The sequence below is a fragment of the Coffea eugenioides genome, chromosome 1 (genome assembly GCF_003713205.1).
Source record: "Coffea eugenioides isolate CCC68of chromosome 1, Ceug_1.0, whole genome shotgun sequence".
NCBI lineage: Eukaryota > Viridiplantae > Streptophyta > Magnoliopsida > Gentianales > Rubiaceae > Coffea > Coffea eugenioides.
In genome coordinates, this window is record NC_040035.1 from 37,767,438 (window position 1) to 37,834,043 (window position 66,606).

A 66,606-nucleotide genomic window follows, 5' to 3' on the forward strand; every position below is an offset into this window, starting at 1 on the left:
CTCTTGACTATCTATTGAGGTAAATTTCTAACCCACAAACTTATTTCAATTTCTTATGACTAATATTTGAATGATCGCAAAATACAAGTGCCTACTGTTGAGCAACGACTAAACACAAACATATACTGTTTGATATCTTTGATGTAATATTTTTTCTTTTAATTCTATTCATTTATATTTAGAATTATTTGTTATAAATACTTATATTCTGATGCATTGAGTTTTTATAGAAAATCAATTATATTTGAGGATTCACTTGTCCTTTGAAATACTTAAAGAAAAAGATTCGACCACCTAAAAATGGTCATTTTTTAACGAAAAGATTTGACCGCCAGAAAATGGTCATTATTTCAAAATCTGGTATGATAAATTTACTTATGGCTGCAAGTACACAATTCTGCTATGTTTAGAATTATTTCTTAATTGAAAATAATTTTCTCTACATATTTCTCAAATATGCTCTTGTAGTAGCAATATTGAGAGAAAATTTGAGAAGTATTCTGTACTTATTGTATGCTAATTTTAGTCTATTTTTAGAAGTGAGTGTAACTACATTTCAATTTACTAGTTATGATTGATGTCATGACTATGATTTTGGTAAATATGTATTTTACTATGATAAGAGAAAAAGTTACCACTTGAAATGAGATAATAATAATAAGGACAAAAAAGTAAGGATTCTAAAGATAAATGTCCCGAAGTACATTTGACGAATCAAAATTATAATAGTATTTTCACATGAAAAATTTCTTTAAATGCCCTGAAGGTGTATGATGAATGATTTAATTTATGATAGTAATTGACTTTTCTTCCTAAAAAAGAAATGGATGTTAAATATTTGGGATCAAAGGATTATGGTGATGATATTTGTCCCATAAGAAATATGGTGACAATAATACGTGTCTCATTAATAAATGCTACTATATATACTATTTTCCAACAAAAGAGACAAATACAATCAGTGGTAGTGCTTAAGTAATTGAAAGTTCCAGAAGAGCCACTGTTATATTTCTCCCTTTAGGAGAAAAGTTTATGATAAATAAAGCACTATTTTTTACCATGTCTCGAAGAATTTATTGAATTTGAATATCCCTCGAAGTGGATATTAAATTGAGACATTAAATGAGACAATAATAGAGATCATGTTTAAAAATTAAGTAAAATAAATGCTAATTATATCATAATAATCATTCGAGAGAGAAATGGTTATCGATATAGTTGTTTTCATGCTCATTTGGTTTATAATCATCACCTGCAGTAACCAGAAGTTTACTAATCACAATGGATATATGATTTGGCAAAACTGAGAATATTTGAGAGTCGACAAGTATTTATACATACTCCCTTTATATTATATATGGCTCCAAAAGAAATTCAAAATTTATGTCGGGTATGAATCACCTTTTCCGACTAAATATCGTAAAATATTGATGGGTAATCTACTGAATGATTTATTTATTCTGGTGAACTACGATTCCCGACATTAGAAGGAGGAAAAGATCAACCGAAAGGAAATCATCTGAAAATTGGATTTCCTCGATCCTCATACAAAATAATGTGAACTAAAAGTTTAAGAATTATTCATTTGTAGAAACTTACAAATCAATTGTTAGATATATTTATCGACTCCAGAAGAGTCATTAAATCAATTATTCCTGCAGGAAATATTCTAGTTAAAATTGATATCCCTAAAGGACATGCACAAGTGTTACAAATAAATTTAAGGCTGACTAACCTAAATAAGGTGTAAATTGATTTCAAATATTTCTAGAGATTAAATAAATGTCATGACAAAATTCAACCTCTTGAAAGGTCGATCCTTAAGAGCCAATTCCTGAAGAGAATGAAATCATAGAAAATTTAATTGGAACCTAATAAAATGTAGCACTTGATATCATAGAAGTTGATGAGGATCATGAATTTAGATCGGTTGATGAATGTTGGTATAGAAATGATTGGCCAAGTGGAAAGATGCGATCCAATTTGAATTGGATTTATTGATTAAAAAAAAAGTTTTTGGACTTGTAGTTCAAATACTTGAAGGTGTAAAGCCAGTAGGTTAAATGGATATTTGTGAGGAAAAGAAATGAGAAAAATGAAATTGTGAAGTATAAAGCAAGATTTGTAACTCAAGAATTTTCACAAAGGCCTGGATTTGATAAAGGTCTGGATTTAATTATGAAATTGGACCCAAGTTTCTTGCCAAGTTTGTTTGTTACAAGTTTTTAAAAAACTTTAACTACAGTAACTTCAAAATATTTCTCAAAAATTTTAAACTATATATTTCAAAATATTAAAAAATCTACACATTTCAAAAATTTTTTAAAAAAACTTCTACAATAAGTTACAGTAAAGTTTTAAACAAATTCGCAAAAAACTTACCTTCCAAACAGGGCCTTTGTTTGGGAAGAAACCTTTTTTATTTTTTTTAATTGAGTAGAAGACTGTTGGATGGACTAAAATGCTCTTCATATTTCAGCATGCATCTCACGTGAGGTTGGTTTCTATCGGTCTTAACTGTTAAATTTGACAGAAAGTTTAACATTTTGTATTTTCGATAGACCAAGAGCAAAAAATTTACTCTTAATTGTTGGAGGCCAAAAGTTCAACCCAATAAATAGTTAGAGGGCTACTGGGACTTTTTCTCCTAAAAAAAATATAACAGTAAGATACAACCATACCAAAATCACCTGCCACTTCTCTCGATTAATTTAGTTGACTAGAATTTTTAAAAATTTTTGAAATTTGAACTCCTCCGGACCTCTATCATCTACACACTATATAAAGTGAGTGACCTGTTGTGTACATAGTAGTCACTTTTTGAACTTCTTTCTATACCCTTAGGTATAAGGGTAAAATGATCCAAGTAAAGCAAAAAATAAATGCTAAAACTCAAAACGGTTGTCTAAACAACTACAAAAATTTATCTACTTCTCTTATAATTTTAGACCATTAATACTTCTATAGTTATGCAGAAAATAGTTCATTCTATTTTCTGACTTCTTTGAGATTTTTCCTACTTAGCTTTTGTAGTTTCTTATTCCTTATGGCTTCTCAAATTTTTATATTTTTGTCAAATTAGGTTTTAAAACTATATGTTTTTTTTTTGTGACATGATTCTAGTCAATTGTTTTCTTTTTTGTTAGGGTTATATAGCAGGGACTTTTACTTTTGTTAATCACCACTATAATTGTTCCGTATAATATATTATCTCATTCAAGAATAGATTGATTTTACACAATTATAATAGACTACACACATTATGTATATATTTCTGCTGATCCTTTTGCCTCAGTTTGAGAATTTGACTGATGCTAACTTGGTAATCATTTATTTATATATGTATACACGTACACACATTTATACATATCTATGTATCTACATATATATATATATTGTATGTATATATTACTTGTATTGATCCGCAATTGAATATTCAAACAAAGCCATGAAATTCCTTTTTTTTTTTGTCCCCATTAAAATTCCTTCAAAAATTTCAAGAGGAAGATTTTCTTTATTATTTGTTTTGGTAAATGAGAGGACTTGGATCTAAAATCTCTTATTTACAACTCTTCTCACCTTATCACCCAACCTAACTCTCTATGAGAAAGATTTATTTATACTTTAGTAATTATTGCTTCATATTTTGTTTTTAATTGTATCAAAGTTTGTCGCCTCAATCTAAAAGCTATGATGCTTAAGTATGATTAGTCTAAGATAAACTTGAAAAAATTGTGAAAAAAAAGAAATATAATGGTGTAATACATTTATGTGATATCCCTATAGTAATTTCATAATACTCATGAGTTAAATTTGATTATAAAGAACTAAAGTAATTTAAAGCTTTGTAAGTGTCTTAGAGAGTAAAATGTATATAATAATATCATTAGATTCTTGCAATTCCAATGCCAATGCAAAGTATCCTACTTGAATATTAAGTTATCATGCGACTCCTCCCTTTCTCCCTCTTTTTTGCATGCATTTTTTTAAATAGGAGTACAAGGTTACAATTGAATTCTATAATAACAGGATAAAATACAAGTAATTAAGGATGAATACAAACGGAATACTACTGATTAATGTTACAAATGACCCATATGAACTGTGAGAACAATAACCTGCATACAATGGGACAACTATTAACCTACCTGTCAAGCTCCAAATTTGACTTAGTGTAGGAGAAATATAACTTTAGTTGCTTTAATTTGTCTCCTTCTTTTACATTTTATTTTACATAGCAATGTTAACATTTTGATCGTATTTTGAATCATTGTTATGCGCTTACATCAAAGGGTAGAATAGTATCACCACATATCAAAAAAAAAAAAAAAAAGAAAAAGAAAAAGAAAAATTACGTTTATCAATAAAAACCCTAGGAACACTTTAATCACATCCATGGTTTCATTCAATATAACATATATTCTAGCCACTGCTTATGCTTCTCACAACTCCATTAAAAACTCCATATCTGAACATTTACTAAAAACTTCTCCATGCACAACCTGTTTCTAATTAAATTCTCTAAATTTGCACATAGATTGAGTTTGCCTATCCCACTAGTATTAACAATTATGCATGATAAAATTGTTAGTAAAACAGAGAATAATAGTCCATAACTGCTTATGCAAAAGATTACAGTTTGCGATGACCTTTACCTAAGGATTTTTCTAATGGATACCTATTTAACAATGGTTAGTATACTTTATTTACATCAAAATTATCATATGGATATACTCATCATTCGCTAGTGTCCTAAGATCAGTGGTTTACTTGACACAAATGCACACTTTTTTCTAGATTAGGCTCCTCTATATTATACTTCTCTATTTTTTCTTAATATACTATTAGATCATTGCTACATAGATTTATTATTTATGATGGCTCACATTACTTTTCTATTAACCTACCTTCTTATCTCTAGATAACCTAAAAAGAAAATTGAACTCCATAAACTCGTCGCCCTTTTTAATCATTTGCAAGCTTTTTGACTCATCTAACATCCATTTATGTTATTCTACTACAACTAATCCAATTATGGAGGCTAATTTTACTGATTTCCATGCTCTAGTATGGAATTAATAAGAAGAAACCAATAAAGGAAAAAGGAAAAATAATAAATTAAGCATTATTTTTAAGTGTTGCTATTTACCTAAGGCTCCATTTGGATTGGCCTATTTTTCAAAAACTAGTTTTTCAAATACAATTTTACAGCAATAAACAAACAAAAACAACTCAAAAAAATCTCATAACATATCAAAAACAACTCACAAATATACACAAAAAAATAAAAAAAAAATAAATTTTACAATATGTTCCACCTATCACCACCACCCACCACTACTGCTGCCACCACCCCGTCCCTTTTCCTCCTCTCTCGATCTGGTAATGGCTAGATCGTGACCAGAAGTTCTCAACTTTCTGGTCGGGATCTGGCCGTGATCAGATCATGAGGGGGCAAGGGGAGGGCGCGCCGGGGGTTGGGAGTAGGGTTGCAAACGAACCAAGCCGCTCGCGTCAGGTTCGAGTCGAGTTCGAGTTGGCTTGAGTCGAAATCGAGCTCGAACTTGAGCTCAAAATATTAAGCTCGTTAGCTCGCGAGTCGACTCACGAGCTCGAGTATATATATACATATATATATATTTTTTATTTTAAGTATATATATATTTTTTATTTTTTATTTTAAGTATATATATATTTTTTATTTTTTTAATTTTAATAGTAAAATTACATATATATCCTTAATATTTTATTATTTATTAAGAAAAAAATATTATTTTATTTATTTTTTTAAAAATAAAATAATTATTTTTATTTTTTTCGAGCTCAAACTCGAGCTCGAGCTTGAAATTGTCAGCTCGTCGAGTTCGAGCTCGAGTTCGAGTTCAAGAAATTATGTCGAGACTCGGCTCGATTAGGCCAAAACTCGACTCGACTCGACTCATTTGCAGCCCTAGTTGGGAGGAAAGGGAAGAGGGAAGGTGACAAGAGTATATTTTACGTATTTGTAGTGTGCTTTATTGGTTAGTTTTGGTGTGTTTTATTTAGTTTTATAAATAATTAATTAAGATTATAGTGAAATTTTGCATTTTGTGGTTAAAGTGTGAAAATTGCATTTCTATGGTAAAAATTTCATATTTTACAGGTTTAATGATTTAATCATCAAATGGATACCATTTAGAAGATATTTGGATGATTGATGATGATTTAGAGTGATGAAAATAAAATATGAAGTGTAAAAGGAGAAATGCAATTTGAGGACAAAAGAATCAAACAAAAGTCAGCTTTGGCATCTGTTGGTATTTTGGCTATATCTTGGGCTATATACATTGATTTGAGATGATCTTTATATCATTTTGAAGCTAAGAGACGTATCTACATTTGGTGTGAAGTCATCAAAGTCCAATTCAGCCGTTTTCATAGTCCAAAAGTTGAAATACCGAAATTCAACTCAACTATCCAAAGTTGAAAACAGAGCTCTGACCAGTTTTTAGTATTTTGGTCATATCTCGGTCTAGAGAGCTCCAAATGAGATGATTCTTGAGGCATTGGAAAGTTAACTCAAAGAGTTACAACTTCTATGTTTTACACAAGAGCTAGTTCGGCCTCCATCATCGAGCAAATAGCAGTTAAAATAATGTCAAATGCACAGAAGCGAAAACGTGGCTCAGTGAAAACGTGGCATGAAGTCGCGTTTTCTCAAGTCGCGTATTCCTCAATTGCGGCTGCAACTTGCTCAGAAAATTGTGTTTTATTCACACAAGCTTTTTGGTCCATTTTTCCTGCAAGAATATCGATGGAAACAGCCCAAGACAGCTGCAAAAAAAGCTTTACAACTCATTCTAGCTTGTTTATGGGCTCAAGACATGATTTAACACTTTGTTTCTTGCAAGAAATTTCTCTATAAATAGCTGCTTTGGAGAACCATTTTGATAACTTTGGAAGGCTAGAAAAACTCCACAAAAATGTAGTTTTCACTAGTTTTTCTTTGTTCATTAGCATAGGGCAGTTAGTGTAGTTTATTCATCTTGTATTTGTAGTTAGATTTGGATGAAGATTGAGGAGCAAAGATGAAGAGGTTGATCTCATGTGACAAGGGTGATATCTCTTCTACTACTTTCTCTCTTGTATTGGATTTCATGTTTAATTATAATACAAGTTGGTTTTGTGTTTTTATTATATTTAGTTAAAGTTTATGCCTAGAGTTATGGTTGAACTTGCTATATTTTGTTTGTGATGCTTACTTGGCTACTTGGTGATATTATTTTGAGCAAGTTATTTATCACTTTTGGTTATCTAATCATGATTAACTGGCCATTAATTATGATAATCTTACGGTGTTAAGTTTGCAATGAAAATTGAAATTTAACACTAGTTCAAAGAAGTGATAAGCCTAAGGAGTACACTTACGAGAGTAGAGGTGCACCTATGTGGCTTTAATGACTTGTTTCATGTAATTTCATAGAAGAAATGAGTTTGTAATTAATATCATAACCACGAGAGTAGGCATGGTTTAGCTATAAGTATAGTTGATTCACTATGAGAGTAGGTTTCACATACATTAGGAAATTACACCATAACTAGCCAAAATAATAGCATTCACTTAACCGGTAATCTCATTTGCAAGAGTAGTAAGGAATTCCATATCTCTAGGAGTTTTCTAGTGTTATTTTCATTACTTTTATATGTTTATGGTAGTCTAGATAATAAAGGAGTTTGAAAAACACCAGTAATTGCAATCTTCCCTGTGGGATCGAGCCTTAATATCCTATATTCGCTCATGATTCGTATACTTGCGATAAATCACGTGTGGGGTATTTAGGAATTATAAATAGAAAACTTGATTGTGGATGAGTTAAATGTTATATGTATACACCGCGCACGTCAGAAGGAGGAAGAGGGAAGGGGAAGAGAGAGGAGGTGGTGGCAGAAGCGAGAAGGGGGTGGTGGTAGTGGTGGGTGGGTTGTATTATTAATTTTTAAAAAGTACCATAACAATATTTTAATTTTAAAAAATACCCCAAAATATATTCCAGAAACATCACAAAAAACATATCTAAAATAAAAGTTTTTCATATACACTGGTATAGTAAAATATTTTAAAACTACCCCCAAAAATAACTAATTCAAATGGAGATAACCTAAGTTTATGATAAAATAAGAAAGAAAGTAAAGGTGTTTTTTTCTTTGTTGTCAAAGGAAAGAGTAACCTTGTTAAAACAATATAAAAAAAAATAGTACATACAACGCAATAAAGTATGTAAAATGATGCTAGTAGCCTTTTATCCTAAAATCTGTGAAAAATAAAAAATTATTTAACTATTTTTTGACTTAAAAGCAATTGACTTTATAGGAAAAACTGCTATTGTGGGTTGACTGTGAATTTCAAATTGAAAAATAAAAATGTTTTCTATTTTTTGTGGTGACGGTGGGTATATATGATTATATGAGTCAAATTAACTTTAGTTAGAAACTAAGTTATCATATGAATTGGCGTTCTAATAGATAGTAAATCTATGTGGCAGCCATCCAAAGCAGTATTGAAGATAAATGGGGAGGGATTGTTATATAGAGAAGCCAAATCCCTTTTGTAGATGTGTCACATTAAATCAATGTTGTTAAATTCGGACTGGATAACGACTCGGTAAAACTATTGGATTAGGGGTCAACTGGTCAGATTAGTCGGACCGTTCTCAAAAACCAGCTGACATCAGCATAATATCGTAATTATTTTATTTTTTTATAAGTTTTAGAAATATTAAAATTAAGTTCTTGGTTATGTTCGGCCAATCATAAAAAATGTTTCAAAAATATTAGACTTGCAATCAACTATACACCTAAAAATTATATATAAAAAATGTAAATTCATGGCTAAAATATGTCCATTCTCCAAAACTATTTGAAAAACTAAATTAAAATAAATTAATGCAAGTTGGAATCACTGATGCTAAATTGATAAGATGATAAGGATGAAACATCTTGATTTAAAGATCATTCAGGAAAGTGAGTGATTTTGGTATTTACACTAAGTGGTAATTCAAATTATGTTTGGGAAAAACAAGAAAATAAAAATTTGAGAATCAGGTCAACCAGTTAAACCGGATTACTAGTTTAGCCAGTTTTTGACGGTTTTGATTGGATTTTGACCAAAATAATTTTGTGCTACAAATCAACTCGGAAAGAAGGTAGGTTCACGGTCAGACTAGTCGAACTGATCAGTCCGATTCAGATCTAACAACACTGCATTGAATGACCCTAGACACTTTCAGTTCCCCATTCTAATCCAACATTTATTAGCAGTTTCCCTCTCTATATTGAATCATTTATTACATTCCTAATCAGCAATATGATAGCAAGAAAAAAATAGGATTAAATATCAACCAACTTAGGATATATATATTGACTGATAACCTCTCAATGTCCACTGCACAAGCAGTAGTTTAAGATCTTTCCTCGCTTCATCATTTTCCCTCCATCCCTGATAATATAGCAATTAGATGGCAAGAGACAACAAAGTCTGTGCTTTGGTTTTTCTGGCTGTACTCATGATATCAGCCATACTAATATTTCCATATTATATGCAGCCTGAACCATCGGCAGATCTAGCTTTTTGGTTCTCCATGATTCCCATGTCCATTTTATTGTATGTTATATTTCTTGTAATCTTTTGTTGGTGAAATGCTACAACAACTAGGCAAGGCATTGTTGCTGCTGTGCAATCCATGTAATCAGCTTACAGGATGTATAACAGAATAGCCTTCTTATATGTCTAGTTGGAATTTATAATGTGTCCTCTTCTTGGTCTATTTAGTGGAATTTGTTATCCCAATGGGATGAATTTGATTGCAATTAAATTTATTGCCAGGATGATAGTGAAATGTGTTTTGATAGCATAAGTTTTTTTTCCTGTTCCCCACAAGAAAATCATAGGGATAATGATATGTTATAGTTTGATTAGTTATACTAACTTGGTCTCTAAATAATTTAACTGTTATGTACACTTGAAAGGTTCAGCAAATTTTAATCATGTCCCATAGGAATAAATGCAAAAGCAAAAATACTTTAACAAGAAATGCGAACTTGATCTATGAGTTATTTAAGTGAGAAAAATGGACAAGAATTAACTATAGATCAAGAATTGGCTCGTTGTTTTGAAGAAGACGGATTAATGCCAAAAAATGGAAAAAGGATTGCTAATTTCAAATTCCTAAGTGACAAGTATTAATAGATCTATAAAGACATATTCGTGTTTACATCAAAAGAATAATCCAAATTAAGTTTAATAATCATATACCACTTATGTTGTGTACCAATTAAAAACATTATTATTATGTATAACTTCAAGTATATTGTAATTGAAACTCTTTCCTGTAGTACTAGATATACTCAAAAGATTTTAACGTAAATTTGTGTGTCATAGTAAACTTAGCTATTATGCCAAAAAAAAAAAAGTGGTTGTAGGCTGGTCCCCCTTGCTTTTCATAATTATTTTTGCATTTCTATATTTATAAGAATTCATATTTATGCAACTGACTCAAATGATTTATACAATTCACTCAAAATACATAAAATATATGCAAAAGAAAAAAAACAAATATTTTTGAAAAATAAGAGAACAAGAGATTTAGATATGTGATAAAAGTAATGTTTTTATGAGAATTGTAGAATATGAATTTATTTTTCAATGATAATGTACTTAAAAACATGTAGGAAATACAATTGATGAATGTGAAAAAAATTAAGTATTAACAAAAATCTTAGATCTTGAGAAGAAACATAAGTAAAATATATGTATTGAATCTAATTATATAAGGATTATGTTGCTTTTTAAGGAGCCAACCTCTTCTTTAATATTCTGAAGAAAAAACAAATTAAACTACCCATCCAAGTAAAATATTAAAAGTTCTCATAACTACCATATTAATTAACCTCCGGAAATTTTAATATAGCACTTAGATCATTTATTGATATAGGTGTACAATATTGTCTTATCTGCCTATTTAAATCACGAATAACCAAAGTCAGAAGTAACACGTAATTTTTACAAAATATTAGTTTCTAAAGCTGAGGTGTAAATTAAATGTTGAAGTCAAAATATTTTTTATAAAAAGAAATACGTGTCAAATTATTTATTAAACATTTCTACATTTATCCCTTTCAGTAAGGAACACTGTTTTTGTTTTTTGAGTTTTATTTTAAGTAAAATACCTATTATCTAATTAAAATAACTAAAATATGGTACTGTTATTATGCAAGTCTATTTGTACATGACTAGAGAGTGTAATAAGAAATGTTGTATTCCCTCCGTCCTACTTTGATAGTCCTGTTTTCCTTTTTCGTCTGTCCCAAATTGTAGTCCACTTTCCAATTGAAGAATGTAATTGTATTTTAATTTTCCTAAAATACCCTTATTCAATGTAAGTTATTGTTACTATAAACCTACTCCATTTAATGAGAGTTGATTCTTTTTTTTATCATCAGTTCAAGTTCCCATAAGGTTGTACTCTAATTAATGTGAAGGTATTTTAGGAAAATGGCTACCTAAATTGATTGTTCCAACAAAGTTAACTATTTTTTAATAAACTGTGTGAAAAAAGAATCAGAACTATCAAAGTGGGACGGAGGGAGTAACAATATAGAGGGAAGCCACGATACATACGTATCTTCCATAGTTTTTTTTTCCCGTAACTACCCATCTTTTATAGTCGAAAGTACATAATAAGCTATGATAAGAGACAATTTCTTTTATGAAAAACAAGAAAAATGTATTACAAAAAGTCAAGATCAGCCATAAGAACAAGATGTACAAAGGAAAGAATACCTTGCTCCAAATAATTTGAGTACCAATGAATCAAGCATGTCTAGAGAAAGAGTGACCTACATCATTATAATGTATTCCACACCTCATATAAAACATAAGATTCAACTTCTGCCAACATCAGTTTACACATCTTTCAAGTGCTTGAGTTGTTATCAATCGAATGATCATCAAAAGAGTTAAGAACAACAAGTCGATGCCTTCCTTTAGTGCAAGAAACCTTGCAACAACTGGATCAGTAATGCACAAAAAGTTTTGAATAGACCATCTAAGACTATTACCTGCATGGTCCTTTAACAGGACTCGTATATATCCAGCTGCTTTTATATCAGGAAAAATAGTACCATGAAAATTAACATCGATAGAATTGGTTGGAGATGGCATCCAACCATCACGATAGAATTGGTTGGAGAGGGTTTGACACTTACAAATTGTGGAATTATGTAAATATGGATAGGTTTAAAATAAATTTTCCCTCGACGTATATACATTACCATAGGTGTACGTTTCTCGTCAAAATACCATTTTTTCCTTGAATGACTTACCTCTGAGGGCTCATAAATCTAAATTTTACTTATTCGGGATAATAATGTTTGCTCCAAAATTTTTAAATGGGATAAAATTCCTAATATTGAATGAAGAATCTACATATACTAAGTTAACTATTGGGGTTGGTCTAGAGGTCAAGGGAGACCTCTTAAAGTCTCTTTTACTGTCAAGTTTAGAGTTCGAATCTTATGCTTGGTAGTTGTGAGTGGAAAGGATGAGAGGGTTGAAAAAAAACTACATATGCTAAGTTAATTAAAACAGATACCATACTGGAACGTCAATTATGTATAACCTAAATCTTATCGAGAATGAACTTAAGAAAGCATCAAGTCTGGTGAAAATATATTCCTCATTTTATTTTATTTTTCAATAAGGGAAGGATGAGACTCAAGAGTTGGAGAGCAAATAAGGAGATTTGAACTCAGAACCTCAAATTCCTGATGCCTCAACTTTAACTACATGACCAAGGTCTCTCGCCTGTTGTTCAAATACATTTTAATATGTTCCTATGCAAATGGCATAAAACATAGCTTTAATCAAGAAATATATTCTCAAAGGAATATAAATTGTACATATTATATTAAAAATGTGTATTTGTTTTGGTGTTTACTTTCTCAATTTTCTTGCAGCAATAAATATTATCTATATAGTAAAACACACATACACATTGATATATGTATATTTTTAGGTTTAAATTACACATTGGTATATTTAATTTAAAATAAAATTTTAAATTCAAATTGGAATCAGGTGGCACGCATATAAGCATGTTAGCGTAACACCATTAGTGTATACAAGATTAACGCATATTTTGAATCATAAACAATGATAAGATTGACATCTTCTATTTATGTGTGTTAATCATATATGTATAATAAAATAAGAGATTTTGTAACGGATGTCCAATGGGCACTCGTTAATATGGATAAGAAATAAGCTACTTAATGAATCCATTCATCATTTCATTTTTTGAAAGTTATTTTTAAGGGGATTCACATGCTAAATGACATATCTAACCTTTTCACTAAAAATAAATGTAGGAAACCAAGCACGTACATTTTGTTTAATTAGGAGAATTAGAATATCATACATGATTGGCTTGTTTTGTCATTTTTAAATTTATTTTTTGAATTTTATTTCTTACAAGTCTTAAAAATTTATTATTTTGTGTCTTCTTTCAAAATAAATTGTATTTTTCCTTTTGATTTGTCATTTTATGAGGGATACAAAATTCCAAAATCATAATAGTCTTCTTATTTATTTATTTATTTTGTAAGCCACAATGGTCATGTTTAGGTATGGTTTAGAATTTAGGAATCTTCTAGTATCTCTTTGTAGTTAAAAGAAATAAAAGTATAAGAATAAGTCATTTCAGAAACCTTGATGGTTTTATGTATCTTTTAACAAAAAAAGAAAAAGAAAAATGATAGCATAAAATTAGCCGCATTCTTGTTCTCAGTTTTATGAAAAAGAATTATTAGATTTCAAAGCTAATGTTGGAAAAGAAAAAGATAGCTAAACAAAAAAAAAGGAAAAAAAAAGAGATGGAGTTGAAGCATAAACAACCATATCAAACTTAATTTCACCACACCTTTGTTAATTTATTATTATTTTTTTGTCGCAATGATAGGATTTCTATAACCTAATCTGGGAAGATGACCAATGAAGACCGTTACATATTGTGACTTTTTGTGGGAGGCAATGTTCGAACCCTGGACCTCCCGCACCACCAAGCCTTCTAGTGACCACTGGACTAAAGGCCTAGTGGCCTTTGTCAATTTATTTGAAATGGGCTTTTTTATCATTTGCAAAATTATTTCCTTACGTGGAGTTTTTAAAATTGAAGATATTACCTCTTAAATGCTAAAATTCATCAATTATGGTAAATTTATCCTCATTAACGGGGCCCATAGCTGGATTGATAAAATAATGTTCAGTTCCTTATATGGTAGGTTGATAAGTTGGACATATCTATGTTGTGCCAAGTAGACTATCTATCTTTTCGTTACGTGGACTTCTTTAATATTTGTGTTTTTATAAATTTTTTATTCTTTTTTGGTATTTTTGGTAATAATTAATTTCCTTCCTTTTTTACTTCCTAATTTATTGTAACTTTTAATCAATTTATTAATTTTTGCCTTATATATAATCGTATTAATCATGCATTACTAAATCTTTTTATCAATCAACTCATAGTTTTCTATTTTTAAAATCTTTCAACAAATTATGCGTAGTCCTGTTCAAGTGACGGGTTAAGAACAAGTTAATAAATAATCTGGGATTTATCTAAAGATTTTTCTAATTGATGCCTAATAGGCACTCATTAACACACTTTATTCACACCCAACTTACTATGTGAATACATATATCAATAATTATTATCCATCCTTATATTTATCCACTTTCTTTAATTAAGTTTACCATTTCAAAAATTTAGCACTTAAATTACACCTTAAATTTAAAGGATGCCTTACCGACGCTCGTTAGACAGACCCTTTAGCTAACTACAAAGTAATTTAAAATGTTTCCTGGTTATATCCACTAGTTCTTCGATTGTTTGTATTTTTTTGATTGTTTAAACATTTTAGAACATTTTAAAATATCATTGAACCTCTTTAAATAGTTCAACATTGAGTGATAAAAATAGTTATTTGTTTCAAGTATCGTGCTTGAAGAAATCTAAAATGAATTTGAGATAGAGGTAAAAAATGAATCAAACTACTTAATACTCAAATCAAATTCGGTTTGGTAAGAGCTCGTTCGAACTTAGTTCACTAACTAGTTAAACCAAATTTGAATAGTATTTTATATTTAATAACATTCAAACTCGATAAACAATTCGTTCAAACTCAGTTCGACAAATAAACACGCCAGTCTTGAATAAAATTTCAAACTCGTTAAAATAATCAAACAAGTTTGAATACTAGAGTGTTCGGTTTGATTTGATTCGTTTACACCCCTACTTTGAGATATGCTATTTCACAAATATTTACCCATAAGTGGGAAATAATTAATTCATTGGTAAATTAGAAAGAAGATAAAGAGGAAAAGGTGAATGAACTCAATTTTACTCAAGAAAAATAACAAAGAATATTTCTCAAACAAAGTTAACTTTTATGCGAGGCTTAAGATAGATAGTAAACTGACAATGAACTGAGTTGTAACACCAAATATTAACCAACGCAATATATTTTTACGGATCCTATAGTGTACAAGAACTATAAATAAAAGTATTGCAAGATTTTAGTAATAGCATCAAAAAATTATGAGAGCAACAAGGAAAAGTATTTAATTTGAGACTGTATCGGCAAAACTACAAATTCTACGGAAAAGAAACGTGAAATTTGTAATTTGCTGAAAGATTTTGCTTGGGCAATTCCCAGCATATGTAGGGAAAACATTTAAAAGAAAAGGAGAGCTAATAAGGTCTTATTTTGTAAGAATTGATATAATCATGCTTGCCGATTCTATTAGTTTTAATAAGGGTTTTGAGGAAGGAATTGATAAAAATAGCCTAATGATTTCTGCATGTAGACATTTCTAAGCAATAACATAATCAATCAATGTAACTATTCATTTTTGTAGGTTCTAAATTAAAAAAAGTGATTTATATTTAGAAACTTATTTTCTCTTGACATATTCATTATAAGAAATCTAGGAAGTTTATGCATGATAAAACTTAAACTGATAATCATGCATTAATTTCAATGCAGGATTTTATTATTCATCTGACAAATTAAATAATATTAATCCAGGTTCCGAAATCCGATCCCAACAAAGGAAATTTTAAAAAGAAAAATAAAATAAAATAGATGATTGCCTCAGATGGTGCTTAGCGTTCCTCTCTCAAACCACCCAACCTATCCCTCTCTCGGACAATAAGTCGTTTCTACAAATTTTAAAATAATATTTATGGGCTATGGCTTTAAAAAAAAAAACTTGGGGGTTTTTTAATATTACACCCCCCCCCATCTAGGGTGGGTATGATTTGGCCGCCACGTACCTGCCATCCAGTGTTAATGCTGAGTCAATTTTGAGTTTGGTTATTCCCAGCCACCCTTTATGGGTAACAAACTTGGGGTTGATAAACTTTTTTAGTGCTTAAAACTAACAAATTAAATTTTTTTCTATTAAACTTGTTTGATGACAAAATTCTCCTATTTTTTAACACGTTAAAACCCACTCAATTTATAAAAAGGTTCCAAGTGAAGGTTACACAATCACTTAATATGTTGAATTTATAAGCTAGTTCAAATAATGTGTCTTGTGTGGATTGCAATTTCTGGAAATTTTGTAAAAAAATATAATGTAGTGATTTGATATATGTAAGGTAAAAAAATGATTGAGAAATGTGCTCACATAAAACATTGAAATTTTTTTGGTGAAAAATGGGTTTACAAACGTAGTGTTTCAAGCATCCATGCACTTTCACACGTAGACACGTAATCTCTTTCACATGACACGTAGTTTCTTTCACATCCACAATTTCAAACATCCATGTACTCTCTCTCTCTCTCTCTCTGATCTTTCTCTTCCTCTGTCTCCTACACATACCCCTTCCACACGTTTTTCTTCTCTAATAAGGCTCCATTTGGGATTACGGTGTGTTTACAAAAAAAGCACTTTTAAGCACCAAAAATACTTTAAGGGTGTTTGGTAACTAATTTTTCGTAACTTAAGAAACCCAACTTTTGACAACTTAAAAGCATTTTTGTTAAAAGCACTTGTGTCAGAAATGTTTTTTTTTTTTGTTGTAAATCATCACAATCCTATATAATAGTCACACAATGATCTAATAGTAACATTAGTAAACTATATAATATACATTAAATAAATTAATTCAATTTAGTATTTAAATTCAATTGAATAAGCAAACATATTTGTCTTGAAAAATTTAGCAGATGAAGACTAGGAGCATAATTTAATAAGCTAGCTACTCGATTTGAACTCACAAGCAATTTGGTCCAAGGCTAGACTTGAACTCAGTATTAATCGAGTTGAAGTTCATACTATTTGATAAGATATTCAAGTTGAGTACAAGTGGGAAAAATCAAAACTCGAATACTCATTGAGTCTTATTGAATTGTGCAATTATTATATAATTTTAATTATTTATTATGAAATTACATTAATAAGTGAAAAATCACGAAATTTACCAAAAAAATTGAGTTTAAATACTTAATTGAGCTTGAACTCGAGCTCTAGCTTATTTTAAGGTAAAATAAGTTTGAACTCAACTTTTAAAAACTCAACGAGTTGGAGATCGATGTCAAGTTCAAGAATTTTTACTCTAGCAATGTTCAAACTCGACTCAATTTAATAGCAGTCCTAATTAAGACATAACAATATAATTTTAGTCTTCAAATTTCAAACTTCAGTATTTAGCTTTACCAAACATCTCCTTAGATGAAAGAAGAAGAGAGGAAGAGGTTGTTGCCAGAGGGCCCATTCAGTTTTGTATCATTAATACATAATCCAAAATAAAGTTCATGAGTGAAGACCAACAAGGAAAATTTTCAAAGGCGCTGACTCACTCCTAAAGACCAACAAGTAAAATTTTCAAAGGCGCTGACTCAAACAAATCACTTTAATGCCAAATTTAAAGGCGCAACTAATTTGGCATTATTTAGAGCTAAAAATTTGTAACTTGTGAAAAAATCTGCAATGTTTCATTATATGCGCACTCTACAACAAATTTAAAAATAATTAATCAATAAAGATTGTGCATATCTATCTTGCTTGCTCCTATAAATTAGTCCACACTAGCGAAGCAGTCTTTGCTAAAAGCTGCCAAGGTTTGTAGCTCCTAACTCTTTTTCTCTGAGTGAGTGAGTAGTTCTTAGTGTTGAAAATTTTTTAAAAAAAGGATTTTTTATATGTGATCAAGCCTCAACTTTTTTAAAAAAAGGATTTTTTTATATGTGATTTTATGCTTGATTAGCAATAGTTTCTTGTATTTATGAAATACTTTTAAATAAAAATATGCTATGGAAGTGAATGGATTGAATTGTGTTGGTATACATGAGAGTATCTTGTCTAATTAATACTCTCTGCATGCTTTTTGTTGTAGGAAAGAGCATTTGGAGTGTTCATTGTGCCTAGAACCTCAGGCAAGTAAATTTGTGGTTATCTTTTCTTTCATATCTATCCCAATTAATTAAGCATTCTTACAAATTTAACTGCCAATGCAAAAGCCAGGTTCACATATGCAGAAGGATTTTTCATTTTATTGACCCCTTTTGCAGGATCGTAGGCTTCAATGTTCAAATTCCTGACCTCCTCCAAAGTAGAGAAATAAATTTGCAAATGATCATATATATAATTGGTGGATATTTGGCAACAGATGGAGTATTAGATGTCTAATCGGTAGACTCTATGATATGATCTATCGATTTGACTGTGTTTTCAAAATCCATACCACCTCCATCAGATCCCTAATATTCCATTCAAGTAGTAATTAAGAGTGGTATTTGCTGCATGAAAAGCAAATTAGATAGAAAAGGGAGGATTTCCAAGAAATGCATACAATAGGTATCCATTTGATCCAATTATTTGGATATACCAAATGAATCACTTTTTTGTGTTCTTCTTCAAATATCACTTTAAAAACAACCACAAGTTAGAGATTTCTATAGGTGGAGAGAACCATTGTTAACTTGCTACCAGCTTTTCTTAACCTTAGGTCATCGTTGTACTCCCCTTGTTATTAGTGCTTGGGGGATCAAGGGAGAAAAATGGGGATGGGGGTAGGGAGTGGAATGGCTACAATTAAAGGAGTGGGGGAAAATTTTAGAAATCACCACAACTAAGAGAATTAAATGGATTGGAATGAAAATGTAGTTAATTTGTTGCCAATTTTTTTTTTTTTTTGTTAATTTTATGTCGCCATCCTACTTTTTTTTTATTTTTATTTTTGGGGGATCAAGGTAGGAAAAAAGGGGATGGGATAGGGGGTGAAATGACTAAAATTAAGGGAGTAGTTAGAAAAATAGATAGAGAGCTGAGTGAAGGCATTAATCATCTATCCATCATGAAAGAGTTCCACAACCCAAAACTTGTTTAAATTCTTCTTTTTTAGCTTTTGGTAGGTTGAAAGAAGAAAGAAAAAGAAAAAGAAAAAAGAGATATTCACCTCGACTAATTAAGGGGAAAGATTAGGGAGATAAATTAGATTTTGAAGGATTACAAAAAGTTAGAAAGGAATAGTATTTTGGATATCCATTAAGACTTAAGAATATACAATAATTCAAAAGCTAGCCATCAATGCAACACTGAATGTGGTTTTAATTATTAATATTCAATTGATGCATACAAACTTTACCTGGTTCTCATTATCTTCTCTTTCAGCAAACCCCATTAATTGTTTTCCTTTCAAAACCTCCTATAATCTTTCAATAATCATAATCTGCCATCTTATATCTTTTAATGTACTTTCAAATTCTTGGTTTTGTGTCTTTATTTGTGTTTTATAGCCCTCTTGCACACTTGAATATTACTTTTAAAGTTTTTGTTTATTTTCTTCTTTACCATTTCATATGCAATTCATACTTTTTCTGCATTTTCAATATTCATTGCTTGACAAACATGTCACTGTTCTAATTCTTACTTTATATATTTATTCTTAGCGATTGTTCACACTTTTTAATCATTAAATTTCTATACTGATAATGATATGCTTGATTAACAGATAATTTGGCCAATTGGTGAAGCTTTGTTGATAATGGCAGAGTTGGTGATTACGCTGAATGTGGCTAAAAGAGAAGGAGATGAAATGGTGAGGAATCCTTATACTTGTCTAGCCTGCAACAAAAGTTTCAGCAATGGACAGGCTTTTGGAGGCCACAAAAGGATACACTCCTTGAAGAAAAAAGAAAAGAAGCCTATTGAGGTGATTATTCTTGATTTCTCTCGAGAGAATCCATGGTATTATAAGTGCTCAACCTGTCGAAAAACTTTTCGTACTGAAAGCTCTTTCAAGAAGCACCAGAAAAGCTCTTTCAAGGAGCACCAGAAAACTCATCTTAAAAGAAAGAAACCAAAGGGTACTGTGGAACCTTCAATCACTGCAAGCTATACCAGGCCCTTATCAACCACCTCCAGTGACGTAATACTAGTGCAAGATGATCCAGTCAAATTGGAGAATGGTGAAGAGCACAGGCTTTCAGATATGTCAAAATTCTTGACCCCTGGCTGGTCAAAAACTGGTAAAAGATCCCTGGTTGCTGGAGGTCTTGCACAGATTTCAACTCCTGAGGATGTACATCAAGTTGCTAACGATCTCATTGTGCTATCTTATGGGGAAGCAAGAGCAGAAGATCTTCCTCTTAAGAAGAGGAAGATAGAGTTGCCACCTTTTGAAGAAATGGATTATCAGCATGAGGAAACTGTTCTGGACCACATGCGCAAAGGAAAAGGTCAAGGATTTGTCGCCAATTCATCAGGGGATATAAGGGAAGTAATCTCAGGAGATTTTATTTGCCAAAAATGCAACAGGTCTTTCCCGACTTATCAAGCCTTAGGTGGTCACAACTCGCATCATAAGAGAGCTGCCAAGAAGGAATCCAGAGTCAGATTTCCGAAGTCTAATGGCTCATCATCAAGCAATCTTGCAGAACGTGCTAGTGCCAGGTGGCCACACAAGTGTTCGTTTTGCAACAAGTCCTTCAAAACGAGCCAGGCGCTCTCGGGCCATATAAGACATAAGGCTCCCGTTCCCCCTGCTGCTGTTCCCCTTGTTGAGGTTGCTGTGGAGGAAATTATCGAGGAAGCAATAGTTCAGGTACCTAAAAGGGCTCATCTCTTTGATCTCAATGAACTGCCTCCACCTGAAGATGGTGATGGAATAGATGACGAGGACATGGTACAGCCAGAAAACAGTACTCCTCGTCTTTCTTGGCATGAGGGAGTTGGTGATCCTGGAAGTTCCTCAACCCCATCCCGTGGAGGAGAACTGGAGAACAACGGGGCCAACATCTAGAAGTTGCATGGTTCCAAAAGCAACTAAGGGTTTCGTAGTGGCTTAAACAACTATATATCAGTATTGCAGTTCCTCTTTAGCTCTTTTTGCGTATCTTTGGGTGTAAAATATAATGTGTTAAACAGTTGGTGTTGGTCTTTTGGTTGTCTCAAATTGTTGTTGCAGACTTGCAGTTCTCTTAGCTCTTTTTGTGCACTCTTGGGCACAATATGTGTTGTCTTAATTATGTAGTCAAGCAGAACAAAGGTCAAACTTCGGTTTGTTTCATCGGATTTGGAGTTTTCTTAGCTGAACCCTTTTAACTATATCCTCTTTTAAGCTCTTCTATTACTTCAATAAGAGTTTTTGATGACAGAACTAAGAAGCTATTTATGGTGGCTGTTATGCAGCCAGTGGTATAGCACAGTAGTAAGCACAGGCAGCTGATGGTGTTTGTTATACAGGCCAAAGCATGTTCATATAAATTACCAAACATGAAATGATACGATCTCTCAAAAAGGTGCAATTTCTCTTAGGTGCTTGTTTTTTTTTCCCCTCCTCAACTTTTCCTAAACAAGAAAAACAATCTATAGCAAAGAATATTAATTATACATATAAAACCTATTAATAAGTTCGAGTATAATCACTAATAATTCCTTTGACACGTTAAATCCAAGTAAGTTGTTGTCGTATAGATCCAAACATCATTCAGCTTTGCTCGTTTTCTTGATTTTTTTGAAATCCAAACTAATATATATAATTTTATTATAAGGCTTTCATTTCGTATAATAGAGTTGGATGTTGACCTTTTCCTGTTGACATTTTCCTTAAAAAATGAAGAGAAAACAAGAATTCTTTTTGGTCTGGCTCAATCGCCTGAGCGTATTAGTGGTAGCTCGTATGCGATCTACTTCCGTACTTTGCTTTTAGATCCTCTTCTGTTTCTAGATACAGTCACTCGTCCCGTTCTAATATATATATATATATATATATATATATATATATATATATATAGTACATTTGAGTTCTAATTACAATAAGATCGAGAAAAATGAAGACAAATGATACTAGAGAGATAATTTAAATTTAAAAAATTTTAGACAAATAGAAACCTCACAATGAATATAGATATAAAGGACAATTCATACTTTTTTATTTTTTTAAATTTTCTAACCGTCAATCATATCTGGCGAGTGAACTTAGGTCTCCATTTTATTAATAAAATTCACACCTTTCTTGACTTAATACGATCTGCAAAGCAGGCGACAAAAGACCAAGTGAAACCTTATTTATTTATTAATTATTATTATTATTACCCATCTTTTATCTCCTTCATTTGTTTGGAAAGTATTTTCATTGTAATTTTACTTCCTTAGAGACTACCCGCCAGCTGAGAGATTTGGATATGTTTCTACTTTTCTGAATCTTTCACCTCCTCTATTGGTTTGTAAAGTAGTGCATCGTGATTTTACTTCATCAGAATGTATATTCCGAAATTTTGTCAGCTCTTTCAACGCCCTATAGCATATCAGGTTTGTAAAAGGTCGAATATTGTAGACAAGTCGCAGCAGGAATATTGCAGGTAGCCATGAAACAGTCAAATATTATGCAGAAAACCAACAGCACACTGGATCAAATATTATGCAGAAAACCAACAAGATACTGGGGATTTTAACATATGTTACAGATTACACAAATCTGCTGTAATTATCTTCATTCCTTGATGAGAAACTTCAGATCACAATTGAACATTAGAGGCCTCTGATCTTTGACAGAGGAATAAAAGCAGCCTCTAATTCAAGACGTAGAAATTTACATCAGATATGGTATACATTGCTTCCCTATAATCTTGTAACTGAATCACGCCAACCAAATATGCCTTAAAAAACCAACAGGCTGTTGGCATCAACTTTTGCGTCCGAAGTACTTTTACTGCTACAACTTCACAGTCTTAAGGAAATGATGCAACATAATGTCACAGCTCAGAGTTCCATGGACATCAGCAGCCTCTGATCTTTCGAGAGAGGAGACGAAGCAGCCTCAACAATCTGCAGAGTTAAATTAGTAAGCTAAATGTACTTCTAAATTTTCACAGCTAACAAAAGCAACTGGTGATAATGTGATTTTGCAAATGGTGTAGCCAAAGAAACTGAGTAGATGACATCTAGACAGACATTTTTTAATATCGGCATAATTTAGATGGCTCAAATCAGGTTTCCTGCCCCCCCACTTCTTGTTGTCCAAATTCAGGATTTACTGAGCTCCTTCTGACAAGAGAATTATTTCGGATAGACAACCCAATGAAATCATTCTAATTGTGATGGATCCAGGTTCACATTTAGTGTCTCTAAGCCATCATGAACTGGATAAATGTCAAAAATGCAGAAAGTGTGGAATACTCAAGCTGCATGCAGCTGGTGAATAGCATCATTCACATGAAGATGTAGTTGGTGAAGGTTCCAATGTCCTCTCTTTAATAATTGAGCTTTTCACAATACAAATAGACGCATCTTGAACTCACATCTTAAGAAAAATCTTCCTAGAGCAACAGAAGCAAAGAATAGAACGGCATCTAATCATGTGGATGTTGACTACTACTGCAGGCAAGGATAAGATAAAAAACACTAAAAATGCAGAAAGAACTGACAAATGTATAAGAATTGAGGTGAAACCAGTGCAATTTGCACCATATATTTGGTTGGGAGGTACATTATTGCCCAAAGAACTAGTGATCAAGCTCAATTTTCCAAACCACCAGGAGCATGTTTCAAGAAGAATGACTACAGCTGTTCCATGTTGACTAATTTGCATTCAGGATATTAAAACACCATAATGGATCAAGTGCTGCACCTTAAAGCCAGTTTTTCTGTAAAGCTCTTGAGCTGGCATGTTGTCAGCATTCACATGAACAAACAATTGCTTCGTACCTGCTTGCATACAAATCAACCAATAAAGAACAACACAAGTGACAGTTACCCAGGCAAATGACACATTACAGACACACAAAGAATAGGGAGGAATGATAGTTGCAGGCACAAATTTAGCTCAGAGTTGAGAAGTGGCACCTGCTAAGGTGGCAGCTTCAGTAGCCAAATACAGCATGTTTGTAGCAATACCCTGACGTCGGGCAAACTTTGCAACACAAACATTTGCAATGTATGCATACTTGTGTGCATCAAAGGGGTCATGGCTCACCAAGACTGGTGACACTCTTTTTACCTCCTGAGAACAGTCGATAAAAAATTAAACATTGAGCTCAATATTATAGAGGAAAAATAAGCTTCCAAATACCCTTTTGCAGACTAGCCCCTTCTAGTTTCCATTTTCTTTTTTCTTCATTAACACCAAGTAAAATGAAATAAATGGAAACAATTGGGAAGAAATATGTCTTTTAAAGACCACAATGAGCAAGTGTTCCAATCCAATGAAATTTGAAAAGTAGCTCATGCACAAGGCACCTTTTAATTAATTTCCCACAATATACTGTGGGAGCTGCCTTAGAGGAGGTATTTTTGATACCTACATCAAATTTCACTATTTCACCTGTATGTCTACAAGAGGATCCAGAAAATGTTTTAAGTGTGTACCCCAGGATATGCTTCTCCTTGCACAAACTGGCGAATACTCAGGTCCAAAGTGCCCACAACACTGTTCAGAACAGTTCTTCTAACATTCTTCTCTTCCTTCTTGACCTGAAATATCAAAAATACATTACCGAGGAACAGTAACCAGGCAAGAAATATTAAATTTGTTCCTCATTTTATGGACTACAAATGTTTTGAAGATGTAAATAAAGCAAATATAACGAACAATTCAGAACACAAATGCCTTTAAGTGGGACAAAATTTAATGATAGATTTCTTAAATCACAAGAAGATGAATCTCCAACAAAAACCAAGCCCCATAAAGGTATGAGAAAAGGGAAACTGACCCCAACCAGTTTAGAAGACCTGCTGATATATCTTGATCTTGAAATAATGCTGTGTCCTAACCACAAATAAAAGCCCACTAATGCAAGCAATGAAACACCACATTTTTATTTCTTTCCCCATATTTTCCCTTGTTTAATTTCCTAAAGATAAAAGGAGTCTGCTGAATAAACATAACAAGTTTAGACTATTATTATGATGCCTGAAATTGTCGATGTTGTAGGATATTGTAAAGAAAATAGCTGGAGCTTCACGTTAAGAAATTCAAGTTTCCCAGCCCCTCCAGGTGAGATAGGTAATGTTTGACTTATTTATTATTTACCCAATACACAGATTATTTGTTTGTTTTTCTCTAACCAATAGGTTTCAACGAACTCCTCAGACTTCTGTAGGTATTCAATAACAGAAAAAAATTTCCACCCCACAAAAGCATTGGATACGTCACTAAGAACAAGCATCTTAAAAGTCATGGACCATAAATTATGCTGAACAATGAGAAAAAAGTCCAGTGAGGGCAAATTCTTCAGTTACATTGATGTACTTACAAATCCTACATACGTTTCCAAAAATGCTTCCAAAATCACTTTTGTACAACTGCAACTTTAATAACAGCTAAATATTTGTGGCTGAAAGAGATCCTATCACTACACATTTTTATCCCCTCCCTCTTTGCCTGTGTCATCCTTAGGGAAAACATGCCTGTGAACTTATTATATTACCCAACCAATCAACCTCATTCAATGAAAATTGCAAATGATTACTGGAATATCCTCAAAGCAGAAAAGGACCTTTTTACAATATCCTACTTTATTACCAAAGTTTTATTGTTGTTAGGTGATATTATTGGATTTTCCTCCTTTTAATTTTCTTAAATATAACCCAAGAATTCAGACAACTCATACACTAAATATAGAAAAGTTCATAAAAAGTCAATGAAATTCTAGTTCACTCTTTAGCACACTAAACTATTTAATTTTATAGTTTCAAGTTCTTTCTAGCTAAGTGCTATTGCTCTATTACTGACACACATCAATCATTTAATATTGGCTTAAACAAAACAGGTATGAACATTACTCAAAAAGCTCATTTGGATGGAAACGAAAGATAAGAAAACGAAATATTTATGTTTGACAGTTTCATGACGAAAGAAAAGAAAGAAAGGGGAGCATTTAGGGAAATAAAGAAGCCACAAGGCTTTTTCTTACAGCCACTAAAACCCTTTGACAACATGTTCACCCAAAAAAACTTAACAAAAAGATAACAATGACCAAAAATTCCTAAATCAGCAGAGGAGAGAAGCAAATCTTCCTGAACTTTCTCTTCTTTCTTTTCTCTCAGAAACTCCCAAAAGGCCTAAAGGGAAATATAATAAATTTAACTGTTTCAATATCAACTGCAAAATTTAGCCATCCATAGTCCTCATTGGAGCAGTAAATCACTACCATATCATGAACTTGCAGATTCAAAAACTTCCAGCAAACACTAATGCCAGGGGCATCTACAACAAATCTTGAGAATAGCAATATCCATTTTATTTACACGTTCAAGAAATAGGTTTCCAAAAGGGACTCAAACTACAGGGCAATGTCCTCCTGCTGCTGACAATATTGCAGCACTTGCAATAGAAAATTTTTTTTCTTTTTGGTAGACATGTCAATAACACATGCAACAAAGATATTAATGCTCTGCATCCTTCCCTGCCATGCTACCACAATCACCATTAACTTTCCCACAGAAAAGCTACTATCCATGGGCAGACATGGACTGCTCTATCTCTCTTCCTCTCTCTCTGTAACCCACACAAGCAAATATACTTAATCATCATGCCTCCCACTAAACCCAGACTGCCAAAGAATAAATACCTGGAATAAGGAAAGAAAACCACACAAATGGGGGAAAAAGACCAAAAAAAGAAGAGATGATTGTTAGCCCCAAGAAAATAGCACGTTTCAGTTGTCCAATGGTGGTCAGTCGTCACATGTCGTTGAAACACATTTTTAGTTGTTTTTCAATCTTTTTAGAAGAGTTACTTGACAAAGTTGTAATTGGAAAACACTGTTGAAACTTCTATGATTAAAGATGTTGGTAAGATGAAAATCAAAATCAGATGGTTAAAACTCAAAATTCTGGATACTAGAATATTTTTTCAACAGTTACCCTAACGAGATTTACATGTGTGCATGGAGGTAGGCTTTTGGAAACATGAATGGCAAGGAACACAACCTACACTAGGCATCCATAAAAGGAAAAAAAAAAAAAAAAGAATCAACAATGTGAAACTTCTTTTGTTATCAAAAGCAACAATGAATACAAATAATAGACACTCTCATAAAGATAGGTTTTTGGAATCAGAGTACTTCATAAGAACTTAAGTGCACTTACAGCAACAAAACAAGTGCACTTCAATGAATTTCCTTCCTGCCCAAAACATCTCCGCTTGAGAGCATAGAACTCCTGCATGTAAGAAAGACATCAATGAAAGAGTCAATAACCAACTTCATCATCAGGATGCGGTGAGTTATAGAAACTGTCGTAACTATCATTAGCTGTCCAATCACAACGACCAATAACTTGCATGACTTTGATAACCAATAACTTGATTTTTTAGAACCAAAGAATACTGTGCAAACACATCACCATCTTTCCATGATCTTGGTATTCAATGCAACTTTTAGATGTGTCTTAATAATAGAAAAAGAGTGTCACTAGAGGCACCAACAGGTATGCTTCTATCAGCCTAACATAAAGAGAAAATCTGAAACCCATGGACACATGGAAATTGAGAGTATCTCCTCCACAGTTGAAGGGAAAGATCCTATCCTTGAACTTTTACTTAAGAAAATCCCATCCGTGCTGCTTCTGTTTGTTTCAGAAAGAGAATTCCTGTGACACTTAACATGCCTCAACAACAGAGTTGTACACTAGTTCTGACCAAGCTCCTGTCCCAACAGAATCTTATACAAAAATAAGTTCCTAAAATCAGCTTACTCCTTTTCTTACATATTGAATATAGAAGACTGCAGCTATACCTGGACCTCAATACTACAATAAGACATGGCTAGTGAACTGTAACTAATGATTAGAGTTGGCACATTGAGTCATGAATTGGCATTAGTTACAGGTGTCATTGGACACATCTAGTTTCTAGGTTTACAAAAGCTAAGGCATATGACTGCAAGTTCTGAAGCATGTTAGTGTTGAATGCAGAATAACATGAGAAACTCGACTAAAAAAGTCCTGTTTAAAAAATATCATCAGAATGCCTACCTTAGTGCCCTTTTACAGGCACAGGCAACTCAATTCGCTACAAGTCGACTGAGAACACTAAAAGGGGGAGGGAGAAGAAGGTATGGAATGGAGAGAGAGAGAGAGAGAGAGAGAGAGATCTAGCATTTTCTTGAAATTAGGTATCCAATACTAAGCCTAGCAGTTGAAATTTCTGAATAATGATGTAACAAGATTCAAATTAACTAAGCCATACAATAATTCTGTGCTATATACCTGTTCAGCATATTTTCTCTTATAAGTATCTACATGCCTGGAAAATCAAAATTCCAGAAAATCACATTAATGAGGACCAAAAGAGTTCTCAAATCTGCAAATAAAACAACTTCAGAAACTAAAATAGGATAAATGTTGAGGGGCTGGGGGGAGGTGCAAATAAGAAATTAAACCAGCCAGGATACGGGACACAGAGCAAGCAGAACAAACCGCATATAAGAGACTGACTCCCAATGCGCTTCTGCTCGTAGCCATGCTGCTGTCTGCCATTCGAATTGAGACATGGAGGCAAAAATTCTGAAGTGCTTTTAGAAAAGTAAATTCAAGAAGAGAAATAATGTCGAACAGAGAACACATAAGAAGAGCAAAACCAACCCAATATTCTTCATCCAGAATCGTCTCACGAGCAATGAACCGACCAAACTTTCGGATGTGTGATCCACAGTATTCCTCATCAGTAAGTTGAAGCCGGTTAAAAGATAGCTCAGGCATCTTTGAGCTCTCAATCTTATGAAAGGAAGAGTGTCGGATCCGCTGATCATCATTACAATGGACTTCGAGATGCTTTAATCTAAAGTGTGAAGCAGGAAATGTATCCCTAGAAGAATTAAGATGCCAAAGAGGAAAACTATCAGATTAAATCTGTGTGCTTGTCTATTGCATGTGTGTCTTTGGTACTTGGTTATGTACTGGACAGTGGATTAGTCATTTACTAATCTTCCATGTGGTATGAATACAAGTTATTTAAGGTGTCCCATTCCTTGAGAATATCTGCTAGCAGAGCAGCTTGGTTATGTCTGCTCAGTTAATTGGGATATCAAATTCAAGCTGGAATTTGTACCTCAGTAGGAACTATTTATCATGATATCGTCTTTGACGATGTATTACATCTATCATCTGCTTTATTCATTTAACTGTTTCCGAAGCCTAGTGTTATCTTTGGTGTCAAGATATAACAATATAGTAATGTCAGTATTGTGCATCATAAGTCATCCCAAGTTTTCATAGAGCAACTGAGCAGCTAATTTTAAAAATACAACAGTTAACTGAGAGACAAAGTGAAAGGCGATGACGAAAAATGGTACTCTGTCATTTGACTTGTCATATATTGCCATCATCTTCTACAATACCATTTATCAACTTCTTTTTTTCCGTTATTTTTTATTAAACCAATAGCTACTCTAATCTGTCATCCTTACACGTCAAAGGTCATCATAAACAATGAAATTGCTAAGATACAAATAGGAAAGCAGCAGAATGGGAAGTTCAGAGGGCGGAGGTGCTTCCCTTTTATGCTATATATCCTTCAAAGTATTCACAACTTTAACCACCAAAAGAGTCAGAACCACAGATTTTACAGGATTATCAATTCTAATTATAAAAAAGAACCATCATAGCACTTGTGAAACAGCAATTGTCAAGAAGAAAGATGAAATTCTAATCTGACCATGAAACAATAAGTAAAAACATCACCACAGAAATTATCAACCAGTAATAATATCACCATAGTTTATCGCCAATTCTCCACCCCTTTGCACATATAAGCATAGTAATTTCAAGAAAATAAATTTATTTCGTACAGTCTCAGCCTCCACTATTATAGGCTTAACTGCAAACACCTAAAAAAAATGGTGAAGAACGAAATCACAATCGAGTCTGTAGCCCATCTCTCCCTTCTGACAGTCATAAATATGCTTAATTGACCATCAAAACACCATATCCCAATCACTTATTTCTACTTGAACTCAAGTATGCCCGAACTTGAGCTGAGTTCCAGATCGAGCACTAGGTTAGATAAGCCAATCAGGCCAAAACTCTGACTCAACTTGGCTCATTTGCAGCAAAGCAGATATCTCTGGATATATAGTGTGTTTGGATTGTAAATTATTTGAAATATTTTTACTGTAGCACTTTTTTTGATATGATGTATGTGAGATAATAAGGTAATTGGAAAATGTGTTGATGATGTAATCAAATCAGTACGTGTAAATAAGGTGTAAATAAAGTGAAATAATCTTCAATCCAAAATTATCCACGAAAGGAAAATCTATCCATATAAATTTTGCTCTTAACTAAATAAGCAATAATAGCATTTAATTTGCCACATCATAAATTTGGATTTTCATTACATTATTACTTATCCATCATCATCATCATCATCAAGAAGTTCCGATAAAGAATTATACCTACAAACGTGACTAACAATTAAACACAGCAACTGCCAAAAAAGAAAAGTTACTTTTACTTCAGCATATTCTGGTCGGCAGAAATTAAAAAAATTAACTAAAAAAAAGGAAGATTTCAAGAAACAAGAAAAAATAAATAAATTTAGAGGAATTAAGGAAAAATGATTAACTTTTTTCTTTTTACCTATTATTATTGAAAACGGCAAGGACGATCAGAGGTTCTTCGTGCTTTTCGTATCTCTTACGCCTCGAGAGAAGCCAAGTGAATTGCGGTGGTTGTTGCCGGACTTTGAATTCCGGCATGAATTTGCTTCTCAGCTCCATCTTCTTCTTCGTCTTTTTCTTCTCTTTTCTAAAAAATTTTCTGGTTTTTCAATTATCACATAGCAGAAGAATATATTTTGTAGGAATAATTCTGGAAGTATTCGGAAGGAGAAGAAGAAGAAGAAAAAGAAAAAGAAAGAAGATTTATGAGTAACGATTTTGGAAATGGATAAAATGGTGGAATGGATAAAGCGCGTTCTGACGTCTGATCAGAAGCTAATTTTTTTATAGAAAGCGGTTGGCTTTGTTTCTTTGTATCTTTCGCCAAAACAAGAAAGCGGTTGATCTGGAACCGCTATCTGCCACGTTTTCATGAGGGAAAAAGCAGTATAATCTATAATGGCAATGATTTAGGGGAAAAATAGGATAAATCACCCCTAAAGTATCTCTTTGTCTACTTTGACCCCCTAAACTTTTGGTTGCAACACTTACCCCCTTTAGTTTCTCAATTAAGTCCAATGTACTCCAATTCATTGGCTCTAGAAGAGTAGAAGGGGCATAAGACCTACATCATCTATTGTTATTCATCAATTGAATTTCAAAAGTATACTGGTCGAATAAATTGAATGATGAGGAGGAAAAAGGATTAGAAAGTGTATGAGGAGAATTTTTAAAATTGAAGTATCTAAGGGTCATTGACAAGTCAAGGTAAGGGACTAAAGTTCAAAATTTGGTCTATTGAAAGAAAATTTTATATGGTTTTATGAAAAAAAATTTGGTAAACTTAGTAATATCAAGACTTTCAGATATAAAACGGACATGTTTAATTAGATTATGCATGTTTAATATAAACATTGTAGCATTTAGCTGGTTTAACATTTGCTAAATTTGTAAACAAAATTCTAGTTGTGTGTTTTCCAAAAACTTCTAACAAATAATTTTCATAAAACATATACCCTTGATGAAAAATAAAAGAAAGATTCTCATGGTCTTTTCCGATCTTCCAAGAGATGGATGCCTTTTAGGATTAACTTGCATTTAATTTAAACTTCTAGGAATCTTCCAATAGATATCGTCGCCTAAATTGGCAAATATGTCTATGTTAAATTATGAGAAATGAAGATAGGCAATCCTATATTGTCTGTTAGCTACAATCCGCTTCCTCGTTTTTCTTGGAAGGGTGATTAATATTATCAACAATAAGTATGTTAAAAAATCACAAATTGTATTTCCACCCCAATGATACTACATTTTTATGAAATGCCTAGTAACACTACTAAATAGTTCTAGTGGTCTTAGTGCAATAGTTCTAGTGGTCTTAGTGCAATTTTTTTTTTTTTTTTTTGAGAAGATCTTAGTGCAATTTCCAAAGCACGCATATTAGTCTGATTTGTAGATGCGCTAAGGATTTACAGGTTACATATTAATGGTATGAGGGTATTTTGGTCTATAAATATGTAATATTACCTCATCCTATAAATATATATTTTGATTGTAAATTACATCAAGCATACGTTCTATCTAATATAAAGTCAATTAAACACTAGATAACAAGATTACTTATCCGAAAATGACTCAATCCATGATGATGAGTAAGCTGAGAATCAATAATTCCTTCTCATCTAGTCTGCGAACCAAACACTATCTAAGAAATTGTTCTCTTCCCATGCACATAGAATTAGTTTATTTTTATTGATATCAATTGAATAAATAGAAAATAAAAAAAGAATATACCACAATAAGAATACTCCAAAGTTTCACTAAGAAAAAGCCTATAAAGGGAAAACTTGTGTAAATGTTCCATTAGGTGTTTGTGTTTCTAGATATGTTTTTATAAAACTTTGGTATAGATATATATATATATATATATATGTATTTGGATTATATTTGAGTTTATGACACACTCCTTTACCTGCTTTTTTCCTAGACACCAATTACCATCATTCTCCCAAGTACCCGACGCCACCTTCTTCAGTCCCAATGACCCACTAAAAGAATAATTTGTTTCATTTCTTGTACCAGTCCCTATTTCAACATTTACAAAAATCGCTATATATCCTTCATGAACATCTCATCTCAGTTCTTTTTTTTTTTTATCCTTTAAGTTCTAACACTACCAAACGGGTAGAAAACACAAGCTAACATACTAAAAATACAAAAGTTAACTAAAAATGGGTTTTTAATGATTATTTTGCTTTTTTTTTTTTGGTAATAGTTTGTTGTATTTTGTAGTCTACCCTGTAAGTAATTGTTGGAACTTAAAGAGATTTTAAAAAATTGAAATGAGATGTTTATGAATCATATATGGTAATCTAATAGATGTTGAGACAAGAATAATACAGAAAATGAGACAAAAGATCCTTTACGCATTTCCCTCTCTCCCGGCCACCTCTTTTTTTTTTCCTCAACATTCGGCCACCTCTTTCTCCCCCTTTCTTCTCCATGCAATCTTCCCCACTATTTTCCTTTGCCATCCTATCCCTCTCGCCAGCTCGTACGACAGTTTGAGAGGGAGGACAAGGATGCGAGACAAGGGGAAAACTAGAGGGGAGAAGCAAGCGAGGGAGTGAGGAGGAAAAAAGTGACGAGAAAAGGGAGGGGTGGTGGGAAAATAGAGAGGGGAAGGTGTGTAGGAAGAAAGAGGAGCAGCGCAAGAAGCCAGGAAAGGGGAGGTGGTGCAAGGGAGGGAGGAAAGAAGAGGGGAAGGAAAGGAGAGAGTGGCCGGAGTGCTGAAGAAAGAAAGAGGTGACTATTTTTTTAAATAAATATTTTTGTTAGGCATTTCAAGAGTAATGTTAGAGTGTATTACTATAAACTTGTTTTTGAAACAAGTCTTTACAAATGCTGTCTAATCCATAGAGAGTGGCTTTTGAGTTTCGCTATCTTTACAGAGTTAAGAAAAAGCCAGAAAGGTCGCTGTGTAACCGATAAACATCCATCAGCCACGCAGCAGGGGTGCCGTCCACACGGTGATTCGTGACTTCCATTTTTTTTTTTTCGCGAGCAGTGACTACCAATGTTGTTACACCCTCGCAACGCTTTTTCAACAACATTTGGCTGCACCGAGCCCAATAGACACCTATTTCATTAAATTTCAATGTTGGAAGCCTATTCAACAAAACAAAAAGATACCAGAAGCCTATGCTAGAGAGAATGCAACCTCCTGGCAAAAGACCATCTTTGAGTCCCTTTTTCGATTCTCGAAAGAGTATCTCTGTTTTTACAGTAGCATTTACAAACGATTGCCAAAATCTAATATTACAGTACTATACCAACAACCAAAGGGGTAAGATGGAGGGGGGAAAAAAACGAAAAGCAAAAGCAGAAAAACAAAAATTCTACGAACCATATCACGGCTCCATGCACCAGGACTTGAAGACGTCTTCAGCATTACCTCATAAACCACGCAGGCAGCAATCACGCAGTAAGCCGGCAACCTTAATTTGTTAAACTCCACATCAGGAAAAAGCATGCCTTAGAATCCTGATTGATCATCATTCGTTACCTCATATTTGCTATCAAATTGCAACATCCCTAAAAAGAACTTTCGTTCCACAATTTTAAAACCAAGCAGGAAAACCAGAAGAAGTCCAATCCATGGCTGCAATTAACTAACTGGACCATCTGATGCCACTATATCGCTTTCTGCCGTCCCAGAAGCTGCATCAACCGGGCTATGAGGGCTGCTAGTTGCAGATGTCTTCACCACAGCACTAGCAGCATTCTTGGTCACCTCAGCATCACTATTACTCGTCGAGGAACTCCTATCAGGGGAATTTGATTCGGAGTTACGTCCATCTGGTTGTTTTGACCTATTTAGAGCACTGCAATGGGGGCAGTAGTACGTTACATAAGGGAAATCCTCTTTTCTAGCAAGCCCTGCAATTTAGAAAAGATGATTAATCTTTTGTTGCACAGGAATATCCCAGTGTTCAGAGTAAAAAATTCTTTTCCTTTACCATTGTGCATATGGCAGTTGCCACATATAAGTGCATATGACTGGGTTGGATCATCTCCAACAAGCAAAGCTGCAATTCGAGCAAACCATCCACCATCTGGTGTACTCGATCCAGTCAGCTGGTGATGCTCAACAACCAGCTGCTGATGGGAAGAAACGTCAAGCCCCTCAGGTCCTGTTTGGTGAATCATTTCCTCTTCGTCAGGATGCAATACTGTGCTACCAGTGCTACCATCTCTGGTCTGCACCTGCTTCCTATTCCGTAGCCCACCAGGATGCACAAGCTCTACATCATTACTCTTTCCAACAGGCGCTGTTAATTTAGATTCATCTCCCAAATAGACTTTAAGGCCAGAATCTGCTCCTAACTTTGAAGCCAGAACTGTTGCAGCAGCAGCCTTGGCAGCAGGGTCAGGATCATACCTCTACACCAAAGAATGACGTCATACATATCAAGACACAGGTTAGTCTGGGAATAGCATGTACAATGACATCAGGACACAGGCTACAATCAAACAAAAGGAAAAGGTAAAAGTATGCATGGGAAGCCATGAAAGATGATGCCTCTGAAACATCAGGGAAAGATATGACGCAACTTAAAACATCAAAACAAAACTAGGCAGTAGTTTACCTGAATGAGTTGCTGCGTGATGTAATAATTTGTCTTCTCCTTCAGTTCATCAATCTTGGCTTGCCTTTCATCCCTTAATCTTTCCACAGTATTATGGTCTTTGCGATCAACTATAATAGCATTAAAAAATAAATATCTAAATCAATTAAACATTGCGATTCTGCAATAGAGGACATTTCATGCGTATGAAGATAACTGTAAGTAATAGAAATTAAGTGCAAGACCAAGCTGTAAGAGAACAAGCTAAGGTTAAAAGCTTGCAGCGGCTCAGCATCATCAATGTTGCTGCTACTAGGAATCATGTCTACAAGACTACAAGCGGGTGAAATGCCAGGACCCAATATTGACTTGCAATACTTTCCAAAACATACTCTTCTACTCAAGGAATGAGCCCCTAGCTAGTTTCTAATTTGGTATTTTTCTCCTTTCATCAGGCCCAGTTGCAGCATGAACAAAATCACTAACATTCACTACCATCACAATGTTACATCTCTGAGAATTTTGAAAACGTCTATGCTTCAATAAGAACTGGAAAAGTTAATAGGCTTAGCATGTAGAAACATCCTGATTTCCTATACAACACCAAGTTATTTCATCAATTCATGGGTGTGCTACACCAATTCAAAAGTTTGAACTCTTGTATTCAAAGACTTAAAAATCTTGATTGTAATCAAGAAAGAACATGCAAATTCAACTTAAAATCAAGCATAATATTTCACTAAAATTGCAAACCAGTCTTAGTAGAGAATGAGTTGCATCAGCATGAATCAAGAGGGAAAACAAAGACAGCCACACCCCACAAAATTCATAAACAGTGAAGGAAATGGATTAAGAAGCATGCGAAACAAAATATTGGTCTCAGTTACTTGAGATAAAGGAGAACATTAAATATTAGGAGCACAATATCCAACAGTTTTCGAGAAGTTGCATATAATAGTAGCTCCCAATACTTACGCATCCTGCTGAAGCTGTTCAACGCTGAATAAGTAAGAAAAGAAAAACCAGGCACAAGAAACATCGGCAAAACATGCAAGGCCCTCATCTTCCAATCCAACTCCAATGTTCTAGTAGTCATTATGGCATAACCCACTGCAACAACCTGAAAACAAAGAATCAAACTAAGCTTTATAGAACCCAAGAGAAAAAAGGAAGATGAGAATGGTCATCAAATCAACGTGTTCAGGCCAACTTCAAACATGTCCATTGAGATTCAACCTCAACTCCAGAGAAAATTTTAACAAGGTGCTTTTGCAGCAAATAGACCTATTATTTGCATTCAGGACAACATCCGTGTGATATGCCAAAATCCTTTAAAAAATAGGCATATATATTCATGAGGCCACTACTAGTGCAGTCGTAAAATTTTGGCACTCAACTACAAAGCTTAGGTGATAAATTTGAAACAAAAGAGAAAAACCCATTAACCGCTAATCTAATCTTTTCTTTTCTTATCTTATCTTATCTTTTCTTCTCCTCCAATGTTGCCCTTTTTTGCATTAAAAGAAAGAAATAAGTTTAAGGGCATAAAATTGACTTAACAGTCAAAATTCAAGGAAAGGACATAAGTTGACGAACATAGAAATCGGAGAGGTTATTTGATAGTTGCTGAACCAAACTTAGACTGGTTAGTGCCCTTAAAATATCTATTACTTGCAAGAAAATAATGTCATTAAATTAGGGCCAAAGCTCCTTCCAGAAACCTAAATGGGCATATTAAGAATTCCTTCAGTGGAAGCTTATGATCCGCTTGCTCCTACATACACACACACACACTATGGGCCAGAATAACCAGATCATACTTTGGCTTCAGAAAATCAGTATAAAGCTAAGATTTTCTTTTCCTTTGTGAAGAGAGATAAAAGATCATCAGCCGGAAATGTTGGATAACAAACAGATTCAAAAAAGTTTGCATTTCAACAAAAAACACAAAGAAGGAATCCACTTGAACCTATACACACACACACACATATACACATATATAACAAAAATAAATATGCTACTTCAAATTGCCATCTATTAGAAGTGTTCCTTTCAAGATATATAATTAAGAGTGGTAACTGCAGTCCTTGAAAGCTTCTACAGTGACAAGCAAGTCAATTTTATGAGAAAGACAAGGAAACTGGTATGCAATGGCAAGAAAATTGGTAGTTTCCAGTCCAACTAATTTATCATTAGCAGTTCAACTTTGTACACATATTTCGCACTCTACCCAATCCAACTTACTGTTATGAAGTTTTCCATGGCTTTTTTTCCTGAAAGACAATGCTAAAATAATGCATGGAATCATGGGAAGCAAATATACACTTTTATCATGGACGTAAATAATAACCATTTTCAGAAGTGGAAAATGAGCTATAAGTATTCATAAAAGGAAGAAAACGAACTTCTAGATTTTACTTCTTCATCTATTGGAATCAGATGCAACAGGAAGCACAATACATCTTCTCAGACCACTTCCATTAAAACATTCTCAACTCAAGTATACTGTCCATAAAGAGCCAATTTAGAATTCCTTTTTCCCCACAATTTTTGCATGACTGCCTAAAATTTCTGGTGCCAAAATTCAATTAATTCTAAAACCCCATTTCAATCTGCAGAAAAGACAATGCAGCAAAAGTGCAGATGCATTAGTGACTGAGCTGCCGTGTAATCAACTCCAAGGTATGCCAAAGAACATGAGAAAAATGAAACTTCATGTAACTGCAGCTTTGTTCTGCCACTCATGCAATACAATATAAGGGCCAAAAGATATATACAAAGTATGATAAAGTGACTAGAATTTGAATAGAATGAGGCAATTGAAATACAAGTGCAGAGTAGAAAAGATCTATGATAGCTTCAGCGAACATAAATATCCTACTAACATCAAATGTTGAAATCTATTCAGGACGACATTAGCAGATTTACCTCCAAAAGTGCCGAAAGTATGATGAAATTTCTTATCATCCCCCTCAAGCTTTGGGAGCGCCTTCTCATTCTAGAAAGAACAGCTGCCTCTTCCTTAGTGATGTGTTTCAGTCTCTTCTCAAAATCATCACCCTGTGATCGAAATACTGCATTCCATACTCTCGAGAACAAACCCTTTTTCTTCTTCTTCTTAATTTTTTCCATCTCAGCATCTGTAAGGTTGGCATCAACTTCCCCACTATCCTTTCTAGAATCCTCTGCCATTTCCTATAAAATCATTATCAAAGCACTAGATTACTCTCCAAAACATGGTAATCTGAGATTCAAAACTCGATGAATAACCAAAAAAGTCTTGCCTCCATTGACCATGACTTTGCCAATTAATTTACAGCAAAACACACGATTCACCCCACAAAACACTAACTTCCACTACTTCAAAACAAATCAACTCCAGAAAAATCCGAAATCACACGAATCAACAGGATGCATACTTTTGGAGTTCCGGTCATTGCCAATAAATCACACAAAAATCAGGAAGATATATATATTTTCCCAATTAAAACCACTAACATCATTCTCAGAACCAACTCAAATTATCTAGAAAATCATATCCTAAATAATCATTTCATCAAATAGAACACGATATGTACAACCAGGCTTAGAGAAAAGGAAAATTTTGACCACAATATAAAATATTCACAACAATTTGGCATCACCGAATCATAAAATTCAACAGAAAGAACGAAAAAGCCTTTGACACTTCCTCTAAAAATTTAACCATAATAATTAATTATATGCAAAAAACCATAGATATACTAACTAAACAAGTAAATTAAGCCAACTGCCTCAACCAACTGAACAAACAACACGGCAAATACGTTCATTACCTAATAAAATCGAGTTGCCAGTGCAAAAATATGGAATAATACCGTAATTATGGAAAAAGTGCGGAAGGAAGCAGTGGGAGGGAGAGGCAACAGAATCGATCGGAAAATAAACGCCGGCCACCCCCGATCGATTGTCAAGAGGTCCACACGTGGCGAAGGAGAGAGAAAGACGACGTGTAGATCACTGCGAGGGTTTTCGGAGAATTGAGATCTGAGATTTTCAGATTCTTTGGTCCTTGGAAAAGGAAAATGTGGGCCTTGGAGTTTATACTTTTGGTTGAACCGGCCTTGGAGCTGGACGGCTCGGTTCGGGTTTGAGACCTGTGCTTCTGAAAAAGCGCGTATCTTCCACCGATACGGGATTTCGAGGACAGTGTAGAGTAGGCCCGCTTGGAAGCTTCGACCATTTTCCTTTTAATCGTACGAACTTTCAATTTATTCAAGCTGGATTTCATTTTATTAGCAAGTTTTGCATATAAAAATATGAAGGAAAATTTACCAAATTGGTCCCTAACATTTAAACAAAAAAATTTTTTAGTTCCTAACATTTAAAATCAGCCAGAATAGTCCTTAACATATAAATTATGATCCATTTTGGTCCTAATGCTCGTATTTGCTCATTTCTCAAACTAAAAATAGCACGTCTCTCTCACGTGGGTATATTTTCAAGGGCAAAACTGAAAAATACTATTGTTTTCAGTGTAAATGTGGAATTGAAGCTTTTGCTGCTGCTGCTTCAGTATATTCTCCTCAAACTGAAAAGCACCCTCGTCAATTTGAGGCTTGATCTCCCTAACGGTGTGGCTGCTGTTGTTGGTCCCTCAAGGAACCACCACCATTAAACCCGGTGAGGTTGATTCCGTCACCTTTCCGTTAAAGTTGTGTGATCTGACTGCCAAGGAACCACCACCACCCTCTTTCTAGCAGATTGTGTAGGAGGCGAAGCCCGGGGCATCAAGATTGTGGGTTTTGGTGGGTTGCGGAAGAGAAGAGAAAGGAGATGACGTGGAAGATGATTTGGGTTGAGGAAGCGAAGCGAACAAAGATGACGATGGTTTTGGAAGCGATGCCAAAAGTTTCGAACTTTCCCAATTTTTTAGCAATTGCTACCCCATCCCTCTCTTCTTGAAGTTCATTAGATTTATGTGGATTCAGGGTTGAGGAAGACGACGAGACGGGGGGCTTTGGGGGATGGGATTGGGGTGGAGGGAAATGGAAAGGAGATGGATGAGGAAGAAGAAGATGATAAGGATTTTGGAGGTGGCAGTGAGGAGAGGAATCCAGCGGATCTGGGATTTGAGAGCTGCGGTTTATCTTTTTGTTCTTGATCTTGTTTTTCATCGGAAGAGGCGTAGCTCGCTAGCAAAGAGTCCATGGCCAGAAGCAAAAGGGGAGAAAAGCCCTAATTTCAGAACAAGGAAAAAAAAAATATGCGAAAATGTTGTCCTTGAAAAGGGGAGGAAAGCTTGTGTTTCCCAGTTTTGCCCTTGAAAATATGCCCACATAAGAGAGGCGTGCTATTTTTAGTAGGAGAAATGAGCAAATACGAGCATTAGGACCAAAATGGATCATAATTTGTATGTTAAGGACTATTCTGGCTGATTTTAAATGTTAGGGATTAAAAAAGTTTTTGTGTAAATGTTAGGGACCAATTTGGCAAATTTTCCAAATATGAAATAGTTGTATATAAGTTTAACTTCTTTACTATTTAATCGAGTTCAAATAAATCTTCTTAGAATTGACAAAGTTAAACATTTTTTTGCATGTATAATTTGGTTTTTGTGCTAATCGAGATGAGTTCAAACAGTGGCGAATTTAAGGTGGGTGCCCCCACTGCCCCCCTTAAATTTCTATAATACCTATAGAATTTTGATATAATTTTAAGTGTGCTCCCAGAGTTTTTTTACGAAAGAAGTAAAAGAATTACGTGGTCCTCTAAGTTGGTTGATGAACTAATATTCTAAAAGAATATGTGTACCACAAAATTCCATTTGAAATAAGCTAAAAAAAGGCTTTTCATTTCAACTTATTGGTGAATATTTTTTTTGTTTAAAAAATTAGAAAAAGAGTAGGTAAAAAATTTTAGTGTTGCTTTTGCCCCCACTGAAAATTTTTTCTGGCTCCGCAACTGAGTTCATATGTAGTTTAAATAGTTGAAATATACTAATCTTGACCGACGTTGCTTTATTTATTTTTTTTCTCCTAATGTTGGAAGAGATTTTTGTGAGCAAAAATTCAAGGTCATTCCCCTTCCATTATGACAAACTTTGCAAAAGCTCAATGTAATTGATAACATTTTATAGCTTCTAGGTAATTTTGCTGAATATTGTCACTTTCTTGGTTGTTAAGCTAACATTTTTTTAAATAGGAGAGGAAGGGTAGGATTCAAGAAGTAGAAAGGAAAAAAGGAGTTATTTTAATCAGAGTTATTTCTCACTCCTACATGACGTGTCTAATTGAAAAGCATTAACGAGTTATGCATGGGTCACTTAATATTTAACCATAAAAATTATCTCTATTTTTAAAATAACTAATCTTATCTTAATGATATCTGCTTTCTATCAAATCATTATATATAATTATAGTAAAACTTTTTTCAAATCATAATTATTAAAATCTTACATATCTCATAAATTATTCCCTTTCATCATCATATAGTTGATTAATATTCAAATTGTTCATCACCTCTTCCCTTAATTTTGAATTGACTTAGTGTAAAAAGGAGAATTAATTATACATCGACAGATTTACCAATATTCTTGAAAACTAAATATTTATTGATGAAGGAAAATGGATTGCTGGATCTTTTCTACTTAATTAAATATGAATATATAGTTCTAGATTTATGGTCATAATAAAAATTTAAATTGTCTAAAAGAATCTTTATAAAAAAAAGAATATCTACCAAATTTTTTGATACGAGGTACATTATTCGATATATACAATCATATTATAGTGAAAGTATGTAAACAAATTTTTAAAAATTAGTATATAATCGAACATTTAGAATACATTAATTTTTTAAAGTTAATATGAATGAACATGTAGGACTGCTGTTAATTTTTGCATTTAAATTATTCATATTTATATAAATTCACAATAAATAAAAAAAATCGTGCTAAGCCACAAACAAAATTTTAACTAAAAATTAAAAGGCTATACAAGCAAGTTACAATTGACCTTATTTTACATCTTAACTAACTGTTGAATTATGCTTACCCTATTATCCTTCCTTCAGATACGATGCTACTTAATTCCATGTTTTAAGGTTTACGTAATTTTCTCACTTCACTTGCCAGTTAGCAATAATGACCAACGCATGGCAATATGGTAATGTGAATGATACAGCGTCCCGTCTTAAATACAAATCAATTCATTCTAACAACCATTCTCCCCACCCCCGCCATTTCGATTCGATGCCTCATTTTTTTGGCACCATATAAAATGGATCCTTATAACTTAGATTCTTCTTCTTCTTCTTCTCTGAAATTAAACATTCCCAGGCTTTCCAAATTTTTTTACAAGGACCCTCCTTTTATATAGGCTATGGTACAGCAATAAAGAAAAGAAAGGAAAATAAATACTTGAAAAAAAAACTAATTTTATGTTTCTTTTGTAATTCTAGGCTTGTGACTTGATCCAACAAGAAGCTCTTTCTATCTAACATATTATTACAAGTGAGTCTCTCTCGTATGGTTCAAATGTGTTTTAATTTATTAAGGATTTGATTAAAGCTAGGAAATGGTTCTAGCTTCCAATATCCATTTCTTATGTAGGTGGTTATACTATCCTGTGGATATATCTGCCCCATAAAATAAATACTTCAATGAACACATTCCAAGTGTAGATGAACAAATTCAAAGTAGCTTTGAGTCTAAAACACAATGTTATTCTAAATTAATTTCTAGAGAACAAGGATACAACAATATGTCACAAACCACCCTTTACCGGTAAAATTGTCACAATTTGACTCAAAAAAAGGACAAATGGAACGGTGAATTTTGTTTTATGCATTAGTATAATCCTCCACACATGCAAATTGTAATTATTTTTATATGGATACAATAAAGAAATTAACAAAGTATAAAGAGGTTTATTAATAGTTAATGCCTAAGGGCATTAAAGATCACATATGGATGACCATCAACATATGGATCACAGTCTTGGCAACAAAGAAATTCTGAGCCTAGTGGTTGTTGTTGGGAAGGTTGTTGTTGGGAGGTGATGGTTGAATTCTGCCAATCCCAAAGGTGCTCAAGCAAGAAGTTACACAATGAATACCATTTGTTCCACATCTTTGATAGCAAGAAACTATATCTAGCCCCAATTTTGGTGCACATTCAATTCCACAAGACATAATTCTCTGCCCACATCTTGTCATGCAAGGTCCATAGCCTCCCTGTCCCTCAGCTTGTAACACTGGATCAGACAATAGCACTAGAAAAATGATGATGAGTGATTTTGCTATGGTGGAAGTGTCCATGATGTAGAGTCTAGAGAGCAAGAAAAATACTGCTGGAGAAGAAAAATCTGTGTTGAGAAAAGTGGGAATATATGTACAGTTTTAGTTGAAGTTTCTTCATTGATTTATAGTTAGAGCTCTTGAATCAGTTGCATGAAAAGCATGCGTGCAGTTTTGCCTTTTTCTTTTTCTTAGAACACAATTTCTTGCTTTCCTGAATTTCATGCCGCTATTTCTGTTGCTAATACTTCATTCTATAAGCTACCGACAAAAAAGTTGATGCTTTGAAGGAAGGGATAAGGGAGGTTTCTGGCAATTTCACCTAGCACCCTTGAGGTCAATTTCATTTAGCACCCTTAAGATTTTCAATGTTACACTTACCTCCTTTGGCCGTATAAAATGACCATAATAACTTTAATATATTAAAATTTTTCATGCAATTAAACAATACACTCCTAATCTTGTGCATAGGAATGCATCACATAATTAAACATTTAATAAAAAAAAATTCACTCATGAAATAACTAATTATGTCCTGAATACAATTCTAACATATTACAAATTAATTTTAACTTTACTTGAAGGATTGGAGATGAATAGAAGAAGAAGTAAGTTGAAGGTTTAAAAAGGACAGAGCGTGTGTTGGTACTCCAACATTTGAAGGATAGGATGTTATATTAATACAGTTAGTGAAGTTTTTTGAGTTTAATGGTGCTGATTTTTTTTTTTTTGTAACTTCGATTGAGGTTTTAGAATTTACGGACTATAATGGTGGTCGTCATGGTGATAATGGTACTTATTTGAAATGTAGGAATTGAAAGGTTTAAAATAATATAGATAAGTGTTGAAAGTAGGTTTGAGATTTTGTGCATATTCCATATTTTTTTAAAAAGAATTTTATAAGAAGGTAAAATAAACTTCATAATTTTATGAGGGCATTTTATGTTATTCATTCAAAAATTTGACCATTAAATAGTTTTTGTTACCAAAATGATAAACTTAAAGAAGGTATGTGTAATTTTTGAAATCTCAAGAAAACAAGGTGAAATTGTCAAAAACCTCAAGGGATGTTTCTGAAATTATCCCTTGTGGGAAAGGGAAATCTTAGATTAGAAAATAGACGTAGATAATATGTTAAGAAACAAATATATGGCTTCAAGGATCCTTGTTATTTATCAAAAAAAAAAGGAAGCAAAATATGGTTTTACCGTTTACTCTGATTAAAAGCTTGTAAATTTTAAAGCATTGCAAGTAAATTCCACTTTGCCATAATGATTTGGCTCTGAGATTTTTATATGCCTGAATTTTGCTTTAAGGAGCTCTAGAAATGATGTTGTGTAATCACAAATTCATGGATGCAATGCCTTGTTCAATATTCCCTGCCCTTTTACTTGTTCAATTCTCCTTCTTGCTAACTAAAGTTTCAGGACTCCCATTGGCATACGTGCAAGGACTAAGGAAGCAACCTCAGCTGATTAATCATCATGTTTCATGTTGTTGTTCATTTTGTCTTCAAGTTAATAGGTATATGGGTTCTGTTTGGGGTGTGACACAAGTCAAGAAATTACAGCTGCTGACAAACAAGAGATTTCCTACTGGTTATTTATCAGATATATGATCCCATAAATGGTTTTTAGTTCCTTTTTTTTTGGCAAAAAGCCTATTTTGGCTCTCAAACTTTACCAATTTAGCCATCTAACCATTATTTGCATTTTATTATCCCCCAAACGATAAAAAACGTGTAATTATAATCCTTCCGTCAATTTGTACTATTAATCCAACAGCACGTAGCTCATAACAATATTATGTCATCTTGATCTTATTCTTGCTTCAGTTAGGTCGGTGACCGCTACAATTATTTTTCACTACTAGTCAACACTTTTGATCGATGAGTTTTTTTTTTTGGTCAGGACGTCACAAGTTAGATTAAAGTTAGCTGAAACACTCCGAGGGTTGAACTTAAGGGGGACCCATAAGAAACACCCATCCAGCCAATTGATGACAGGAATGTGCTCCTATGGACTTCAAGTCTAAGGGCACTACCTCACACACTCTCGATGTGGGATGAAACCATCCCACCGTCTCAGCCGGCCTCACGCACACATGGTGATGTCAAAATTACACACAAGTTAGATTAAAGTGTTTCATCCCACCGTCTTAGCCGGCCTCACGCACACATGGTGACGTCAAAATTACACACAAGTTAGATTAAAGTTAGCTGAAACATTCCGAGGGTTGAACCTAAGGGGTACCCATAAGAAACACCCATCCAACCAATTGGTGACAAGAAGGTGCTCCTATGGATCTTAAGTCTAAGGGCACTACCTCACACACTCTCGATGTGGGATGAAACCATCCCACCGACTTTTGATCGATGAGTGATCACCACTTTATAACATCAAATTTTTTATGCAATTACACGCATGGACTTCATCTTTTGCATAGATTCCAAATTTGAGCTCACTAGTTTTCAGTGAATCTCACTAGATAAGATTATATCTCAATTCAAAGATGGTAGTTCAATCACCATTTCACAAATGTTTTACCAAGTCTTTTAAATTTTATACCAAAATGCTCCTTGGAGAGTGAAGAGTTGAAAACAAGAAAGAATTTGGCACGGAATGTTCCAAATCTTCATGCAACTTAGCATGATTTCAAGTTTTTTTTTTTTTTGGTTATTTCAAGACCTGATAGATGTCAAAATTTCTAATATTTTATAGCAATGAACTCTTCGTGTCATAAAATTTTTGGCCTAATTTCCGTTGAATCAAAAACTTAATTTGGGATTGCTCACTTTAATATACCGGCATAAAAGTTTCCAATTTTTGCTCGTGCGCCTCTTGTGATGCCTATTCTATCAACTTTTAATACCTCAAATTGACAGAAGGGCTACAAATATACGTTTTTAATAGTTTAGGCCGAGGTCAAAAAGATAATCAATACATAAAGGGCTAAAAGTATAAAATTATTAAAATTTTAAGGGGCTAATTACTCATAATATCGTTAAAAAAAGGAAAAGTCGGTATATATGGACCTGACAAGGTGGTACTGCAAATCTATGATTGTCGGGCTGATACCGTCCGGCGGCCAAAAAAGCCAATTTTTTTTTTTAAACTTTGACACTGCTGCCGGGCTGTGTCAGGGCTGACAGCCACAGCCCAGCAGCGGACAAAATTTTTTTTTTTTTTTTAAATTAAAGTCAGCCCGGCAGCCGGCAGAATTCTGAAAAAATTTGCAGGAGATGCAGAAGTATTGCTGCTGCCATCGCATTCAAGATTCCGTATGCATGTCTTACTCTCTATTTTATTTGACGCAGAAGTTGGATAGAGCGTAATCAAAAGCGAAAGAGTCAACATAATTGATGGGGGCCTTTATATTTTTCCCCAATCCGAAACTAAAACTGGAAATTTGTCAAAATTGCTGTTTCAATGAAAATGACTGATGTCATTGAATATTGAATGATTGAAGATATACTAATCGTCTCTTTGATCTGTTGACTTCATCTAACAGCGACTAAGATTTTCTTTTTTCCACTAAATTTTCTTTTATATATGATTTATGTGTTATCATTTGTTGGTAATTAATTTAACGAAAAGATGCTATTTAGGCTAATATGTCTTGACAATGTGGATTACTTTTAAGGATTTTAATGAGGTTTAGACCACATTTTTTATGCATTCAATCTAATTCACATTTTATTTCATTTGAAATATATAATTATTTAAAATATAAGGGACCAAAAAATACGAAGTCAAAATTTTGACTAATTGATTTGACCGTTATATATTATAGTTTTCTATTAGTTGTCCTAAATTTGGCTAAAATAAAAAATTTGCTATCATAATTATTTTGGTCAAAATATCACGGATTAGTTTAACTCATAGATCAAACATTGGGTGGACCAAAATTGCACACGTTCCTTTATTTTAATCATATTTGATATCCCAACCCTTTCTTTTATATTTACGCCTCAATATTTCAAATATGAAACTCAATTAAAAAATAAAATCTACCACAATATTTGTTTTGACATGTACAAAATGCACTAAATAATGTTGAAAATTTCACCCATTTTCCAATACAACAATTTCACCCTTTTTTTTATTAAAAACTTATGCCGCTTGACGTACTAAATCCGACAGTCTTTTAAGTTAATTAAATTACGTTTCAAAATTGGAACGTAAGACAAAGATGAAAACAGATTTGTTAAACCAATAATTATTTCGATAGGATGTTAAACTAAAAAAAGGCTGTTTTAAACAAAAAATCTCATTCATTTTACAATAAGATGCAGTAGCAGCATTTGTGTGACAGATGAGGGCATGCTAGGTATTTTCCCACAGCATTGTTAGTGGAAGGTGCAGAGACAAGGTACATTTTTTCTTGAAAATGTTTTGCCTTTTGGCTTTGGTTTTTGAGTGGTAGTAGTAGCATGTATCTATCTTGTGGTTGGTACTATGATATATGCAGATTTGGTTATATTCTTAATTTGGATTGCTGGGGAGGATGGTTTAAGTTTGGACTAATTGTTGTTTGGTTCTTTAATTTCAGGTATATAGTTTTGTACGATTGGCAGAACTGTACTATGCTGGAAGCCATGTAATGGACATAGAAGGGCCATCTAAAGGTTCCAAGCACAAGAAAGTAAGTAGCAAAAGCTTCCGTTTTGGTAGTGAATCAAGAAACTTCTTGGGCAGCTTATATCTCACTACTTTAGTCCACCCAAAAGAAAAGAAAAACAAAAGGGACCCTCACGGCCTTTCACGGCTGCCCTCATCTGTCACACAAAAAGATGAATTTTTTTTTTTAAAATTAGCTTTTTGCAGTATTCTGCCGGCTGCCGGGCCTTGTCAGCCCGGCAGCAGTGTCAGAGATTTAAAAAAAAAAAATTGTCTTTTGGCTGCAGTACCCCTTGTCAGACCCATATGTGTCCGATTTTTCTTTTTTTCAACGATATTCTGAGTAATTAGCCGACCAATTTAGCTTTTTGCCTTTCGATTTATGAGGCGCTATTGTTATGTCACAACAAATGGCAAAAAACTTGTCTTTTTATAGACTATATTGAACCAACTCGATTAGGTAAATTGACCGCCATAAGAACACTTCAGAACACTAAGGTCCTTATTTGGCTATGGGTTGGAGGATCGTGTCTCTCTACAAGCAATTACTTTCCGAAGGTACAATAATACACTCTTTTGGTCTGCAGATAGTTTAGTTCCCTCTAAACTTTCGAGTTGGCCCTTTTGGCTCCATTGCTTCCCACTACTGTAGGAGCAAAAGTGTATTTGTAATTATTGTGTCCAGAAGGGGAAAAAAAAGAAAGAAATATAGCTACATTGGTATCTATATATCCCAGTATAAGTCATGTCCTGTAAAAAGCTAGTAATAACGTTGTTTATGAAACAAAATAGCACATCTTATTGACTGATACTCTTCAACTAAAGATATGTTTTGCTATATGCATACCCAACTATCCTAGGTGCCCCTTCTATAAAGATGTATAACAACTTACTTAAGACAAATCCTTTACGTAGAGCAATCAAAATGGCGGATTAAGAGTTTATGCAAGTCACGGTTTGTGATGAGTAATATAATGGCAGTCGTGCATTCCAACTACGCTTACTTTTATAGGAAGTTACGATCAGACTTTTCTAGTCTTAGAAAAGCTTACAGATTCCTAGAAAGAAAGCTTAATCGGAATGAATCACAATTTTTATTCTATGAGCGGTACTAGCTAGAGTCAAAAGTAGTAGTCTTTAGTTTGATAAAGCTCTCCCACAGTCTAATTCTTAAGCAGGTGAGGTATGGTTAGCAACAAAAGCTTAGAGTATGCTCCAATTGCAACCATTAAATAGTTATTATACCAACAATCTGAGCTGATAACTGAGTTCATGCTTCGAATTTTATACCTGACAGTTGGAGATAGAAAAAGAACGTAGAGAGAGGTGAAAAGAAAAAAGAAATAGAGTAAGAAAGTTTTGAGACCGAGTCAATATTGGAAGGATTGGAATGGTATCCAGGCATATGAGAATTTTAGGTATTAGTAAGAAAATCCAGTTACAAATCCTCAGATTTTGGACTCACTTGTGTTGAGATCCAACTTTGGATTTTAGAACTCCCAATTTTCCTATTTAGCAAATCTTGTGTTTTTTATGATGCAATTAGTTTAGATGGTGAGGGGAACATTTTCATGTAAGATTTGTCACGTTTTGATTTTGCTTTAATTTATGGAAAGTAATGGTGGAGGAGCTTTTGCAATTTGCATCAACATACGTTTAGGAGTTGTTGTTCTTTTTCAATACTTAACAAAACACCTTGGTTGGGAAATTTTTGAGTTTAGGCAGCTTTGCTGGCTAAATTCTCTCATCTACCAAACTTCCTTATAAAATCAAGATGGCTAATTGCGACCACTGTATATATGGCTTAAGGAGTTGAATTTATAAGCAATCTGAGTTGAGAATTCTTTACAAGATAGCTATTCGACCAGTTTGATGTGTAAAAGAAGATCCCACGAAATTTTTTTGGAAAATATAAAAGTAAAATACTTGATCGATCTGGTGTTAAATTATGGAAAAGTTGGGAGTTTATATTTTTGGTAGTGGAAGGAAAATACAGAAAGCTTAGAAGAATAGAAGCAAAACAAAGTTATAGAATCAAAAGGGTTATTATTATTTATTTATTTCTTTTTTTTTTTTGGAGAAAAGAGAATAAAAAAGCAACTTATGCTTTAAGCAAAGGCACATAATGGATTTGTGCATTTTGTCTCCTTAAAGCCAAAGTAGTTATGAAATCTCAAAATAAGTCAGAAAGAAAAGATCGCTTTACTCTTTGGTCCTACATTCACACTTACTTTGACTAGATATTCGTACAATTTTGATGTAATTTGCATTTTTCAATTTATATAATTAAATTGGTATATAATTTGCGATTACATCAAAACTGTCTGAACTTATAATAAATGTAGTAAGAATTACACGAATCGATTTGAACTAGATAGAATTCAGCTCGTGAAACCCCGAATTCTTTGGCACAACAGATCTCAAATTAAACATGAAAAAGGACTATTTCAGATGCTGTAAACTAAAAATTCAAATTGCCTAATCAGAACTAGATATTAGGGTGCGCTTAAGAAGAAAGTCCAGAGAAGGTAACTAGTGTGGCAATATACACTCTAATATTTTTTTTATTCTTAAATTTTGCTTCGACTAAATTAATAACAAAAATTATTTCAAGATGCTAAGTGATCAAACTATAAAAGCAAAATGAGGGAAAATCACAAATTTAGTCCTACAATTTTAAAACAGTTTCGTTAGTTGAAGATGCCCAAGAAACTAATTTCCATTTTTCTCCCAAATTCAACAGAAAGCCTTGTTCCCCCGTTTAATGGAAAAAGTTTTTTTTTTAAAAAAATTTTTCTTCATTTTAATATTTAACTCGGCTTGTTGTTCTTATATTGCCCTCGATTGCTTGGTATTTTTGTGGTGGAAAAATTTTAATCGTGGTGCAACTGTAGAAGGATTAAATTGGATACAAAATTAAGATTTAAGGACCAAATTGGCCAAACTAAAAGTTGAGAGACGAAATTGACTTAAGTAAAAAAGCTAAAGGATTAAATAGGCAAATTTTCTGCACTTTTTTATTCTTTCCAGTTTCCACCAAAGAACTGTAATTGCCAAAAGAGGTTGATCATGAAGACCCTGAAAGAGAGTATTGTACCAATTTAATTTGTCAACAGAATTTTCTTTACAATCTTCACCATTTTTCACCAAACATTTCCCTAGTGCTACTTTTCTTTTCTTTTTTTTCTTTTTTTTTTTCTCTAAATGCTTCCAAGATCAACGGACAAATACAATTCCCCTAGCTACTTTCTTGAATGAACTGGTTCCATTTCAGTTTGGTTCAGTTAAGGCAAACTTCAGTTTTGAAAGCTTGAACAGCTTTCCAGCCCCCTTACAGTTACAGACGAAGGAAAAAAAAAGGGTTAAACAAAACATGTAGTTGACTTGAGGGAGTTAAGGCCTTTTCATTTCGCCCCCATTTGACAAATCTACTTGTCAAGTATCATTCATCAAGAAAAAGCTCCCCTGAAATATTATAAAGATGAAAAGGAGAATAAGAAAAATTAAACTAGAAAAGATAGTTAGGTGACCAAATGAAGACTGGTCCCTGTTGGTGTCTTAGTGTTACAGCACTACTAAGTAAGCTCCTTCGTCAAAAGTTCCCAACAAAATGAGTTGTCTGAGCTGGATTGTGACTTTCCACAGTGCCAGAAATCTTTGATTGATGACTCATCATCAGGATAAAACAGTAGATACAGTAAAATAAACCCATGATTTTGTATGGTTGAATTGGAGATTGTGGATAAACTTATTTTTTGGTGTCAATTGAAAAAATTAGGTGAAAATATCAGGAGATGTACACAAAATAAATGATGGCTCACTTTATTTGAAGTTAGAGATATAGGATGTAAATAAAGTAATTGATCGCCCACTTTATTGAATTTAGAAATTTTCATATTTATATCTATTAGACATGTTTCAATCGTTTTTTGTTGGTGAACTCTATCTCTGAAGACGGAAGCAGATGCTAAGCCGCGTAGGGTTTCTGGAAATGAGATTCTTGTTCATTCTAGGATTCCGCGCTAGACCTATAATTTGGCAAAATTGGTGAAAGAGAAATGAGGTGAAGCAAGAGAAATTCATGTCTCAAGTGGCCTATAATTTAGAAAAAGTGGCTAAAGAGAAATAAGGTGAAGCAAGAGAAAAAATATAGGAGAGAGAAAATACGCAAATAGGTAATTATGACACATCGATCCCACATCGATTGTGAGTGGTGTGTGTGTACTACTTAAGATCCTCAGTGTAGCCTGAAAGTCAGCATGCCTTTTGGATTGGGCTGTGGGTTTCCCTTAGGTAGTGTGTGTGTGCGTGTGTGTGTTGTTCCCTGTTGTTTGGATAAGGAAAAATCAGGAGTGGTTAAAAGCCGTGTCTGGTGTTTCCCCTCCCCCTTTCCATCTATCCCACATCGATTGTGAGTGGTATGTGTGTACTACTTAAGGTCCTCAGTGTAGCCTGAAAGTCAGCATGCCCTTTGGGTTGGGCTGTGGGTTTCCCTTAGGTAGTGTGTGTGTTGTTCCCTGTTGTTTGGATTATGACACATATATGGTAATGGATTGTGTTTCATATTTTAAATCATTATACATTTTCCCACCAAGAAGAGACTACCACTATTGAAATTTTAACCTGTCCTGGAAAAGTGTTGATACCTTATTGATGAAATAACTAATGGTTGAAGATGAATGATTTCATATGCTACTTGGAAAGCACATGGAGGCTCTCAGAAGAAGAAGAAAATGAATTGACCCATGCACAATAAGTGGACATGAAGAACATATGCCCATGAAGCAGAATCATGTCCACAAATAAAAAAATCGAATCACTAGCTTCCATTTCAATTCTCCTCAATAAAGAACCCAAAAAATAAATAAATAAATTGCTATCTTCAAGCTCTAATGTGCCTATGTTCTTATATATAAACTTATGATCCAGCATTCGAGCAGTGCTATATCCTACCATCCCACGTCAAATCTCCCCTGTATCATCCTAGTATCACTTTGATCACCCTCTCTTTTGGTTTTCTTTCTATCTTTATTCAATCAAATTATTTTTGGAGGGTTACTTTTCTTGATAAAATGATTGGCTTTAGCGATACATTTGGTTCAAGGGCTACTATCATTTTCCTGTTCATTTGTTTAGCTCTTGTTCAGAATCCAGCTTTTGGTGCTAAAACAAGGCATTTCAAATGGGCTGTGGAGTCTATATACTGGTCACCGGATTGTGTCGAAAATGTGGTTATTGGAATCAATGGCCAGTTTCCCGGTCCGACGATCCGGGCTCTTGCGGGAGATACCATCTCTGTTGAGCTCACAAATAAGCTTAATACTGAAGGAGTTGTTATTCACTGGCATGGTATAAGACAGGTTTGTTTTGTACCCCTTACATAAAGGGCTTTTGTTCTCAAGGATTGATAGGAAGTTCTTGTTGTGCTACAGTATTATTTTTCTACAGTTTTTCTAAAAATTGCAATCCAAATAAAGCTTTAGTACTGTTTTCTGATTCATTTTTCTTCAGTTTGGAACACCATGGGCGGATGGAGCTGCATCAATATCCCAGTGTGCAATTAACCCTGGAGAAACATTTGTTTACCGGTTCAAAGTTGACAAGGTAAATCAAATCAGAAGCTAGGCCCCTCCTGGCCTGCCCTTTTTCAAACTACTCCATTGAATCATTACTCAACTGCACACTTTATCTTTATGCCTATTCATCTCTCTCTCTCTCTCTCTCACACACACACAAACACTGAGGAAGCCCTTGTAAGCATGCAATCAAACTATTGTCAACATTTTATTAAAGTCAATATTGTGAACTTTCTAACATGATGGCTAGCTAATCAACCTTTACAGCTAAAATAACCTCTTGGTAGCTATTCTACTTGTTATCTTGGTGACATAAAACTTTTTTTTACCTTAGATACAAGGCAAACATAGTTGCACTTTTTTTTTTATCTTAGTCTATCTGTACTATCAACTATGGTTACTAGGACAGTGTCACTACAAAGCTATTGCATTTGTCGCCTGCAGGCTGGAACATATTTCTACCATGGACATTATGGTATGCAGCGATCTGGAGGGCTATATGGTTCTTTGATAGTGGATTTACCAGAAGGTGAAAAGGAACCATTCCACTATGATGGGGAGTTTAATCTTTTACTCAGTGATTGGTGGCACAAAAGCTCTCAGTTACAAGAGGTTGACCTATCTTCCAAGCCATTTCGTTGGATTGGTGAGCCCCAGGTAGAGAAAACAAAAAAACCATCCTTTTTTTTTTGCAGCTAAAAAAAAAAAAAAGCTCCTGTATACAATAAAGGGGTTAAGAAAGCTATTTTCTTTTGTATGTATGTGCGGTACATCGTCCACTTCAACTAAGCTGACATAATTATTACAGAATTCCATGCTGATTTGCACTGCTTAAGTGATTGACTTGCTCCATTTGTCTAGAATAAGTGATCGGTGCATATTGTTTCACCTTCTCCCCATTGTTACATATGAGATGGTTTTATCTTTCTTGATTTTCGGGTGATCTGAGTCTGATGGTTCAAACGTAAGAATGCAGGCATAGCTTTTTCTTTTCTTGAGAATGCTGACATGAAAGATGTTTTCTTCACCAAATATGGAGAATCCTGGATCAGGCACCCTGGGACGTGTGGAATGATGTCTGAATAGTTTTTATAGCTCAAAATTATTGATAAAAGAGATTTGGTTAAGTAATCATATCAAAAAATAAAAATAAAAAGATCTGCCTATTATAAAATGGGAAAAAAAAATTGCTCAAAGGTTTCATGGTCTTACTTTATCAGCTTGATTTGTTTGTACCAACTAATATTCTTGTAAGCGCAATAACTTTTCATTTATATTTGAGGTGTAAAAGTTAGTGATTCACAGAAAGTTATGGGAAAGAAAAAAGGAAATAAGTATAAGGGAAAACATTTTTTTTTCTTCAGGTCTGTGTTCTTGCTTTTTGGTTTTAGTCCTATCAACAAGGGAAGAATTCGAATGGAAGATGAGAAAATTATAAAAATTATTGAAGGGTGGATATTCATATGTGAGGAGTACAATATATTGATAATGCATTACTAATTCCTAATATAATATATGAAAGATATCAAATAAGAGACATAAAAACCCTGTAAAAACCCTGTATTAGTGTACATTAATTTTTTTTTATATTTTGCCATGATAAATTTAATAGTTGATAGAAATTATAATGTTTATTATTATACAAGCTTATATGTCTTCTTTTGGGGATAACCTTTAATTAGACACTTCTGATCAATGGGAGAGGGCAGTACAATTGTTCCCTAGCAGCTCAATTCATCAATTCATCATCAAGCATATGTGAGTTCAGAGGCAATGAACCATGTGCACCACAGATTCTCCATGTGCATCCAAACAAGACTTACAGGCTAAGGGTAACCAGCACTACAGCACTAGCTTCACTCAACTTGGCAATTGGGGTAAAGAATCTACCATCTCTTTTCTTTGCCCATCTTTTTGTTTTTTCTTTTTTTTTTGGTCTATTTGATAATATTTAGGAGGAAAAAAATAATACTTTTTAGATAAAAAAAATGATTATTATCATTTTTAATCTTTAAAATTTTGCATTTAGCCAACTTGATTGTTGCTAAATGTTAAGTCTATCTATAGCACATTTTTTTAGGCCTTGTTCTCGCTTGTTTTAGGTTTTACAAATTCTGATTATAGAAATTGATTATGGAGAATAATCAATTAGAATCACTAAAAGCGATTTTTTTGGGTGATTATAGATTTTAGCTTTTTTTGTCATTAAAAAAATCTATAATCAGACTAAAAAGAACCTAAAACATCAAAAAAACTGATTATCCAAAATTAGAATTTATAATTAGTTAAAATAATCAATCAAGAAAAAACCCTCTCCATACTGCTAAAGTCACTATAAAACAAAAGAAAACAATTGATTAGAATCGCGTATTTGCATTTCATAGACATAGAATATTGAACAAACATAATATAAAAAAATATATCAATTTGCTTTTCCCATTTTATCTTTCTATCTTTTAGATAGATCAGATGTTAAGGGCATTTTGATGGTAATTGATAGAAAACTAAACAACGATGGCTTTTTCCTATAGCGGAACTCTAGCAATCAATATAAGGACGAATTTCCTAAAGAAGCAGACTATTCTGCCTTTGTTATTATTCCCTGTTTTGGAAATGAAATTAGACCTTCTTGTCTGGTAGAAAATATATAATTTAGCTCACTGTCAAATGCATACATGTCCACATTTCATCCTTTTACTTTCTTGGAAAATACTATAAAAAAAAGTTGTCAAGTTGGGTGAAAAATTCTGGCCAAGATGACAAATTCTTTGAGGATGATATGAAGTAAGTTGGAAAGGCCAGGAACAAGTTCTACCAACTTGTGAACCCAAGTGGAATAATCGGAGTATATTCCTGCAGTATACTTTTTCTTTTTGAAAAATTTGTCCCGCAGGGAGGGGCGAGAATTAAAAGTGAAGAAAGGGTAGAAGAATTTTAATTCAAGACCTCTAATTCTTAGGGGTCTTGACCTTAGTATACTTAATTTTCTTGTAGCGAATATATCTCATCAACACAAAGTATAAAGAAAACTTCTATGTCATCTACCATATATAAGCATTTCTAATGGGAACTTTTAGCTTAAACAATAGAAAAATGGATGGTTAAACCACATCAGGCTGTCCATTCAAATTTGATGCACACTTCCTTGACTTAGCTAGCATAATTCTTAAGTAAGAATTTACACCATAGAATAGTTCTAAAATGGAAAAAATTGGTGGTAAACTAAGAGAATGTGGGAGCGGGATTTTGAAAATTCAACCTCTACAAGAGTCGATAGGCACCAGAACATAGATTGCTAATTTTCTTTACAAGTAGTACAAGTTTAACTTATGAAATTATTGTTTACTAGCACAAGATTACCATAAGATGAAAGAAATTTTTTTTTCTTTGCTTGGAGGATTATTCTGAGAGTAAGATGAGAGAATAAAAATCCTCTAAAGTATTCCTGGCAAGAATATGCATTGGCAAGTAGATACAGTTTATGATGTTTACAGAAAACTAATAATTGAAAAAAAAAAAAAAAGAAGAGGAAGGGAAAAAGAAGTAGACAAGGTAGATGCCATGAAGTTGTTCTGGAAAGCGACTAAGGTCCCTTTGTGCTGTAGTGCAGCACACTATGTGGACGTGCAAATTGGTACATAGCATTTTTATTGGGCAAAGGACAATCTACAAGAGGGACCAGTTGTAGACTTGTACTTTTTCAGTAGGCAATCTTTCGGGTAAAACTAAGTCCATGAGTGGTGCCTTTAAAGCTAGATATTATGCATTTGTTTGGATGACACCCATAGATTTGTTGTCTCTAGGATATGATGGCATACTTTTTTCTTTGTTTCAATTGATCCATGTTAGCTTTGCGATGGAGATTTGGCCAAATTTCCTGTACAAGATATGATCAAAGTAAGTGAAATTTCACACACATAAATGTAAGGGGCTCAGACAAACCCTAATGCCTGAAATATTATGTCCCTTCCCAATCTACATCCTCAAAGAAAGAAATATGACATTACATAAGAATGATTGAATTTCTCCCTCCCAAATATGATACAACTTTTGAAAGTAATCATATCAGAACATAGTATAAATTAAGAAGGTTTTTCGACATGTATATTACCATTTTATGTTCTACATACATGGATGTTTGGACAAAGATTTGATTCATTAACTTTTTTGGGTTTTACTGGTTTTATATAGAAGTCAAAATTTTGTACGGTAAGCATACATCAACACCAAATCCTTCTTGTAAAATCTCCATGAACCGAAGTTTTCTTGATTAGAACAAACGTTGAGATTAAGGACATATGAATGGCCAGACTTGCCTGCAAATTTCTTGCATGCCTGTGAAAGGAATCAATCAAAGCCTTATGCAAGATTGGACCAACATATATATATATGTACTTATTTAGCAATGAGGGCCTTGCACGAAAGTGCCCGTGATTCGATTTTGTTCTGGTTGTGGCAACTTGCAAGTTACAGAGAAAAATAGAAAACGTAAGAAGTAGAAAATTATCACATTAGACAAGAGATATTTGCGGCAGTAAAAGATTGTAGAAAGGATAATCAAAAGGTCTAGATTTGGTTTCACGATATTTATTTATTGGACTATGTAAGATCTATTGGATTATTCGAAACCATGTTTCTTTTTCCCATATCTGCTTAGGTTATCTTTCAAGGATTAAGTCAGTCCTAACTCTTGACTTAAAGCTTCTTTTAAATGTTGCTTTTGAAAGTTTAATGCTTGTTATCTTAGATATAATTGGTTCCTATGCTTATCTCTTAAGAAAACTCGAACCAGTAGATATTATTGAAGTTTCTTTTTTCTTTTATTATATGAAAAATGATCACTGAAAGGGATAGGTCAGAGCATATTCTTCCTTTGCTAAAAACAAAAAGAAATCATCAGATATCTGATTCCCATTCTTTTCTCATTTCTACAGAATCACAAGCTAGTGGTTGTTGAAGCTGATGGGAATTACGTACAGCCATTTTCTGTGGATAATATGGACATTTACTCTGGTGAAAGCTATTCAATCTTATTCACAACTGATCAAGACCCCTCCAAAAATTACTGGATTTCATCAAGTGTAAGAGGAAGAGAACCAAAAACCCCTCAAGCCCTAACAATATTGAACTACTTTCCTACTTCAGCATCAAAACTTCCTACTTCACCACCACCTATTGCTCCCCTTTGGAATGATTACAATCATAGCAAGGCATTCTCTAACAAGATCCATGCTCGAATGGGCTCTGCCAAACCTCCCAACACTTATGATCATCGTATTATTCTCCTCAGCACTCAAAATCGTATTGATGGATACACTAAATGGGCTATCAACAACGTCTCATTGGTCCTACCTGCCACTCCCTACTTGGGATCCATCAAATATGGCCTAAAGAATGCATTTGATCATAAAAATCCGCCTGAAGATTTCCCCTCCGACTACGATGTGATGAAACAAGCTCCAAACCCTAATTCAACATATGGTAATGGGGTTTACATGTTGAGTTTCAACAGCACTGTTGATGTTATACTCCAAAATGCAAATGCATTGGCGGCAAATGTGAGTGATATCCATCCATGGCACTTGCATGGCCATGTTTTTTGGGTTTTGGGATATGGAGAAGGGAAATTCACTAAGGAAGATGAGGCAAAATTTAACCTAAAGAATCCACCACTGAGGAATACTGCTGTGATTTTTCCATATGGATGGACTGCTCTAAGGTTTGTGGCTGATAATCCAGGAGTGTGGGCTTTCCATTGTCACATTGAACCTCATTTGCATATGGGAATGGGTGTTGTTTTTGCTGAAGGCGTTGATCGTGCAAGGAAGGTACCTAATGAAGCTCTAACATGTGGCTTAACAGGGAAGATGTTCCTGAACAATAAGGGTCATTGAGATTAAATCAATTCCCTTTGCTTTAATTCAGCATTTGGAGTTTACCCACTATTAGTGTAGTCCATTAAGTCCTAGCTAGAATGGTTTGGTATTCATGATCCGCGTGTAAGATTAGACGATTGTGATTATTGTACTGAAAGGTGGTTTAACAAATTCATAGATATTCTCGTTATTCAACTAGGGAATTGAGAGATAATTTAGCTCATTTATCTGAATTGTTTTTTTGTTTTAGGCAAGAATATAACTTTTTATTAATGATAAAGATGTAATCTGTGTTTTTGGGTTTTGCCAAGAATATAACTTTGTATTAATGGTTAAAACTGTACTGTACTTTGTATTTTTGCGAACTATTATCCATTGAATACTCAAAAATCTAGGATTTTTGCGACTTTACTGTGTAAGAGTCTGACCTTTTGGGGGAAAAAAAAGAACTAATGAAACTCCTAATTTTTCATGTTGATTATATTGTGCCCAAGTATGTATTAACAGCCTCTCATCTCCTTCCTACAATCTACACTACAATCTCAAGACTATTCAGAACAATATCTCTACGTATATTCTAGTTTCTACATCATTTATCAAGTCAAAGAACTTTAGATTTTAATATAGGAAAATGACTAAAATAGTCCTTCACATTTCAAGAAAATTATTTTTGGCCCCTTACATACAAACTTGTACAAAATACTCCCTCACATATAACAAATGTAAAAATTGATCATAGAACCTATTTCGACCAAAATTCTTGCTAAAAATGGCACGCCTAAATCAAGTGCTTATACTTCAGAGGCAAAATATGAAGAATAATAACAAGCACCTCAAGAAAACCTTCCCTCTAGTTTCTTTTCGCGTCTCTTCTTTATCAAACCGCCACTCTTTTTTTCTCTTTCCTATCTACCTGTAACCCTTTTTCTCTATCTCTTCTCCCTTTCCCCTTGGCCTCCAGTAGTCCATAGATTGGGAGAAATGGTTTTGGGACGATGAAAAGAGAGAAGGAAAAAGGAAGGGAGAGATTGAAGAGGAGGAGAACTGTGGGTCATAGTGAAAGGAGAGAGAGTGGCGCATTGGTGGGGAAGAAGGGGAGAGAATAGGATGGCAGCTTAGAGGTGAGTAAAAATGGATAAAGGGAAGGGGTGGTGAGAGGGCTTTGTTTGAGGAAAATTTTATTTGTATTTCTATTTTGTCCTGAAAGTATGAACATGTGACTTGGACGTGCTTTTTTAGTCAAAAAATTTGGTAAAAAAATGGGTTGTCGGACCAAATTGACATACTTATTATCTGCGAGAGACAATTTTGTGCCCTTTTATATGTGAGGGACCAAAAGAAAAGACTGGAAAATGTGATGGACCATTTTACTCATTTTTTCAAATTGAAATAAAAAGTTGGTTTGACTTGATTAATGAGACATTCGTGGGCTAGAGCTTCTTTTTATTGGGCTCTTTTGTAATTTCGTAAATTAGATGGAATTGGGCCAATTGGCTGTAGCCGTCACGGTCCCCTGGTAAATTAGCGGCACGGGAATCTTATGTTGCTTACATTATGAGGCTTATCTTTTGTTCCATTTTTTTTTTTTTTTACTTTTGAAAATGGCTAACGCATGTTTACCAAAATTACATATATCTAATTATTTATAGGGGAATGATATGACTATGATACAAAATTAGGAAACTAAAAGTACAGGGTAATTCATTGTATTAGTTTTAGTTTCTTATATAGTAGTTTCATCCCATATTAAATAAATAGGGGAAAAGTAATAAAGAGATAATTAATAAAATAAACAACGGTGAGCTTATACTAGCTTTTCTAACGGATAAAATTGGGTATTAATTAGCAAGATAAGATGTACTATTTAACCGATGGGCACTGATTAAAATATATTTGAGTGTCATATGTTTGAAAATGTAAGATTAATTAGAGTGAATAAATAAATATAAGGGAGGGTAGGTAAGATTAAATAGAGAAAGTATATACATACAAGGAAAGATAATAATTATTAGTATGTATATATACATGAAAGATTGGGTGAATTTTAGATGTGTTAACGCATGCCTAAAAATCTCTACGAATTTCGTAAACATATTTTTCAATCACTTTTTTATCTCATATATATCAGATTGTTTGCAAAAACTCCAGAAAATTACAATCCAAACACGAAAATTTGAAGTCTGAATCTATTGAATTACTGAATTCTTAAGTACCAAATTTGATACAATTAAGTGCATATTATATTAAATGATAAGTAAATAACTTATGACATATTTTTTAGAGCAAGTTTTACGTAAAAATTCAGTATTTTTACTAATCAAATATATTTGAATCCGTTAAAATTTGAATTTATTAAATTTAAATTTAAATATTAAATTAAGTTGTCAAACACAACAAGTAATGGTCAAGTTTGACTGACTAAATGGTGGTTAAGTTAAACTCATACTCCACCTCAAACACGTGTTTTGTCAAACTCAAGTACAATTCCACCACCATTTGGCTCAAATAAACCCCCTCTTATTCGCAAATTTCCCCTGGCTTCTTCCCTACTCCAATGTCCCAACTGCCTTGAAGTCTCAGCTGCCAAATGCCAAACCCTCTATCAACTACTACGACTATGTACAACTCACCAAGCATATACTCATATATATATAGACCCACATTCACCCTAGCTATCCCGCCGACAAAGTACTCTGTCGAAAGCATTATTGACATCAAAAAAAAGAAAGAGGCATATTTCAGGTTTGTGCGTGAATCTAACGCTTTCCTTTCCAAAGCCTGATTAGGAGCCAGAAAACTTGATTAGAAGCCGTTAGATTCACGCACAAACTCGTAATCTGTCTATCTTTTCATTGCAATCCAACCTGTTGGAGGTTTCTTCAATCTGGGTGATATGATTCTTTGACTGCATAATTGGCTTTGATTTTACCTGTATAATAAATTGTATGAATCGTGGAGACCAGATTCTTTTGATTATGCAAATTGCTAATTAGTCCTAATTGAGATGCTTATAGTCACTCTGAAAGGTAATCTGAATATGAAATTAATATCGTTTATTAGAATCAGTTAGAATATATAAACATGTGAATTTGCAAAATCTGAGCTAATACTACTGTAAATATTTGTTAATAGTTGTTGAGTATGGTATTGTGGGAGAGATTCATTAATTTTTGAATATCCTAATTTTCCGCAATTAACCTGCCGGAACCCATACATGGACATTTCCCTTCAATCCCAACTTTCGCTATCAGAATTGTAATCTGTCAGTTTGGAGGTTTCATAGCATCAAGTTCGTGCATTTCAATCGCTGAGCCTGTACATGTATTCTCCTGATCAAGTTTATCGTTCATGGAATTGTAGGCAGCTAGGTGCGGTGTCAGGTTACTGTCGTATATATGTTTCAATCTTACTGCCTGAAACAGAAATCTGACTGTTCAACTTTTACTGTTGTTAACGTGCTCAAGTGAGGCCCAAAGACAGGAAATGATTATGTTTTTTGCAGTGCAGGTGAAAGTCGGTATAGTCTTGTAGTAGAGTATGTTGGTTTTCCTTTTCTCTTGCTGCTTTTGAAATGCATTTTGTTCTGGTAAGGCTTCCATCTATCGTTATTGTGCCTAGTAAACTTCTCCCCAAAATAGTTGGATGAAAATATCTCCAAAATGGTGCCGGAAACCATAAATGGACACATCCCTTTATAGTCCTAACTTCCGCCATGAGAAAATAATCTGTCAGTTCAGAGGTTTCATAACAGTAAGTTAATGCATTTCAACCGCTGAGCCTGTACATGTGTTTTCCTAATTAACTTCATCATTCATGGAACTGTAGGCAGTTAAGTGCTGTATCAGGTTACTTTCGTTTGCATGTATCATCTAAATGCCTGAAACAGAAATCTGAGTGTTCAACTGTTACTGGTGTTACCCTGCTCAAATGCAGCCCAAAGACAGGAAATGGTTACGCTTTTGTAGGTGAAAGCTGGTATAATCTTGAAGTCAAGTATGTCGACTTTCCTTTTGTCTTGCTGCTTTTTAAATACATTTTGTTCTGGTAAGTCTTCCATTTATCCTTATAGCACGCCTAGCAAATTTCTCCCCAAAATAGTTGGACGAGAATGACTTGAGGATTTCCTGATGATTATACTGTCAGATTTGATACGATCAACTGAGGCTTAAAGTCCCTATCTTCAAAAAGATTCATAGAATCTTTGTCAACTCACACAAAAGTTTCCCATGAGGAGAAAAATACTTCTCCTAAGGATCTACTGCACTTCAACTTTTTGGAGATTAAATATGAGGTCATTGTTCATGGCTAGTTCAATGTTCTTGCAGCTTTCAACCTTGATGGTTGAGTGGAGGTGTTAGAAGGCTGTAGGTTGTTCAATAGGGATGCAGGAAGAGGATTTTAAGAACTAGAAGTACTGCAAATGTTTAAAGAGTAAGAAGAGTGTTTTTCCTGCACTGTCACCTGCGAACATTGGTCATGGAGGTAATATTGGGTATTTGTCATCCTTTTGGAAGTTATTACGAGTGAACACGTACTGGTTGGTTCTGATTATTTTTATGATGTTAACATTTCCTTCGTGTCTAGATCAAGTTCAGTTGGCGGATTCATTTGAATCCAAAGGTTGTACTAGACTACTGGTTTGGTTCCTCTCTTTTCATTTTTATGAAGCATGTAAAGCTCCGTGATCTCCTAGTTCAAAGTATGGTTTTGCATCTAAAACTTATGTATCATTTTTATGCAGGGAAAGGCAATAATGGCATTGCTGATTCAGAGAGATCTGATAATTCCCATTTATGCTTTAGTTGTATTTATGGCTGTTGATTTTTTAGTACTAGTTACATTGTGCTTTTGTTTATTGTTGATAAATTCACTTGAAACTGATGCTTTGTGGCTTAACTTTAGAGCATTGTGCTCATCTTAGGGAATGCAGCATGCTTCACTGCCTTCATTTGTTCACATGTTAAATGAAGCCAATAACTTTTTTTCTTTTCTTTGAATATATTGCTTTTCATTTGTTCTCTTCAGAGAAGCTTGTATGCATATTCTACAAACGGTAGGTATTGAGTTAAATGCTTTCTTGCAACTTGCTTCTGAGCATTTATTAACATCCATACACAAAACACAATAGTAATCAGTTTTAGCTCTTATTTTCTTGTTGTTTGGTTCTTGGATCTGATTCTCAGTAAAGTATTAATGGAGTTCATGTCATTAGGTCATGCATAATGCGAAAGACACGTAATACAAATGGCTTAGTAATTGTAAGTGCAGAATTGTCAAAAAGACAGTTCTCCTGAAGTTTTGATGAATCTATTGTATCATGGTTAGGTATTTCATTCAAACTCCAGAATGTCTTGCTTGCCCTTGATATGTGAAGAAAGTCGTTCAAGTAGCCAAATATTTTATGGCTGTACTGTTGGTTGGTTACTGCTTAATATTCAGTGTTCCTTACATAGATATGCTGCATTAGCAGAGAAATATTTTCACTTTTCTTCTAGTAATACTTACATATCAAATATTGAGACCAAAAAACTTCATTTCTCTACTTCTGTTATCTCATATGAGAACTATGAAAACCTGTGATTGGCTTGTATGAACCTTACCCTGAGGACTTACTTTCAGATAGACTTATGCTAAAGAAATCTTCGAACTTTACCTCAAAGTTAGATGTCTAGTTTAGATTAATTGTTCAACATATATAGTTCAGTTGATGGATCAAATCTTGGTATGATCCTGGAAATTTGAGTTCTGAACAAGTTGGGATTAGTTTGGTTAATGCAGGGTTTTTTTTTTATTTGAGGAACTGGTTAATGCAGGTTTGGCACTGTTTAAATGTGTCTAGACTACATTCTTTTTAATTAATACTCAAAGTTTTGTGTTTTCTCGTGTTGGTATGCGTTATAGATGTAAGATACAGTTCAATCTATCGTTTATTTTAGGTGACCTCGACGAATTCCTAAACTCAGCTAAAGAAACAAAACCTGTAATTATGTTTGTTTTCCTAAATTACCTGTAGGTCAGATCAGGACTGTGAGGTGCATATTTTGCCTTAATATGGCCTCAAGAAACAAGTGACCCCGGAAAATTTTGGAGTTGGAAAGCATCATCTTTCCTACCAATGGGGGCCAAAAAAGAAGTCTGGCTTCCTAGCTCCATGAGAAGTACATCACACACTTGGCAAGTGGCAACTGTACTGCTGCTCATTGAAAGTGACTTAATTTTGGCCCAGGCCAAAAGTAAGTTACCAAATACCAAGTGAATCTCAAAAGATGCAGCAGTTGGTGCCAACCTTAGAACTTTGGAGTCTAGAGATGGCTGAATTGAGTATTTGGAATCTCTCTCTCTCTCTCTCTCTCTCTCTCTCTTCCCCCCACCCCTTTCTCTCCCTCTCTCTCTCTCCTTGGAAATAGTGCTACCAATAGGGGTTACCTACCTCGTGTCAACTGACCAGGTACTCGTTGAAAGAGAATCGGATCAACGGGTACTCGTCCTA

At 33.7% G+C, this 66,606-nt stretch overlaps 4 protein-coding genes across 6 annotated transcripts; 2 read left to right on the forward strand and 2 right to left on the reverse strand.

Moving 5' to 3' along the window:
- The first annotated feature begins 20,084 nt into the window (after positions 1–20,084).
- LOC113771897 (zinc finger protein ZAT9-like) lies at positions 20,085–21,341 on the forward strand. Its single transcript, XM_027316446.1, has one exon. The coding sequence runs from the start codon at positions 20,085–20,087 to the stop codon at positions 21,339–21,341; it is 1,257 nt and encodes a 418-aa protein (XP_027172247.1).
- A 1,581-nt stretch (positions 21,342–22,922) lies between these two features.
- LOC113751683 lies at positions 22,923–31,444 on the reverse strand. Of its 2 annotated transcripts, none has more exons than XM_027295782.1 (9): positions 31,121–31,444; positions 29,126–29,348; positions 28,961–29,013; positions 28,751–28,787; positions 27,632–27,703; positions 24,908–25,012; positions 24,386–24,542; positions 24,171–24,247; positions 22,923–23,368 (listed from the first exon to the last, which is right to left on the reverse strand). In XM_027295782.1, the coding sequence occupies exons 1-9, from the start codon at positions 31,258–31,260 to the stop codon at positions 23,303–23,305; spliced, it is 930 nt and encodes a 309-aa protein (XP_027151583.1). In that variant the 5' UTR covers positions 31,261–31,444; the 3' UTR covers positions 22,923–23,302. The 2 variants fall into 2 exon arrangements, with proteins under 2 accessions (XP_027151583.1, XP_027151591.1); XM_027295790.1 differs by having other exon boundaries at positions 28,961–29,047; positions 31,121–31,208.
- A 2,917-nt stretch (positions 31,445–34,361) lies between these two features.
- LOC113763725 (uncharacterized protein At2g24330-like) lies at positions 34,362–39,894 on the reverse strand. 2 transcript variants are annotated; one of them, XM_027307642.1, is made up of 7 exons: positions 39,670–39,849; positions 39,626–39,637; positions 38,697–38,963; positions 36,744–36,888; positions 35,790–35,899; positions 35,160–35,583; positions 34,362–35,079 (listed from the first exon to the last, which is right to left on the reverse strand). In XM_027307642.1, exons 3-7 carry the CDS (start codon positions 38,958–38,960, stop codon positions 34,808–34,810), a joined length of 1,215 nt encoding a protein of 404 aa, XP_027163443.1. In that variant the 5' UTR covers positions 38,961–38,963; positions 39,626–39,637; positions 39,670–39,849; the 3' UTR covers positions 34,362–34,807. The 2 variants fall into 2 exon arrangements, with proteins under 2 accessions (XP_027163443.1, XP_027163436.1); XM_027307635.1 differs by having other exon boundaries at positions 39,626–39,894.
- A 13,702-nt stretch (positions 39,895–53,596) lies between these two features.
- LOC113776252 (L-ascorbate oxidase-like) lies at positions 53,597–60,415 on the forward strand. The gene is made up of 5 exons (XM_027321372.1): positions 53,597–54,024; positions 54,176–54,268; positions 54,685–54,897; positions 55,923–56,117; positions 59,175–60,415. Exons 1-5 carry the CDS (start codon positions 53,737–53,739, stop codon positions 60,132–60,134), a joined length of 1,749 nt encoding a protein of 582 aa, XP_027177173.1. The 5' UTR covers positions 53,597–53,736; the 3' UTR covers positions 60,135–60,415.
- The last annotated feature ends 6,191 nt before the right edge of the window (positions 60,416–66,606 follow it).

Bases quoted from the DNA above. Each gene is read 5' to 3' on its own strand.
- LOC113776252 (XM_027321372.1), top strand. From the start codon at position 53,737: ATGATTGGCTTTAGCGATACATTTGGTTCAAGGGCTACTATCATTTTC. The intron at 54,025-54,175 runs GTTTGTTTTGTA...ATTTTTCTTCAG, and splicing joins ACTGGCATGGTATAAGACAG to TTTGGAACACCATGGGCGGA. The intron at 56,118-59,174 runs GTAAAGAATCTA...TCATTTCTACAG, and splicing joins CACTCAACTTGGCAATTGGG to AATCACAAGCTAGTGGTTGT.
- LOC113771897 (XM_027316446.1), top strand. From the start codon at position 20,085: ATGGCAGAGTTGGTGATTACGCTGAATGTGGCTAAAAGAGAAGGAGAT.
- LOC113751683 (XM_027295782.1), bottom strand. From the start codon at position 31,260: ATGGAGCTGAGAAGCAAATTCATGCCGGAATTCAAAGTCCGGCAACAA. The intron at 29,014-29,125 runs GTTGGTTTTGCT...TTCGAATGGCAG, and splicing joins TTCTGGATGAAGAATATTGG to ACAGCAGCATGGCTACGAGC. The intron at 24,543-24,907 runs GTACACACTTAA...GACTGTTCTCAG, and splicing joins AAGGAGAAGCATATCCTGGG to GAGGTAAAAAGAGTGTCACC.
- LOC113763725 (XM_027307635.1), bottom strand. From the start codon at position 38,960: ATGGCAGAGGATTCTAGAAAGGATAGTGGGGAAGTTGATGCCAACCTT. The intron at 36,889-38,696 runs GTAAATCTGCTA...CTTTGTTTTCAG, and splicing joins TACTTTCGGCACTTTTGGAG to GTTGTTGCAGTGGGTTATGC. The intron at 35,900-36,743 runs GTAAGTATTGGG...ATGCTATTATAG, and splicing joins GAACAGCTTCAGCAGGATGC to TTGATCGCAAAGACCATAAT.